Genomic DNA, 72,089 nt, shown 5'->3' on the forward strand with positions numbered 1-72,089 from the left:
ATATAAAATATATTAAAACAAAATCCAAATTCGGCCGTCCAGATGCCCAAGTTCGGGTAGAGGATTACATTATTCAAATTTCGATGGCTCTAGATACTGTCGTTTTTGTCACAGTGCGAGAAAATACATGTATTCATGCAGATTCTTCATTATTTAATTTCTTTAATACCGGGCGATAATATTTGGTAAAAACAATTTGCAAGGAAACACGGGCATTTATAGTAAAACAGCGCAAAATGCCGCTTCGAGACTAACAGCCTTTCTAGGCTACCGTCGCTTTGGGCTAATAAATTAAATTAACAGTAAAAAAAAAAAAAAAAATCTCAATTTCAAAAATAAAAATATGTAGAAATTGTAATTTTTGAAATGAGGCGCTACAACCAGCTTTTTCTTGACAATTATACACGCTGCAATAGGCAACCAATGTTAAATTTCTGCAAGTCGTCCCTACTCCTCCGGATGTTATCAATGTGACTGCCGCCAACGCCTCGGACGAGGGAGAAAACCCGTTCGGGTTAGTCTATTTCTTATAAGGTCCATGATTAAAGGCATCTGTGAGCGTAACCCCGCCTCAGACAAGCGCCGTGAGATGCTGGACGGTACCACGGGAGGTATAGGCGTGGCTGTTGTGCGTTGAATACTCGACAATGATACCGTTGGGGAGGTTTGGGCCTGGCGAACAATCATCTTATCTTGCCTCACATTTGTTCTTCTTGGCCTTCCAGAGCTTCATTTTGTCTGCGGCAATTTCCTTGTAGCAAACATTGCTGCCAACATTTTTGCACAGCAGTGTCTGTACGCTGCAGATGGTGGCCTGTTGCTCGGTATGACGACCCACCTTCTCGCAAATCTACAATGCGACCACGTTCCATGTCCTTTAGTTGTCTGTAAGGTCTTCCATATCGTCGTAATGACACCTTTAGTTCCTTCTTTGCGGAATTACATTGGCAGCAACAAAAAAAGATAATTTTTTATCTTCTGTTGCATATTTTATACTTTGCGAATAGCGCACTCGAAATGCGCGTTATGATCGCGATTCCTGTTCATTTGCCTTGAAACCTTGTGTGTGTGTGTGCGTGATTATGGCAAAGCCTCGAGGACTATCTGCCTAAGGGGAGGGATGCCTTCTTGGAGGACTTTCTAATGGAAACTGGCTCGTACACACGTTACACATGGGGGAAACCACGAAAACGGTTATGCAGCCAGCCCGTTTGCGGGATTCGAACCTCGGAACGAACTACCAGCGTTCAGCGACTACCACCGCTCGGCCGCTGGTGGGACCCTTGAAACCTTGATCATTTGCATGTTCGATCAAGATGTTTTTGCATACCGAATTTCGTCACGATCGCAAAAGTCCTTCTTGGTGCTTCGATTTTTTTGCAAAAGAGTGTATATAAGGAACGACTGAAATAACCTGGCATGTGGTACTTATAAAGATTCGCGTCTTTTAGAATTTGTGTAATCAAATGGCTACTTAGGATACTTTGGATAGTTATTCTGGCATGCAGCAGTATATGTATTACTCCCGCTCTTTCCAGATTCCTGAACGAATCCCCTTAGCGTCCTGACATATGTAAAAGTCCAAAAATAAAGCTTCTCCAGTTGAGATAGCCTTCTAACGTTTTACGAAAGGGTTTAAGTTACCAGATTTTTATAAACGTATTAGCGGGCAAGCTCATCAGATGAGCGTGCTACAGCTAAAGCAAAATTTGCAAGTTTTATGCGCATCGGAAAAACAGCTGTATGAATCTATTCAGTATGAAAGAAGTTACTTCATTCTTTCCAAGCATCAACCAATTAGTAAATATTTTTTTTTTATTGCCAAACCGGAAACAAAATTTTTTGACACTTCAGGTTAATATTTATGGCGTCATGATTTAAATTTAACGTAATATAAAATGTTCTCAATATTGATAAAAGAATTAAAGTGACACTAATATATCGTGTCAGTTATACTAACTTTAAAAAAAATGTTGCCGACAGCAGTTATTTATTTAAAATGTTGACATTAACGAACAATTTTCGACACAGAGTGACGTCGCGTGCAATCGCGTGCTCTCTTCAATGTCAGAATATGATCTTACATAATAGTAAAAGTTTGACAATGTTACTTTTATTCCATGTTTTATAAATCTGACAAATTTTTATTAACAAACGCTACGATTTGAAAACGAGTAATAGCAACACATTTCGAAATAAAGCATTTTTATCTCCAAAGCGCGAATTATTGCCACTCGGGAAAATGAATGCGAAAATAGAGTTTACTTTATATCTCGGCTGATTAAAGTCGTACGAAGATGGAACAAATCGAAATAGCTTCCCACGAATTGGAATTGGAAATAATATATTTAAGGTTTGGCAATGCTATTTTAATTTCATATATTGTAGAAATTTTTTCCTAACAAACTCTACGATTTGAAAGCGGGCCCTGGCATGCCACTTGGAAAAATGAGGACGTACGGGGAGGAGAATTTTTAAAAGGGCTTCCCACGAGATTTTGGAATTCTGGATACCTCTCAAGAAATTCAACTCTCCACAGTTCCGGAAGAGAAAATGCCACAAACAAACAAACAAGCAGACGGGCACAAATTTTAATAGCATAGAGAAGTTTCGGTAACAAAATAATTGAACGAGTGGGTTGAATTATATCTTCGTAACAGGAAGCAACTTATTTTAAATTAATGGAAGAAGATCAGATGGATCTGATCAGAACTTAATGGAAAATTCAATCTCTTCACAGCTTCCTAGCTGCCATGTCCATTAGTCGCCTATTGCATTGTATAAACGTGAAGTACAAGCTTAGTCGCTGGGTGCCGCATGAGCTGACTCAAGCGGATAAAGACAGATGTATTCGAGACTACACTAATCTGCTCGAATATCAGTGCAAGGACGAATTTCTGGACCAGATCGTCACTTGTGATGAAATGTGGGTTCAACAACACAGGCGGAAGAGGAGATTGGTCTGCTCCTGGTGGCCCCTTCGGAAGCGTCGCGAAGCGCAATTTCACTAACAAAAAGATCATGTTTTGTATTTGGTGGGTTTTGCTTTGCTCTTCACAAAGATTATCTGAAAAAAGATAAAACCCTTGACAATAAGGTGTAGCGAGATGCTGGTCCGTTTTGACGCTGTTGTCAAGGGAAAACGTCGAACTAAATCCAACGCAAAAAGGTAATGCTGCGTCAATATAATGCAAATTCATATGTGTCTGCATTCACTGCCTGGACTACGTACGTTCTCGAGTGGGATCTTTTGCTGCACCCACCGTGCAGTCGCGACATCGTTCCTTCGGAATTTTAACTTTTTTCCCACCTGCGGCTACATCTTGCTGATGCTCTCTTTCATTTTGCAGAGGACCTGCGAAATGTGGTGGATCTGTTCTTGAACTCACGTCCACCAGTTTCTGAGTCGAAATCTTTGAAAAAGTACTTAAATATTGGCAGAAAATCTTAGATTTGGATGGTGATTTGTACCCGCACTAAAGATAGCCCTTCCTCGTTTTGCTTTCTAACTTTATTAAGACCTCTATTCAGCAGAAAACTTTCGTTACAACCAGATATACCACAAACACATTGGACAACGAACATCATTCATCGGTTACCTAGCTGCAAAGCATATATTAATCTACAAGGAGTACCAAAACCACCGCTTCGACTCAAACAGACAACGCAGTATTATTAAAAATAACGGACAGAGAATTAGCATACGCATAGGGCAATTTGCAAGATTTTTTACCACAACAAGGTGCGGAAAAACCGGTGGCTAGGCATGTAATAATAATTCATCGTATTGGATTATATTTCCTTTGAAAACCTATTCCAATTTAAAATCCATCCTAGTAGGCGGGGTTTAGAAAAAAAGAGGATTTAGCTAGAGTTTGATGCCCTAGCTTCTTCTCAAGAGCAAACTTAGTTTTTCGAAAAATTCAAGAAATATGTTTTGCGAAATAGTTGAAGTCAGTTTTTTCCTAAATTAATATTACGTGAGATTTTGACAAACTAATGCCCGCCTCCCCGCAGCAAATTAAAGCAGTACAACACAGTATTTATGTAATGTATTTACAATATTAACTATACAGGTTACAGGAAAGAGCGAGTCCGGACACACGGGCGACTTACGAGTACTGTTCGTGTATCGTCCGAAATTCGCAACTGTACAACACAAGATTTCCCTGGAGCCCAGGAGCTCGGCATCCGAAGTTTAATAGGATTTTTTTACTGTAAACGGCTATACCAGGACAAGGTATAAGACAATAGTTTCATATAAGATACAAGATACTCTTACATTGATATTGTACATTAATAATGCTATTATATTGACGAAACCCGATAGTTGCTTATTTTGCACTGCTATATTTACACAGATATTTAGACATAATACACTGTTATTTAGACATTTCTTTTGGATTTTACCCTGAAACATATAAATTCCTCCCTGATACGCATTTAAAAGCATAAGTTACCCTGGTACGTATTAGGTTAGGTTACTTAATTACGGCGAAGCCTCGAGGGCTATCTGCCTAAAGGGAGGGATGCCTTCGTGGAGGACTTTCTAAGGGGAACTGGCTCGTATACACGTTGAACATGGGGAAAACCACGAAAACACTCATGCAGCCAGCCCGTTCGCGGTATTCGAAATTCGGACCGAACTACCAGTGTTCAGCGATTTTACCGCTCGGCCGCTGGTGGGCTCCTGGTGCGTATTAGGCACGGATAGGTCAGCTATTGAGAATAAACAAATTTTTCTATTTCTCACTGAGGCTTTTACATAAATATTCTACACTAATAATTAAACATTAACCTTGATTATACTCTAATATACGTACGGAGTACTCTGGTATAATCTGTGGTCATATATAGACATAAAATATCCTAGTGCGTTTATCAGCACATATGTTTAAAAACCTGAGGATAAACTGATACGATTGCCTCTGTTTTACAATGATGAGTTTGATATTACACATACATAATTTAATGCTGTAAATATAAATTACCTTAGTGTTTTATGTGCTTATAGATAAAGCACTGAAGTTACTCTGATAGTGAAAATTATATTTTACACCAAAGTGCACACTGGTGAGTTTAAACGTTTTACTTTAAACTTTTTTATACAGTTGAAACAAGTTGCACTGATTTTAATGTTTATTTATTGTACTGATTTTAAAGTTTTTTTCTACGTTTTGCCAATTTAGAGAGATACCCATCAGCTACTGCGTGTCGACCAATTCTCCAATGATAAAGACCCACCAACCTGAATTCGAAACCCGGATGCATATTTCGCAAGTGCACATCTGTGTAGCCACCGAGGGAGTGGCTTCTATGATGGACCAATGGGCTTCCCGTAATACTTCTATCATGCCAAATACCTTTAAGCGCTTTAAGCATGATGGTTAAAAACATTTTGCCAGGCAATTTCCTGTAGATAATAATTCAAACATAGTCGATTTCTCCTGAAAATTTTCATTACGAAATTAGATCAAATAGCAGCAATTGTGAAGATTTCACTACCTGGTTGAAAGAATTTGAAAGAAATCTAAACAAATGTTCCAAGTTCCAAGTTCCTCTTTAAAGCGCGATTAGCACACAGTAATTACTTCGACTGATCAATATCGGTTTCTGTTTTCAAGGAACTACATTTGTCAGCATTCTTCATATCGTTAAGTAAATGTATGCTCTTAAATTTATAAGTTCTATAACAGTTATGTAACATTTTGTATTTAAGGGTAATTGACTGCAAAATGGTAACTTTAGTTATTATTTAAAATTTGTTTCAGTTACTACATTCAGTTCAGATGTAAAAACTTATATTTCTATACATTTGAAGCAAAAATTGCTTTAGAGTTTTTAAATACAAATGCATAAATTTATTGAGAGTAATTTAAAAGCTCACAATAAAATTATGCCATTGCATATTATTATTATTATTATATGTATCTGAAGAAATATCAATTAATCCAAATTCATTATATATAATCATATCAATTTATATATATATATACTTGAGTTATCTTAGACCACAGGTATTATTAAATGCATTATATTCGAGGCTAATTGTAGCTTGAGTCATTTTATCGATATAAAGAGCGATAATATGCCGCGAACATCAATCCGAATATCAACAGTGCATAATTTACGTAGAATCTACGCAAGCTATAGCTTAGGGTCCACCCACACAAAAGAAATAAAAATATAGTACAAATATAGTAAAATAGACTTATAAAGGATTCCATAATCTAAAATAGCTTAGGGCCTTATCAAGTCTAAATCTACCTCTGAATATGAATGAAGTTTAAAATTGCCAAACTCAAACGTTAGCGATTAAATAAACTCATAAAGCGAAAGCACTACGAGAATTTCTACTATTATGCCATACATTTATAACTGCGAAATAAATACAAATTAATACCTAAACAACATACGCTTATATGCTAGATTTCAAAGATTTACCGTCTCTAGAGCAATAGAATCTCATTGGTCCATTTTCGAAATCCCTCCCTCAATAGCTACGCTGATGTGCATTGATGAATATGCAGCCCGGCATAACGGATGTCTTCATTGTTTATTTGCCCGATGTGTAATTTTAACACGAGCCAAACGCTCCTAAAATACAACCATGACAGTACTTGCGCACTTTACCTTCCTGAAATAATCTAATTTAACACATTGAGCCCGGCGCCGAATTTGCTGTCCTTTCCGTTCAGTCGGCGCGAGCGATCAAGCGGCGCAATGTTGCAGGATGATCCGCGATTGCATGCACTGAGCAGAGCTTATATGTTGGTGAGCTTTGTCGGCTACCGAAATAAGAAATGCAGATGTTTTCTAAAAAGCGGGACTGTCCCGCCAAAATCGGGATGAGTGGTCAGTTTAACCATGGGAGCCCTTGTGCACTTTACCTCCCTAGAATACTCTAATTTAACTTCTCGAACTCTGCGAGACATGCTAATGAAAGACATGCTAATCGGAAAAAAAATCAGCGAAACAAGCTGAAAAGCTTCTTCGATCTGGAATCATAACACAAATATGATTTTGTGATGAAGTTCGTCGCGGTACCACATTGCAAGAGGACTTTGAGAGCATTGGAAAAAGGGCCAGTTTGAAAACCTAGCAAATATCGGACCACAACTTTGAGAACACATTTTAATCTGAAATGACAAGTATACAATTCTTATCCGTATAGCGGTGATTTTCGATAGATCGTATTAGGTTTTTCTTGAAAGAAACTAAGCATAAAACACCCTTGCAATTAGGAAAAAGGGGGAAGAATACTTCTACAATAGGCTCGTATTTCACCTTCGTTACTAAATTCTAGAAATAGTTATTATGTGATACTCATTTCCAGAAGCAGTCTGCTTATTTTAAACTCTAATACTGACATCACTCCAACTTTGAAGCTTGCATATTATTGTTTGTTTGTTTGCCCGATGTCTGACGTTAACACGAGCCAGACTTTCCTAAAAATACAACCATGACGGCTTTTGTTCGCTTTACCTTCCTAGAATTTACATTAAGTATTAGACTTCAAATTGTTATACATAAACACATAAATGCTTCTTCAATAAAACATTTTCCGAACATCTATCGCAGGACTAATTGCAACATGTGCCAATTTTGCATTCCCTAAAAGCAGACGTTAATATTATCTAAACCTACGCAGTTAAAAATGTGTTAAAAGTATTGAAGTGTAAAAACAATGTAACATTTTGCTGTTTGGAAAGCAAGACATTAATTTTTTCTTCAAGGAGGAAAGATGTATTTCGCAGCTTATTTCGTTAACCTTCGAAGAACTATTAACTATTTCCTTTTTATTTTATATTCTAGGTGGGTAGCCGCGCAAACCAGTAGTCTCTGTTGTTAAACAAATAGAGAATATGCATGTATAGTTCCAAGAGCTTCAAAACATTAAGGCCTTTAAAGCCACCAAATTCGGAACTGACTTCTCCACTCAAACATGTGCATCTAGAAGCCCGAGTTCTAAATTTATTGTCTTTTTTAATTTATTTTATGCTTTTTGAAAAATTAAAGGAACTTTGTTTAATTTTTAGTTTTTGTCATCAACTTAAAATGAAAGTAGAATTTTAAAAATTTACGCAACAAACTCGGCAGTTTAAAAGGAAAATTTTGCCGCTGCTGCACAAAATAAAATATTTTTATCTTCCACACGCCACTGCTTCTTTCCAAACTCACCCAGCAACCATTGCAGCCATCTTACCTAAATGCCCTTCAGCCGTACGGTAATGAAACAGATACAATTTTGAGTCTTCCATGAAGAAGTTTCTTTTGCTGAGAAAATTTGTGGAAGTATGATTAAAAATGGAAACTTCTGTGAGGACACACGCAGAGAAAAATAATTTAACGTTATTTAAGGCAATGTAAGAAGTTACAGTTTCAAGCCTTCTATCTCGTTTACTTTGATAAGAGCCATTGTGGAAAAGAGATTCGAAATACAAAAGTTTGAGAGGGCACAAACTCCCACAAAAGTAAATTTTGCCTTAAGAATATTTAAGGTAAATACGCATGCAGTCGCTTGTCTAAATGACATTTACTTAAAGACCGGAAATCTTGCTCTTCAGCTGCAGAAGTGCAAATGAACCTTCGAAACTTAGTCCTGCAAATTTAACAATATTAAGGCTAATTTTTATTGGTTGTACTCCTCCAGTAATCGTTCCTCAAGCACTCAATCTTTATTTATGGAAGTTTCTATTATAAATGTATATATATTGAGCGCGTTGCCATTCCGTATAGGTAAAAAGAAGGATAAATCGTTTTACCTATAACAATAGCAACTCGTTCAACAGCGAGAAAACGCAAGATCACGTGACCACTTCTAGCAGCGACACTAGACATGAGCCGCGATGAAGTTTGAAAAATGAAAGAACACTGAATGATTATTATGATGATATTCCGTTTCTTATGATTGCATGGGCCGACTTGCCTTTATTATTTCTTTTTATTTTTACGCATTATCTTTACAGTAATTACGTCTGTTTTTTTCGCGTGGTTTCGTAATTAAGCTACTAAATATTATTATCGTTGCCTTCTATAAGATTGTTGCTATAGCTCTTAAGTACAACATCCCACATATACATATGCAGATCTATATATATATAAGAGGCAATACATATATTTTAATTATTAATATTTAATGAAAGACGAGAAAGCTTACATTATTTCCTGAATTCAAAACTGGGCAAATGTATTCTTTGAGTTTTAATTCAAGGTATGCATTTTCAGTTTGAATGAAAAATTTGAAATGGAACTTTTCGAAACAAACTCTGATACAAAGAATTATCAAATGTAATACTCAATACGAAAAGTTGTTGAACACCAGTTTTTTCGTCCCGTTTTGTGTTATATAATTCTGAAAAACGACTTCGTAAAAGTATGTTAAAAAAATTTAAAAAAATTATTACGTGAGTTTTTAAATGAAACTGCGTTGTCTCCTTGAGGCAAAGCGGTGGTTATGAAACAAACAAATAAATTATTATGGCTACGTTATTCTTAGAATGGTGGTCGCTATTTATTTCGGGAGCTTGGATGTGTAATGTGACTGACGACACTTCACTTAAATTGAATAAAATTGCAACAAAATTCAAAATTCTAATCTAGAGTTCTTTTTAAAACGATGTGCTTAAATCAGCAGGGTTTTTATTTGACATACGATTAGCAAGTGGAAAATTTTGAATGTCTTTACAGAAACTGAATTTAGCATAGACATAAAACACAGTTACGTTTTATTCAGGAATTAATTTAAACATTAAACACAATAATTTATCAATCAAGCCTGTTTAAATTTTTCCTAAATATAAATTGGAATTTCTAATTCTATATTTTCATCGCAGGCAAATTTCGGCATTTTAGTTAAAAATTGCCAATCGTTATTGGAATGGAGATTACTGGGCCTAGTCGTGTAAATGCTTTAGAAACACATTACAAACATCGCAGAACTCTGTTCTCAGCCAAATATATTATAAATTAAATATTTCAATAAAGAAAAATATAGGAAATAATAAAATAGTTTATAAATATAATTTGGTGGAGAGCAGGGGAACCATAGTATGTGCATAATATTGCAATTCATGAAGCGTAATAATGTAATAAGCTTCGCACCTTTTACAGTCTTCCGTCCAACTATTTTCGTATCAAAATGAGGAGCATTCCTAATTTAGAAATAAGAATTTATAATTATAATTATTGCGACACAGAAAACAATAAGAGACGATTCGCAGTTTTGTGGCTGAAACTTAAATATATTTATTGCATCTGTAGCGTATCTATTATTTTATTATACTGTATTGTAGTAATTTTTTTCATGTAACCTCTTTTATTAACATTGAGTGATTGGTACTTTACCTTTATGTAGCAGCTGAGCAGCTTTCCATACGTTAGACGGTCTTCTCTATAAATTTTGTACTTTTAATTACATTATCATATTTACCTAAAATATTAGTATAAAAAGTTTTAAGATTATTTATCTAAGCTAATATTGGAATATATTCTGAATTTTTAATTGTATTCGATTAGGGGTAGGGTCTCGAGCCCAGACACCCTGGTATCAAACGTCATCACCCCGGAAATGAACTCCTTTGCGACTTTAAAAAAACCCAAGTTTTGAATACATGAACGTTATGAATTGGAGTAGATATTTTCAACATTATGATTGAAGGGTTTTTTTTAAACTATACAAATGATTCTGTCTCTTTAATGTAAACCTGCAATTTATAGATAGAAACTGGGTTTTTAAGACTAAATATTTTTCGCGTACTCCATCATGGATTCGGTAGACAATGTCTTGAAAATATCAAATTAAACATACAATACCTCTGCAACTCAACAAATAAGGATATTTTGAAAAAATTGCTGGTCCAAACTTAAACAATATTTTGAAAAGTCAACTAACAAAAAAGAAGAATTCGTACAATTCTTCTGAATTTTTCCTTGCAAATTTGGGCTAACAGATACCACGGCAAGCTATGGTAGTTTGACTAGATTCAAATCCCAGTAAACAGATATTTTGCTTATCCGTTTAGGTCTTTTTTCTAGCCAGTTTGGAAACCAGTTTCAATACAACGGTCTGCACGAAATACTTTCTGACACGAAATGCTCAATTTATGCCACGGATAGAGAGCACAGTGTAGTTATAATCGAATAACCCGATTTATTCACTTTATTTACTGTTTCTTTCCAAAAAAATAGAATTTTCTCTTACAAGAAGGAATTTCATATATTCCACAGCACTTAATAAGCTAAAACAATACAATAAAAATGTGCAGCTAAATGAGTCATGTTCTTTTATTTAAAACATTTATTAAAAACCGAATTTAATCTGATTCAGCAGCATCAATGATAAGTTGAATAAAAAAAATCTGGAACGATGAGAACGCTTCCGAAAATACAACTGATCCTCCGCTCGCAATTTTGTAAATTTGAGAAAAGGCGTTTTTCAGTAAAATATTCCTTCCTTGTCTGCATACAACCTGTGCTGTAGCTTTGCACTGAAGGGAAATACTACTCTCGGAGAATGTACAATATCGTTTATAAATGCAATGGTTTGTTACAAAATACCCTTCGTGCGTTCAGTTCTCCAATTTTCCGGAATGCATTATCAGCTGATATGAAGTACAGTTTGATAACTAATTCCAGACAAGTAGTAACTAGAGCTACTAGAGATACAGGCTGACTAGTCAGCCATTTTGAATCTAAGCTTTAGGGTTGCAATTTAGGTGTGGAGCGGCAACTTTGGCTCTTTAGCGCTGTCCGCTAAAATTTAACATCCTAGAAAATCCGAATTTCATCTTTTTTCTGCACTCCTATAAAGATGTGTGTCTTTTCCCCCTTCTTTTGTCTGCAGTTCAGATTCTTTCTCGTATTTTTTTTTTTTTTTTAAATTGCTAAATTTCTCGTATGATTCAAGTTATTTTAAAAGTTTTTAAAACATTTTCACATATCATATTTCAAATTTGTATTTTTAGTTAAAAATACTTTCTTTTTGAATTCCTTTATTGAATTTTCAATTTTTCTTTTAAATACACGTATAATGTTATTTATCTCAAAATGTATTTTTTGACAAGAGCTTTCCCTCAACCACATTCTTAATATGGTTGAGGGAAATCCCTCAACCTCCATTAATTCAGGATAAGTTTTGATCTTTAATTTTTGTTTTTTATTTTTAATATGTTATTTGAATTTTGCTCACATGGAATCAAACGTCTATTACTGTAGCAAATTTGTTAAAAATGTTATTTTGTGTGTGTTTCCAAAAAAAGCTGCTAAACACTTTATGATTTTAAATACTGATTCAAGATATACACCTTTAAATTATAATGCTTTTAGAATGAAATGCAGAATGCTATAAAAATTACTTCAATGCTCAGATGACTGTGGGATTCATAGATTTAATAGAGTAAAAAATTCCATTAAATATTTTTTTTTTCTTTATTTACCTAAAAACAATATTAAAATAATACACAAATAAATAAAAATAATACATTTACATACAGAATTTACAGATACTATTTACTTATAAGTTTATTTGTTGTTGATGGTTACTTTTTATTATACTTGGAAAAATTATACTTACATACATATGCTCTTAATATTACACGTATCTGAATATTTAAATGATAATTCCATAACATAATAAGATTCAATCTATATCACAGCAAAGACAATACTTAAATCACAGTTCTTTTTATTAATTAATTTGCATAAGTAAAAACATAAAAATATTATTTAGCTTCAAATCTATAAAAAAAGTCCTCCAGTAACAAACATATGACAAACACATATAGTGAAAATAAAGATAAATAAATAAAAATGTTTTGCTTTTTGGTCTAATGTAGTGCAATTCAGTCTATTACATTCAAATTTTATTAAAACATACTGCAGTAATTGAAGTTTTTCCATTATACATCAAACAGCTTTATATAGAATGATATTATATTAGTTTTACTTTTAAAACTAATATAATATAATTAATTCTCATTTATATGCGGAGATGTTTGAATAAATGCAAAAAACCATCTGAATAAATTTTAGCCAACACTATTCAGATAGTATTCTTGTTTTCAAGGTATATCATTTTTATTTTGTTCTTTTTCCATTAAAGGAGCTAATCTAAGACCACAAAGGTTCAATAATATTCAGGTCTGGTGACTGTGGTGGCCAGGGGAGATGGGACAACTCATCCTCGAGCTCAGAAAACCAGTCCTGGACAATGTGAGCTGTGTAAACAGGGGCTTTGGCGTCTTGGAAGACACCATCACCATCGGGGAACAACGTTTGTACCATGGGATGAACTTGATCAGCCAAAATGTTCACATAAGTCTTGGCAGTCATGTGCCCTGACACAGTTATCATGGGGCTAGCAGAGAACCACGATATGGCTGCCCAAACCAGAACAGAACACCCGCCATGTTTCACTCTTGGCAACAAACAGTCTGTATTATAGGCTTGAGATGGCGTTCTCCAGACGTAAACTCGGCCAGAAGTGGGAAACAATGTGAAAGAAGACTCGTCAGACCATATTACTCGCTCCCACTGCTCTATAGTCCAGGCTTTACGACTTAAACACCACCTTTTCCTGTTACGGGCATTAGCATCACTGATGAGTGGCTTCTCAATTGCAGCACGGCCAGCAATTCCCTGTTTATGAAGCTCCCTTCTAATTGTTTTGGTACTCACAGGGTTCGGTAACACAACATTCATTTCAGCAGTAACTTTTGCAGCTGTGGTCTTCTTATTTTTCGTCACAATTGCCCTTAATGATCGTCTGTCACGATCACTCAGGACACACATTCGTCCGCCCTGTGATTTAGCAGATGATGTTTTTCCTCTTTTGAAATATGCGGAATAAATCTTCGATACAGTACCTCTTGAAACACTAAACACCTCGGCTACCTTGCTTACGGAAGCACCTACCATACATGCTCCAACAATTTGCCCACGTTCGAAGTCTGTTAACTCTGACATAATGCAATGACAACCTAACATAACAGTACTCCGACAACAACTGAACTGTTTAGCACATTTACGAAGTTGTATAGGTGGCGTCAGTAGTCAAAAACGCCAGCGCCACCTACATATTTCATTAAAATCAATCTTTCTTTTCAAACATGCATTTCACAAGGTGTTTCCATATTTTTGTCCATCCACTGTATCTCATTGATATATTATAAATATAGCTTAAACATGTTTTATGTGCATACTCAAAGGGGGTGGGAAGTAAGCCTTGATTCAAAATCTGTTTTAAAGCAATAAGTAAATAAATAAAATACACTGGTTCTATTAGAATGTCAAAAAATACTGTTATATATTCTATAAACAAATCCAAATTATCACATCATATTATATAACCCTGGTACAAAAGAAGAAATGTCTGATTAGGAACATACTCTATTTATTTGGTAAAAAAGAAGAGTAAAACATATGCAACATCCCATTATGAAAAATCCTGCAAGCCATTACAATACTATAAGACATTGATTAGTAAGGTAAACATCAGTTGATCATTCTTTCACAACAGCAATAAATGTTTCATTTAAAATTCCTAATAACATGCCAAAACAGATTCACAATTGATGCCTCATTTAAGGTCATACAAAAGTAAATCCGATTTAGCTGACTATGAAATCTTCTATTGTAGAGGACTTTCTAAGGAGAACTGGCTTGTATTCACATTACACATGGGGAAAAACCACAAAAAAACCAACCATGCAGCCAGCCTGTTCGGAAATAGAACAGAAGATGGAACTCCCAGCATTCAGTAACTTTAACCATTCAGCTGTTGGTGGGCCTAATTATTATTCGAAGAGACAAACAGCAATTTTTCAGTGACAACTACTCTACTTTTTTACAGACAGAACTGAACAGCAAAAACTTCTTAAACTCTTGATTAGATTCTAGTTTTCTTTCTTCCTTTTAAAAGCAGGAGATGCAAAACTTTGCCGCTGCTGCCTTTTATTTTGAAGAAGCTTCTTGAGACCAATTCCACGGGCAGTCAAATAATATTTTATTATCTTTGTTTTGATATTGCAACAGGAGGGAATATTTACCTCGCCTGCTTTCTTACAAATCATTTTAACAAATTCCACATCCATAGTTACATTTCCATGCATTATTTCGTCTCGAAAATTTTGAATTATTTTTTCACACAGAAGGCACAATTTAAAAATTTCTGGAGAAGGACATTTAAGCCCACCTAAATTTGCAAAATTAATTATGTACTGCTTATTTTCATCAATGGAAGGAGTATTTTGCTCACAAACTATGAGAAACTGTGAGCATGAATTACAAGCATTTTTCAAAACAGAATTTATTGCAGCTCCTGCAATATAACAGACGTTATTTTCCTCACTAAGGGTGAGATTCTGTAGAGATACATCAGAAACTTCTGGTATGGTAACAGGCTCTAAAGCTTTTTTCTCCTTCAGAAATTCAAATTCATCTTTTGCATAGTTTAACAAGTAAATATCTGAATCAGTAGCATAACTGGAGTTCTTAATGTCAGATATAAACTGAGATAAACAGATAAGCTTTAATGCTTTCACAGCTTGCAAAGCACTTGGCCTCAAACCAGCTTTTCTGCGTATCTGAGAAAATACATTTTCTAGAGCATCTTGTGTCAATCTGCTCGTCAAAATAAACTGAAAATCATTCAGAAAACATGCCTCTGCTAACTGTATGGCTGATAAAGTAGAAAGAATCAAACCAGTATGTAATGGTTTCCACCCTTTACCAATTTCTATAAGCTGTATAACATTAATAAATTCAAAAAGTAACTCATTTTTTTTTGCTTTTATTTGTCACAGAAATTGAGTTCTTTCTACATCTAGAGGATAGCATTTGAAACCACTGACATATAAATCTTATCCACCATGCTGTTGTAAGAGCATTAGGGCTTATCTCTTTTAAAGCTACTGCCTTCTCCAATCCCACAGCTGTTTTAATTGAAAAAAACTTCACAGCAGAAGCAACATCATTTTATCAAAATGTGAGGGGAAGAGGTCTTCTTTGCTGAGATGATGCATAGTTCTCAAACCACAATTTTGGTTTGTTTCAGTAATCCAGATATCTTTTATAAATCTTGCAGATACATGCAAAGTAACCAAATTTTCTTTATTGCAAACATAACTGGGCAGTTTTATACTATGATTAAGAGTTGCAGACCAGAGATTTTTTAAAAGATGTGGCACATCTGCAAATACATAAATAATTTTGCCCTTAATTTCAGTAGTGAAATTATTTCTTTGGTTTCGAGAAACAGATATTCCCAAAGAATTCCACAGGCTTCTATTTACTGCTGCCATATCGCTAACAATACCAACAACATTAAATCCAACAGAATTGACAGCTTCGATAACATTGACAACAAGTTGTTTGAGCTGGCATCCTGTTACCTGTCCAGTTATCTCATGGGCAACCACTTGCTTCCATTTCAGCTTCAAACCTCTTAGTAAAATAACTAAATAGTGATTTCCTGCACCCTTTTGATTTCCTAATGTACATTCACCAATAAATTTACGTTTTGAAATATCAAAATCAGGATTGCCAGAAATCTCCATTTCATCCAATGATAAAATACAGTCTTTATCACTAGCATTCATTTTTTCTCCTTTAATTTTCAAAAGTTCAATCATGTCACTGATGACTCCAAAATTCATTTCAAGACCTTGAAGTCTTTTATTTAAAGTGCTGTATGAAGGCACAGGAAAACCTATTCTGGGCAAGTAATTATAACCATGCTTGCCCAAGGCAAATCTAACTTTGAGGCCTTTTATTACTCCCTCGTTAGACCATTTTGCAATGCTTCTACGAGGAATTTTCAACATTGCTATTTGTTCATCTGAAAGAAATGTTTTCACTCCTTTCAGCAATTCCTCATGCTGTACTTGAAGGTCATGAAGTTGAATTTCAGTGCTATGCCATTTTTTTAAAACATTAATTTCATTTTTTTTGGTTGCTGTAAGTTCTTTCAGTAATATTTTGTTCTGGCATTGCAGAAGCGAGATCAATTCAGTCTGCTGTTTTATAAAATTCCTTAAAAGAACATCCTGGAATAAAGAAAAAATCTATATGAATAATCATCAAAGAAGGGGGGAAACACAACAAACAAACAAAAAAGATCTGAAAGTTTTCAGATTTTAAATTACACCCAAAGGGGCTTTTTTTAACATTTTGTGTTTTACCTTTATTTATTAAATATCAAGTTTTTCACACTTAAACTATAAAATTCAGTTCAACAGCAATATTGCAAGATAATTTTAAAATGAACATATCTTCAGAATTCCCGATTCATTGTCTCACACGCTGGAGATAAAAGTGTCTTTTCTGTACAACATTGCCATTGCTCGCTTTGAAATCCTCAAGTTTGTTAATCAAAAATTCGTTAAAGTTTTACAACATATAAAATATATATTAAAACAAATTCCAAATTTCAAATTCGGTCTTCCAGATGTCCATATTCACAGTAGAATTAAGTCATTCAAAATTTGACGGCTCTAGGTACCGTTGTTTTATCAGAATGCAAAAAACATACATGCATTTATGCAGATTCTTCACTATATAATTTCTTTAAATATAGTACAGGGTGATAATATTTGGTGGCAACAATTTGAAAAGTGATGCAGCCGTTTATAGTGTTTCAATACAAAACGAAAACAATAGTCCTTCAGGGACACAGCCCCTTTGGATTAAATGCCAAACTTAAACAGATAATAAATCCACAAAATAAAAATGCAACTTCCAGGTCTCTTTTCCTATACTGTGGTGGGTTTTTAAATTTGACTCTATTGTTTTCAGCATTTTCTAGATTATTTTTGTTTTATTTTCTAATATTTAAAATTTATTTCACTTAAAAATAGATTTTTAAAATTTATTTCCAGCTTTTCAGGGGATCGATTATCTCCATAATCATGAGCAATTTAATAACACAAATTATCAACTTATATCACAGCCTTCACAAATGCTGATGAAATTAATTAAAATTAATTACAATTTGGCTGCAAGATGAATCTAAAGGTTGTTTTTGCAAACAAAACTGAAATTTACATAGAGAATTTGCAACTATTAATGAAATTAATTACATTCCTTTTACCAAAAAATTACTTTATAGAACATTTTAAATGTATATAAGGAAGCAATTTAATTATACATTAGTTATCAACTTACATCAGAGCCTTCACAAATAGATGGTATTTCATTGCAAAATGAGGCTAAAGGCTGTTCTTGCAAACAAACCTGAAATGTACACAAAGAATTTGTAAATGCTGATGAAATTAATTACATTCCTTTTACCCCCCCCAAAAGTTAATAGAAACGTTTTGTATAAGCAAGCAATTTAATAATACACTAATTATCTACTTACATGAGCTCCTTCACAAATAGATGGCATTTTATCACAAGATGAAGTTGAAGCTTGTTCTTGCAAACAAACCTGAAATATATATATAAGAAATTTAGAAATACAGATAATATAAACTACATTCATTTTAAGAAATAATTATTTTACATAACATTTTATAATTCAGAAATAGATAATAAATTGTTAACGCTCAAAATTCAAAAATAATTCCATAGCACAACAGCCAGATATAGTACAGCTGTTTAGCAACCATAAGACAAACAATTTCATATTTCAGAAATCGTATAAAAATTCATTAATATATGTAAAACATATGACATTTAATAGCTGCTCAAATGAAAACATAGAATAGATTCTTTACTAGCAGCTGTTATTTAATCAGAAGGTAATGCTAAATGTTGTTGCAAACACACCTGAGATGTACTGCAATGTACACATTTGCAACCACTGGTGAAATGAAATAAAGTGCATGATTATGAAGATGGAAACATTTAAAAAAACATAGTACAGTTTACGAATAGATGTTAAAAAACTATTAAAATTTTTTAGAAGTGCAAAATGGCAATTTACATCAGATACTTCGGCAGCAAAATTTATTTCTCCAAAATATGAAGCTGAAGGTTGTGGCAAATGAACCTAAAAGAAATTATAATATATGAAATATGTGGAAGTGAAAGAAATTATAAATTCTGATCGGATAAAAATAAATACAAATAATCATTACCATTTTAAAAGTAACTCGACTTATAAAAAAGCATAAATACATTGGACTGTTCATAGCATTCATACTTCTTAAACATAAGTAAATATTACGTTAATATATTTTTAAATTTTAGAAACAATGTTAATACTTTTTAGAAAAAGTTTATAATACTAAATATTTAATAACTGTTCAAATGAAAACTTACAACAGATGGTTCAGCAAGAGAAATCGCTTCAGTTGATAAAGGTAAACTGTGCAGCAAGCCACCCTGAAGATGCAAAAATTATGAAACACATATAAGTAAGGATTCCTGAAAATGCTGATAAATAAAATATACTTAATGTAATTTTAATAATAAATAATATAAATAATCCTAATAAGTTTTGTAAATCTTTAAACAAAAAATAACAACATTCAGACAAGACATATAAGACATTAAAATATACATTTAAAACAATGTATTATAACTATATTATTGTATTACTCAAGATTAAAGTTATTAATTTCAATATTATTTCTTTTACTTACTCCATACATATTTCTCTCTATTTATCTGGAATTTAAAATTAAGCAAAAAAGCAACTTTAATTTAATACAAATTTTGATTTAAACTCTTTTGACTTTGAAGGCAATCAGATACCGGTTTCTTTCTTTTAGGAGCAAATCTGAAGAAACCAGACCCATGTATGACCGTCCTGGAAAAACTACAAAAACTTTATCCAAAAACTACATCAAATTGAGGTTTTATGCTTAATTTTCAATATATGATTATAATAACAAAGTACATACTTAATTATATATATAACAACAGCAAAATTTTAATTTTTTAATCTAAGCTTAGGGACTGTAATTACAGCTTTATCACATAATGCCTTAATTTCAATATTTTGATTCTTTTATAAAGCAATTTAGTCCATTTGTAATAAAAACATATTTTTTTATGAAAAACCATAAAAATAAAAAACACATACATTACAAAAATTGGATGTAACTGAACGGTGCTTTGGTAAACCAATGCCTTTTAGACGCTGTGGGGTCAACAGTTGTGGGGGATTAGGCACATTGAAAAGAGTTGGCACAGCATTGGGCTTGAGTTTTTTACGCCCATCTTGCCTAGAGCATTCAAATTGATTTTCTTCAAAATGTACCTGCATATTTAACAAAAGCATGCATGAAATTTAACATTAAAATCAAAAGCACTAGTATTTAATTACAGTTACATATATTATATTAATTTAAGAATGTAATTTTCTGATAAATTAAAATTTTTTTTATAAAAATAGAACAAAATTTTTAAAAAGTAATCATGTTTGTAAAACTACTTAAAACATATTTCCTGCTCACACACTAAAAATAAATTTAAAGTACCTATAGTTAAAAATACAACATTAAGATTTACTACTACAATAAAGGATAATAATGGGATCAAAACGATTCATCGAATATTTAAATTAATATTTAACTTCTTAAAAATGTCTAAAAATACAGAATATATTTATCTTACTATAAAGAAAAAACAAAATCATTTATTATTTGGATCATACCATCCAGTTTTTAACATTGGCGCCAACTATCCGATTTGGCGACAATACATCAGAATCAAAACATAGAATGCTACTTTAAATCACCAATCGTACAGTAAAATTAAAGAAAAGAAAAAGGCACATCACATTTCTAACTGAGCACAAAGTTTACATGAAATGTATGATACAAATTTCACAAACGGTATAAACTTTTCACGATAACAAAAGAAACAACATGAAACAACGTTATTTTACTGCACAAACACATACACATTCCGCAGTTGATTTTGTACTTATAAAATCAGTTGATCGTCAATAAGTGACAGTTAAATGAAAATAAATATTTTAAAGTACCAAGAAGAGTAATTTTTCTAACATTCTATGGAAAAATACGAAGCTGAACTTACCTCACAAAGATACGCTCCTGGGCCCGGGATCCATTGATCTCGACGAGAATTAACTATCCATTTTCTTCGTCTTTCTTCATTTCTAGGGAAACGAAACATCCTAAAGTTATTTTTAGATTGATTCAATTTGGTGCAGCACAACCACCCATTTTTCTGAAAATTAGGTCGGAATCGATCCACAAATATGTCAAGAAATCAGTGCTAATCCAATAGCGAATACCAACAAGTTAGATTCAAAATGGATGATGATTCAGCTCCCCTTTATAGTAGCCTTAGTGGTAACCGGGCGGCGGAAGTGACGTCACAGAAAAGGGGCGTGGCCTCCACCATTTTGAATTTCTCCGGAAGTTACGACACCAGCGCCATCTTGTATCACGTGTTGGAATGACATCATTAAACTTTCGTTTTGATTCTGTGGCAACGATCTTTTCAAAGTTGTTTATTTTTTGTGGCAACGACACTATTTTTTATGTTTGTGGCAACGAACTCTTGAACCACGTGTTTGGAATGACATCATCTATTTCTTGTTGCGACATGTTGCTTTACAAAATGGCGTCTGCCGTATCACACCTTTGTATGCCTCCGCTGAGGTGTATGGATACTTTTCTGTGAATTAATCAGATTCTTTGAAATATGACCTCACCGTTTCTTAACCAATCACCGTTCAGATGAAATAAAGAGTTCCTGCCCGATATAAGGCTATCCCGAGTAACGTTCCGCATTTCTTTCCTGCTGTCGCCTTGAGTGTACGCACATATTTTGCTTGGACTATCATTGTTAATTTCATCAGATTTTTGTTTCTTCATCGTTTTGAACATGAATCCTGGACAGCCACGAAACAACAACGCTGCAGAGGTAAGTTACTTTTCGAAAACATACTATTTTTTAGAGTGTTAATCTTTTAAAAATTTATTTGTGAAAGTTCAATGTGGGCTTAATTTGCCTTTTATTTTTCAGATGGAAAATCTATTGGAGAAAGAATCCATGCCTTTGAATGATAAAGTGTTGAGCCATGATGTTCCAAGAGAATCAGATAGCTCTTGTGCCAAAAGAAAAGCAGAAGAAACAAGCCATTTCGAGAAAAAAGTACGTATTTGTAAAAAAGGTTCATATGTTAAAGTTGATATTTTTATGTTACCTCATTTTTTGTATATGTTTTTTGTCTACCAAATGACTGACAATTTTTTTTTCTTTCAGCGTAAAGGACTTTTTACTGAAGACACTATTCCAGAGGAGCTCACTCACATGGGAGACAATGTCTTTGTGGGACCCAGCATTTACAAGGGAAAAGTGACTGTGCACATCTGAGAGTATGCCAAATATGGTAAAGCTTACTATCCGACAAGACGAGGAGTAAATTTTGAGCCATGGTGTTTGAATGTTCTCGCAACCAACATGACAGTGGAGGAACCAGACCTGCTGACACTGAATCTGGAGTTGCCCAAGAACTTTGTAGTCACATATAAAGATTCCCACTTCACTTTGAAGCAACTCTCTTCGACAGGAGATGAAAAAAGTAGCCTCAGCATTACAACGACGCAGTGGGAAGAACTGATGTCCAACTTTAGCCGTATCAGCGATATTGTCACCAACCTCGTTTATCAAAACATGAACTTTTGTGAAGCCTACGAAAGCGTATCCGACGAACCTGTCAGAGAGGAAAATCTACCCCAATCCTTTGACATTTCTATGGGAAGAGCGCGACTTCAAACCATTCTAAAGACGTCACTTGAAGAACTTCTTAATCAACAAGACGAACTGAAATATCCCCAGCTGAAAGACTGTGAAGAACTCGTTCATAAAACAGAAACTGTAAATGCCATTGCTCTGAGATTCAATGCTGTTGACATCGCCAGGCAATTTTATGGAAACATTTGGGGTGAAGAACCCTATTTAATGTTAGTGAAACCTGCTCACTACATTACCAAGGACTTTTTAAAATCTGTGTGTTTAAACCATGTACTCGATGAAGTAAGAAACACATTTTGTACTATCAATGGTGTCTTAGGTATTGAATACTATGAATATTTGTAAAATAATTAGGATGCTCAATAAATGTTATTTTATTTTACAACGATCTCATGACTGTCTCCAGGTTCAGACCTTATTTAAAAGAATTAATCTGTAATGATTACTTACATAAATTTTAAAAATACCTATTGAATACAAACCTATTGATTTTTATAGAATATAAATATGGTTATTCTTAAACATATATATCATTACTTGTTCAACCTTTGAGATGTTAAGTAGCATTCATTTTCTCTCTCTTGTTTTTTAGGCCTATTTTCTAAAATCTTTATATAGGTGAAACTAGGGTATTTTTTATCTGTTCTAGTTAAATATATATAAATGAATATCAGTGTACGTTTAGATCATAACAACTGTTGCAATGAACGCAGCTCTGTCTCAGACCTATCGGGATCCACAGGTCCCCGCAAGTTTCGGGGGTGTTGCTGCTTTGCATCGTGCTTTAAAAGGTCGCGTAAAAACAAAAGACATCCAGAAATGGTTGCAAACCAAGGATTCTTATACTTTGCACAAGCCTTTGAGGCACAAGTTTCCCAGGAACAGAGTCATCGTAGGAGGCTTAAACGAGCAATTTCAATCTGATTTAGTGGATATGCAATCCCTGGCCTCTTTTAATGATGGATATAAATATTTGCTGATCTGTATAGACATCCTTTCGAAATACGCTTGGGCTATCCCTCTCAAAGATAAAACATCCGTGTCCATCCAATCCGCTTTCGGAAAGATATTTTCGGAACGTACACCCGAATCATTACAAACAGATGCAGGGAAAGAGTTTACCAATAAACAAGTTCAAAATTTTTTGGAAAAGAGAAACGTTCGCTTTTTCACGACACATAATACAACCAAAGCTTCTGTCGTAGAACGATTTAATCGAACTCTAAAAACAAAAATGTGGAAATACTTTACCGAAATGAATACACGAAAGTACATTGATGTGATTGATAAATTGATATCCAGTTATAACCATACATGGCATCGCAGTATTAAGACAGAACCTGTATCCGTTACATTACAAAATCAAGAAAAAATTTGGAAAACGCTATATAGTCAGCAACCAGTACAAAACCCTATTTCTTCAGATTTAAAGATTGGAGACACGGTACGCATCAGCCGAGAAAAAATGCTCTTTGAGAAAGGATACGAACAAAACTGGACACGAGAAATTTTTACAATCTATAAAATTATTCGACGGATTCCTGTTGTCTATAAACTGAAAGATCTAGCAGGAGAAGTTATACAAGGAACTTTTTACAAACAAGAACTTCAAAAGGTTTCGGACTCTGGTTATTATCCCGTAGAAAAAGTTTTAAAAAAGAGGAAACGTCGCGGGAAAATAGAATATTTTGTGAAATTTCAGGGGTACCCCGAAAGCTTCAATGCTTGGGTGGATGATGTGAGAAGGGTATAAAAGGCCCGTAAATTCTGCTTATCTGTCATTTGAACGAAACATGTCTTTCTTTATCACACTGATCAGCGACAGCTCCATGCGTTTTTTTCCAGACAACAAAATATCACAATTTACTACTCAGCTTCCTACTCCGATGGATTTAAATAGTCAGTGGGAGTTATCTCTTGTGGACTTTATTTACCCTCACACATGGTATAACGTCCGAAAAGACAATAATTTATTTGGATTTGATTTGGGTGATGGAAAATTGGAAGGTCGAAGAGTGCCTCCAGGATGTTATGAAACGATACCAGATTTATTAAAAGCCATGAAAATACCTTCTCATAAAAATAAGATTGAATTCAGTTACCATCCTGTTACGAAAAAAATGACCATTAAGACCGACGAAAACTGCAAAGTCATTCTTCACGAAGGATTAGCGGAGCTTCTAGGGTTCGAGCCGGGTGTTTACAAAGGATTGGAACAAAGTCCTTTTGTAGCCGATCCCAAAGTATCTTTTCCTGTCATGTATGTGTATTGCGATCTCGTAGAACCTCAAATTGTGGGAGATGTACAAGCCCCGTTGTTAAAAATTGTCACCGTAGAAGGAAATGACGGAGACATCATAAACGCTCATTACCCCCGGCCCTTTTACTTGCCAGTTATCCGTCAACATTTTCAGACTATACATATTGACATAAGACTTCACTCTGGAGATTTAGTACCATTCGAAAGAGGCAAAGTATTTCTTGTGTTGCATTTTCGTCTGAGACAAATTCTATAAAAGAAGCCTTCATCTGCAAATTGATTTCATTTGGATTGTGTATGCAAGATTAGAAGCATCAAATATGCGAGTGCCTTATACGTGTTGCACGAAAAAATTTGAAGATTATTATTTAGCTCAAACTGGAAATGGATTACCTTACTATCAAGGAACCATTTTACAGAAAGGTTATGGTATTGGTGGATTTTTTGCAAAGCTGTTTCGCAGTGCTATGCCGTTTTTGATGAGTGGAGCCAAAACAGTCGGAAAAGAAGCTTTGCGGACTGGAACACAAATTGCAAACGACGTATTGTCGGGAGAAAATTTTAAAGTCTCCCTCAAAACCAGATCTAAAGAAGCTGGCAAAAAATTAACGAGGAAAGCAGTTCAGAAAGCAGACGAGATGATTGGTCACGGAAGGTTTAAAAGGAAGCCCAAAACCCCCAAACACTTCATTTCGTCTAAAGCCAGGAAGGTGCAACGACGTGATATTTTTTACTCGTAATGGCTTTTCTGTTAAACGATTCTCCGGAATGCGCAAAATCCGAACTGGATTTATTTTCGTTACCTCCCACTCAAACAGTGATAGAAAAAGGTCAGTGGGTTGAATTTCATCCATTAGCCAATGTGTCGGAAGGAAGTCCTGTTGAATTCAATGTTTCTGGAAGCGGAGACGACTACCTAGACTTATCACAGACACAACTCTACGTCAAAGTGAAAATTTTAAAAAATGATGGCAAGCCAATCACGGCTGAAAGTAAAGTGGGACCTGTCAATCTCTTTTTACATTCTATGTTTTCTCAAGTGGATATTAGCTTAAATGAAAGACTCGTTTCCACCAGTAATAACACGTATCCTTACAGAGCCATGATAGAAAAATTATTGAATCATGGTTTTGATACGAAAACGTCTCAACTGTCATCAGAATTGTTTTTCAAAGATACAGCAGGACGTCTGAACGTTTTTGATATTCAAGACACTCAGCCGAATGAAGGATTCAACCAACGAGCAGAATTGTTTAAACTGAGTGCTTCGGTCGATATGATTGGCCGATTGCACTTGGATATGTTTCATCAGGAAAGACTTTTGCTGAATATGGTGGATATGAAAATTAAACTCATACGCAGCAAACCAGAATTTTGTTTATTGGGCGAAGGTGAATTTAAAGTTTTACTCAAACAAGCTTCATTGTTTGTAAGAAAAGTGAGAGTTAGCCCTGGTGTTGTGCTAGGACATGCCAAAAGCCTAGAAAAATCAACAGCCAAATATCCCATTAATAGAGTGCTCTGCAAAGCCTATTCCATTCCCACTGGAAATATGAGTTTTATTCAAGACAATATTTTCATAGGTCAAATGCCTAATCGTATTGTGGTGGCATGCGTCGACAATGATGCCTTTAACGGAAACTATAAAAAGTCTCCTTTCGAATTCAAGCATTATAATATGAACTTTATCGGTGTTTATGTGGACGGTCAACCGGTACTTCATAATCCTCTTCAGCCTAATTTTGACAAAAATCATTTCATACGAGCTTATCAGAATTTATTTATGAATGCAGACGACAGAGGACTTTACCTTTCAAGATCAGAATTTTCAAAAGGATATTCCTTATTTCGCTTCGACCTGTCACCTGACCTTTGTGATGGCTCTCATTTAAATCTAGTTCGACACAGCAACTTAAGATTAGAAATAAAATTTGGGACTCCCTTACAACAAACTGTTTCGTTATTAGTGTACGCTGAATTTGAAAATTTGATAGAAATCAATAAAGCTCGAAATATTCTGTACGATTTTGGAAACTGATGAATTCATCACTGATTCATCAAATCTTATCTCGAGATCTTATTTCTTCGAGATATTATGCGGGTGTTTTTCCTTGTGATAAAATACCTGCGATTCAAAGTTTTCCCTGTGCACTGGTGCTCAATACGGACAAACATGATGAAAAAGGAACTCATTGGCTAGCTGTCTACCTTGCAGATCAACAGACTCTGGAATTTTTCGACTCTTATGGACTCCCGCCTGAAGTATATGGAAAAGATATCACATCCTTTGTCAAGAAATATCGTCATGTTTGCTGGAACAAGATTTCGCTTCAGAGTTTAACTTCTAATGTATGTGGACATTATTGTATTTATTTCATTATTAAACGCTCTCAAGGACTCTGTATGGAACTCATTGTATCACCCTTAGATGGGAAGAATCATGATTTCCAAATATTTCAATTTGTCAAAAAAAGATATGGTGTAAATATGATTTTTAAAAAATAAAGTTGTTTTAATTTGTAAAAATGTCTCTTGTGTTTCTTGTTTCTACACTTATTTAAACAAAATGAATAAATGTCTTATGCAAAAGGATTTTCGATTAAGTATAGAAGTGAGTGTTTTCTTAACATGCTGTCATTTCCAAAAATGGAACTGCCCAAGTTCGTACATCCTTCTACTTGTCTTCTGAGCGGACCTACCGGTTCGGGAAAAACATTTTTTGTGAAGAAATTGATAGATCATAAAATGTTCCATCCCATGCCGACCAATATTATTTATTGCTACGGAAGTTATCAACCTCTTTTTAATTCCATGAAAAACGTAAATTTTGAAGAAGGATTACCATCTAACCTGCAGACTCTTCAAAATGCTTTAATTATCATAGACGATTTAATGTCTGAATTAGCAAGTGATACTCGCTTAAGCAAACGTTTTACAAAAGGAGTCATCACCGAAACCTTTCAGTCGTTTTTATAACACAAAATCTTTTTCATTAAGGCAAGGAGATGAGAAATATTCATTTAAATTCCCATTACCTTGTCCTATACAAAAATCCTAGAGATAAAAGTCAAATTATGCATTTAGCTAGACAAATGTTCCCCGGAAAAGTAAAGGCCTTTCAAGAAATTTTTCAGGATGCTACTTCAACTCCATTTAGCTACTTGTTGATTGATTTACGACCTGAAACAAGTGAAACGCTTCGCCTTCGTACAGGCATCTTTCCTGGGGATAAATACTATGTCTACCAGCCCCGATAGTTCATTTCAGTTTGAGACGTCGAATGGCTAACATGTCTTCTCCTATCGTGATCGATTTCGAAGGTTTTCAATGGATGCCTCATTGCTACGTTGTTAAAGAATTAGCCTTGTATTCTGTGCATGAAGGATATCACAGTTGCTGGTCATTTTACCTCCTCAACCTTGGAAAACATTATCACGATCTCAGCAAAAGTGCTTTGCTTGGGTCAGAAGAAATCGTCATCACATGAATTGGAGTGAGGGTGTATTACCTTATACTCATCTTCGTATTATTTTGCAATATTTGTCATCTATTTATTCTGTCATATACGTGAAAGGATTAGAAAAGAAATTATTTTTAGAAAATTTATTAGGTAGAGACATCATAAATCTAGACTGTCCTAAGATAGAGAATTTAAAAAAGAAAAGTTCTTTAACATGTTCGATTCATGCAAAAGGATTTAATTGCTGTGCTTTAACCAAAGCGGCTGCATTTGCTACCTATATAAAAGAAAGTGTGCAGGAAGAAGAGTTCATTTGTCATCAGCATGTCTCATCTGAAGGATGTGGATTATCTAAAACTATTAGGAAAAAGTCGAATAAAAGCAGCTGTACTGAAAAAGTGTCCGAATCATCTCATAAAATCAGTTTGTGAGTGTGTTTTAAATCTTCTAAAAGGAAACGTACCCATCACCAAACGGGTCAAAAATCGACTCGCCCCTTTTAAAAGAACTTTAAGAAAACTAGCGGACAAAAAAGTACCTCTTTTTAAGAAAAGACGTCTTTTGGTTCAAAAAGGTGACGGTTTCCTATCTTTCCTGATTCCTGCAGCAGTCAGTGTCTTATCCTCCCTTATCCATGGAAATAAATTTAAAAGTAATAAATTTGCTCTGGTACCCCTGGATCGTATGCAGCAATTTGAAGATGAACATTTGAGTGATTTAGACACACAAATTCGAAACATCTTAAAAAAGAAAATGGACGATGAAGAAAAGTCTAAATTGTACATCCAGGTTCTGCAAAAGTATGTTACATTTCCTCATGTGAACACTTCCGAAGAACAACCGCCTGAACAACGTTCTGAGAAAGATATAGAAAAAGAAATTATGCAAACAGTTCCTGTGAACCAGAAAAGAACGGCACAGAAAATAATAGATTTTCTAAAAGAGCATCAGATTTCCTGGACACAGAATAAAGAACTCATTCTAGATGATCATGTGTTTTCTGGCTCTGACATTGTTCAGTTGATAAACTTTCTGTTGAGAAATAAAACTCAAAAACCTTTTGCCTTTGAACAGTTTAAAAATGTACTGAATGTTAACAACTTTCCTCAAGACTTTGTCAAAAACAAACATTTAATGAATGTAAAAACTATGTATGCTAGACCTAAAAGAAACGCATCTTCCAAACTATGGCTGAAATTGTAATGATACGTGAATAAATGTAATGGCTGATCATTGGTGTTGTATTTCTTTCTAATTAAGTTAACATCATTTTTGAAAATAAAATATGACGATTATTTTCTAGGAAAAACTTACCTTTCATGAAATCCTTTCAAATAAGAAAAACACAATTTTATCATTCAAACTTCTGTTTATTTTTTTTTCTAAATAAGTTTTCTTTTATACACATACAAATGCATGATTCTGCACACACACACACACACACATATATATATATTTACATACAAAATTTCATTTTCAGATAAGGTTCTAACATAAACATAAAAAGTTCTTCTTCAATATACTAATGACCATACGGCAATGTGCTCAAGTCTTTTTGAATTACCCGTTTATCCAACACAATTCTGTACAGTTTTGTCTCGGGTTTATTCATTACCTTTCTTCTCTTCGCTTCTCGGGTGATTTTGGAGGGGTTGTGGAGAGAGATGATCTCACTTCGGTCGAGGCTGCAGACCAGACTTTTAATGGCTTCAAAATTCAGCAACTGAGAATTCCGGAAATTCAATGAAAATCCTCGGACTTTGCAGCAGGTTTTCCAAGTGGCCGTCTGGTATGCGTAGTTTTTCGGTCCTCCTGAAAAAATAAAACATCATGAGAAAAAAAAGAGATAATAGAAAAACTTTCAATATTTTTGGTACATGTAAAATAAAGAAATTTTTTTAAAGGTCCTTACCAGAGACAAAGGTTTTGATGACATCACCCTCCAGTTCATCCGTAAATTCACCCAGGAAGTTGCCCAAGGGGGGATCATTGCGGCCATTCGAGGCATAGATGATGGAGTCTGTGTCGTGGTACAGGACATCTCTACCCAACTTCTCCATTTCACTATACAGCTTGAGACGAGCCCAAGCTGTTGTGAAGGTCGCTAGGAAAATGTTGGTAGAGGCATCCTGCGGCACAAACTCCTTCGCAGATTCCCAGGAAATGGCAGCCACCTCAGGCATGGGAAGAAAGATATCTTTGATCTAAAAAATAGAAGAGTCATGAGATAACAGTTCAAAATAGTCATAAGTTAACAGTTTGAAACTCTTTGAGTTTACAGATGAATAAAATCGGTAAGGAAACTTACTTTTTTAGTAGAATCCGCCAACATCTTATTGAAGTCTGGCACCGTGTGGACATAGGTCAGTTGGGCTTTGTTCACGTTCATACCCCATCTGAGTGAAAAAAAGCTATCATAAATCACAACGAATTAAAAATATTTATAAAAATTAAGTACAAAAGAAATCATCTTACCTGCCCCAGAAACTGTTCAGGGCCAACTTGGCGACTTGTCGACGCCCAGGGTTCTTGGAAATCTTTCCAGCGTCCAACTTGACGCCCTCTCTTTCTTCATACTGGCGAATGTACTTCAGTCTGGCTTCTTCTGTCACACACTCCGAAGGCCATCCGCTACTTTCCTGCTTGATCTTCAGAAACAGATCAATGTATGATCTGAACAGAGAAGTAGACGATGCCTGGAAATGGTACACTTCGTAAATCTAGAAAATAAAAAATAAATGTCAGTTATAAAAATTTTTTAAAAGTAACCTCTGAAACTAAATAAAGATTAAAATAATCTTTGAGTACTTACATGTGTGACGCGGTAACCTTTCTTTTTCGCCAGTTTGACTTCCTCCGTTACCCGCGTTCCGACAAGAGCTCGCTCGTCGTCTGTGTGGGTACACGGAGTCTGCAGTTGAAGAAGGGCGCAAGTCCGACACAGGGGGAACATCAGCTTCTTCCGGCACCGATAGGGCAGTACCGGAAGATACAGATTCCGTGGAGGAATCACTCGGCATTGGATAATTCCAAAATAATCTTCCACATCTCTAAAGCTTTCCGTGATGATTGTTGGATGTCCCACAGGGTAGACGCAATACTTGTTCACCTGTGAATGAAAACAAAAAAAGTCAGAAAAAACACATCATAAAAATATACAGAAAATTTAGAAAAGTTTAAGTAAACATTTTTGAAATAATAAAAAGTACGAACCCAGGGATAGAGTGAGGTAAAATCCACATATTTTGCGTCTCCCTCGTGGAACAATTTGAGGGCATTGGTCCTTCCTCCAAAAAAGACTCGCGAGGATTGAGTCGATCCCTCAGATGGTGTTGCTCCAGGAAAGCTTGGAGATCTGGATTTTCCTCCTTCTCTCTTTGAAACTCATGCTCCCACATTTCTATGACGTGGAAACCCTGGGTACGAAGCTTTCTTATCGTCTCTTCTGTCTTTTCTCTTAACGTTGCCATGGAAACTCCTTTTAGTGGATGAATGACATCACCGTCATAACACGAACTACACCCGTGGAAGAAACAGCCCTAAAATAATACAAATATATTAATAGTGTTCCACATGTAAATTAAACATTAAAAGTGTAAAATCATTAAAAAGAATCATATAGAAATATAATTTACTTTTTACATACCTGAAACTGATAGACGGTTTGTGTTTCTTGGCAGAATCCGTCTACCGAGATTCCGGCGACTCTGTGCTCTCCGGAACCGTTCAACGCATGTTGAATCTGTAGGCCTTCCGAAGCAGCAACAAAGTCCAACCATCGGATCGAATCAGGGCTGTAATTCGTTGAGTTGATGTAGCCGTGTGTAGGCACCATGGCAATCGTGTCGGGTTGAATGTGGCCACTCCGATACGTTGCCATACAAGCTGACGCAATGGTCACGTATCTGAAAAGACAAAAATAAGAACGATTTAATGAACTGTAAATATGATTATTATTGTATAAGAAAATGAGAAAATGACTTACTGGAATGGATCCACATTCGCCACATCCAAAAACTGGGCTCGAAACTCCAGGCAGCAACGGCGAAGAATGTCCACGTCCGATCTATTAAAAGAAAAAATGTTAAAAATACGAAATATAAAAAAAATAAAATAAAATAAAAATAAAACAAGAAGAAAAAAAATATACCTGCAATAGGCCAGCATCTCATCTTGAAAGTTAAACACGTCCCCCTTGTGTGCTTCATGCCAGGACAGAAATGCTTGTCGGGCTGAAGTGCTCATGGTATCCGGGCTGTAGTACCGGGCTTCAGGCAGCGGTCCGACATAACTCTGGTTTTCCCTCGAGTTAAAGAGATGAGGGAAGTATCCTTTCTTTAATTCGGTGAGACCGAAGCATCCCGGTAGTTTGGCCAACGCCATCGGTAAAAAGTTTAACGAGTCTATGACCCGAATGTTGAGACTGGGGTGTCTTACACTCATGATCATAGACCCGTTAGGGATCACCTCCGGCGCTGTACCTTGCTCCAAGAGCCAGGCCATCACGAACTGCCCATCGAACCTGTAAGTAAAAAAAATATCATGAATAATATTGAAAGCATAGTCATAATTAAAGCATGCAAACTATGGTATTTTTAACTTACCCTTTCATGTTGTGTGCCACGGCTGTGAAGCCCTTGTGTTGTGGGGGTGAACAGCCAGGCGCAGAAATCTTGGCATGCTTCGTAACCCGGAAACACCTTTTCAGTGCCGTCGGCATACTGAGCCACCGCGAAATTTACGAGATGCTCCCCCGAAGACTGCTCCGTTTCAAAGTCAAAAAAGATGAACTTGTTATCAGACTTCTTCGGAGCAACAAGTCGCAAATAACAACGGTGCTCAGCAGCCACGACAAACTGGCCGCAAGACGGACATTTGGTGGTACCGCACTTATGCAGATCTTTAGGGCACTTACGGCGTTCAATCACTTGGCAGCAGTCCCTGCACTGGTATACCTGTAACGACAATAATTTTTTTAACATAACAATTTTGAGAAAATTATATGATAAATAACTTTGATCATTAAGATATATTTTCAAAGCACTTACCCTATCGCAAAGTGAAAACTCTTGGTTTCCAGTGAGGGCTTTGTGTGCTGCATAACAGGCATCGGATCGGCAGAGACGGTCACAGTCAGGGCATCGTTGGGGCTGGCCTGGAAAGCAATCAGTCCTTAGGCATATAGGGCACGCATTGGCACATCTATGGCTTTCAGGCATTTGGTAGGCCTTTTCACATGCTGTGCAATAATGGTTGCTACCAAAAAACGCTTTCAGGGACTTAATGACATCATAATGTCCATCGTGAAGCCACAAATTGATTCGTTGTGCCCTCTCTCTTCCTTTGTACACCACCTAAAACATAGACAAAAAATTTTTCTCTTGAATTCCAAAAATTAAAGTAAAACCAGTTTTTAACATTTAATTGCATACATAAAGCGATCTAAAAATTCCTAATGCATTTAACATCGAAAGTAATTACATGCATATATGTTAAAGTAAAACAAAAAAAAAAAAAAAAAAAAAAAAAAAAAAAAAAAAAAAAAAAAACATCGTGAATTCATTTTTTATAAATCCATTTTTAACATCTAAAAATTACCTGCACATTTAATTTTTCCAAGTTTATTATACATGGAAATGAATTGCATGCATAAAATACAAATTTAACCGAAAATAAAAAATTCGCCATGCATTCAGTTTTACAAGTTAAAGTTTTAACATTTAAATGATCAGAAATATATGCGTAAATGTTCACTTTTTGCTATATTTTTAACATAGAAACAAATTGCCTTTGTGCATACATGTAAATAAAATCTAAAAAGTTAAAGTATTCTAAAAATAAAAATTTTTAAAAGTGAAAGTTTTAACGAATTGCATACATAAAATAAGAAATTAATCTAACAATTTTAAGTAAACTAAAACCTAATTAATTTTTACAAGGTATATTTTTTAACATCGAAGGGAACTGCATGCATTCATGGATTCTATGCGTGAATATGCATAGAATATAATCTTAAAAGTTAAAGTAGTCTAAAAATTCACTAGCCATTTTTATAAGGCATATTTTTAACGTCTAAAGAAATAGCATGCATAAAATATAAATTTTATGTTAAATGTAAAATTAATCTAAAAACTTTTCAAGTTATGTTTTTAGCATCTAAATAAATTTCATACATAAAAATAATCTAAAAAATGTAACACAATCTAGAAAATTTACTACGTATTCAGTATTTCAAGTTATCTTTTTTTTTAACTTGGAAACGATTTGCTTACATGCATAAAATATAAAGTTAATCTAACAATTTAAAGTAATTTTAAAAATAAAGATTCACGTTATATTTTTAACTTCTAAACTTTTCTCTAAAAATAAATTCCAGAATCGAACAATTTAGAAAAAGAATACATTCAGTTTTGAACATTAATATTTTTTAAAAGTATTTTTTTTTAAAGTATTCATGTACCCAAATAAATTTTTATCATATAGCCAAAAATTATAAAAGAACTAAAATCAAGTTACGATATGAAAACATATAGAAAAAATATTTGTAGGTATGAACATTTAAAAAACAGAAATATCTTGAGATAAAAATAATGACATACTCTGTTCAAGTTTTCCGAAGAAAAGACGGCAATTTGGACGTGCAGGTGATCTTCAAATATGGCTGTCTCCGCAAACCTAAAGGAACATTCGCAGCCATATGGAGCTCTCTTGCTCGCTTCACGAGGGCTGGTCGACGACGATCTTTCATGGCCTTAACAGCAGCTTTGTCCTCATTCAGATGTGCCAAAGCATACACAATTGCTTTAGCGCAACACAATCCTTCCTCATCGTAGGGTATGGACAAAATTGACTGTTTTCTCAGTCTGTCCAGGGAGATATTGATCACTTTCCTATTACCACCGGCGCCCACAGGTCGTCTGATGGTGATCACATCAACTGCAAATCCTGTGTCTTTGGATTGTAGCACTTTCATGACAGCAGCCAAAATCTTTTCCACTGTGAGAGTCGAAACTGCCATTAAGGAAGTGCTGATAGGCTTATCCAACCCTTCAGCTTGAATGCAGAACCGGATGATGTCTGATGGGTTTAGATCAGCTGTTGTCCGGCGAATCAGCTGCTCGAACAACTCCCGGATGGTGTCAGGAATTCGAACCATCGGGACTCCTTGCACATTCAGAGGCAACCGTTCGATGTCCACACTGGCTCTGAAAGTAATTTCCTCGGCTTGATATTTATGGCTGCGTCGACGAGACTTTTCAGTAAGCACTATCGCCTCATCGAGCTGAAAAGTAAAAATAAAAATTAAGTTCTCGGTAATAATCAAACATTTTCAAAAAGACATTATGATAAAAGAAAAATACACACCGAACGTTCATTGGAACCAGCCATGTATACAGGCCCACGAGTTGACGAGGAAGAAGTCTAAAAATAAATAAAATAAAAATAAATACATTCATTTCTAGTACTAGAAAAAATATTCTAATCGAATCATAACGAAACGAAAATTTACCTCAAATCCGAAACCCACTTGATAATACAAGGGCAAAATCAGGGGATTTTCCATGAAAATTTGATCCACTTCATCTAACAACTAGCAAAAGAAAAGTGAATACGTTCAAAATAAAATATTAAGTAGAAAAATACATTCAGAAAAAAAAAAAAAAAGTACACTACGAAAATACGTGTAAAAACTTACATCGTCATCAGAATCACGGAAAGGACAATCAGGATCTTCAAATAACACCCAACAATTAAAAAAGTAGAATAAAGAACGTGTTTAAAAATGGTAATCTAAAAATAAAGTAGAAGCAAAAATATACTATACATGCAGAATAAACTCGCTTGGCAGACATCGTGTACAAGAAAACGAAATGGCGCAGGAAAAATGGCAGAGTCAAAATGACGTTCACTCAGCAAGAATCAGAGTAGAAATGATTGCAATCATCAAAGCGAGCGAATATATAGACGATGTATAAGAAAGCAATACGCTGATTGGCTGAAATAAGATAGATATTGTTAGCGGAATGCTGATTGGTTGTTAAAATTGTATACGTTCGCCACGGCGGATGTAGAAAGCGTGAAGCGGTTTCGACAGGCTGCAACGTGAAAGAGGTGACGTTTGCTTGTTTCCCCCAGCCTAGTGACGTCATGGTGATTTTCGCTCCAAACGGAAAAATAACAGGTTTGATAACACGAAGGGCTTAGCCGAGCGTTAAAGCGCTAGACTCCCATCCCAGAGATAGCGAGTTCAAATCTCAGCCGTGGAGTTATTTTTAAAATTCATTAAAAATGGATGAAAATATTATGGAGTCAATTAAAACTAATTAAAAATAATGACGGATTAAATAATTAAAAAGGATGATTCATAATTAAATAATGAAACATAATTAAAGATAATGAATAAAAAGGATTAACTAACTAAAATAATAAAGGAAAAAATTGGTAAATAAGGAAAATAGTTGACGTCACGTGGTTTAAGCGACCATTGCCACAAACATCAAAAATAGTGTCGTTGCCACAAAAAATAAACAACTTTGAAAAGATCGTTGCCACAGAATCAAAACGAAAGTTTAATGATGTCATTCCAACACGTGATACAAGATGGCGCTGGTGTCGTCACTTCCGGAGAAATTCAAAATGGCGGAGGCCACGCCCCTTTTCTGTGACGTCACTTCCGCCGCCCGGTTACCTCCGGTTACTACTCAGACATTAAAGACTGAAATAGTCATATAAAGTTATCTAGAAGATAGAAAAGATGAACATGTAATGGATGTCATCGTACTGAAAAAAGGTCCGATATAGAGAAAGCATGTGAAGTCTGCCGTCATCATGCGGATGCAGCGACAATATTTTACACGTAAGCTTTCTGAAGAAAATAAACGTATGCAAACTAATTACTAATTATTTGTTTAGTTTCTTCCTAGCAGTTTTCTTTCGTAATCATTTCCGAGAATGCTGTGCACAATTTACACAAATTTGGTAAGAAATGACCCGAAGTCGCCAGACATGGCAAACATTGGATGAAATATTTTTCTAGTCCCTGTATAATTGTAACTGGCATTTTAATTGAATTACTCTAATTGATCCCCAAATGTATCTGTAATTTTATCCGGCCCTCATATGTCTTAGAGTAATTTCGAGAAGTATAAGGTAATAGAGATTTCTCTGCTGCCGCGGAAAATCTGTATAGGCCCGGGAGAGTATCAGCTTCTCAGTTGTTAGTTCAGAGCGACTTCGCAGTATTCAGGTATGCGACAGAACATTGTCTTTTAGATTCGCTTTGCACTGCGTTGTGTTTCACGTTTTTAGTAGTTTAGAGTGTAACTACTGATCCTGCTCTGTGATCCTGAGAAGAGTCGCATTAGTGCTTTTGTAGAAAATTCTAGAAGTGCAAAGTATTTCTTTGGCGAATGTCAAGATATCATGGTTCTAAGTGCATTCAATCTATAACGAACTCGTACGGAAGCAACAATTATTAATGTCAGAATTTAGGTTTGAACCGGGGATTTCTTTTGAGAACCAGGGGCTACATTTTGAAGCTCTATGGAGCGTGTTTGGCTTGGCGAGAAGTGTTTAAAAGTCGGTAGCAGGCTAGATTTAAAATTTGGTCAACAGAGGCACAGGAAAGCACTGCAGGAGATCACGACGAATGTTGAAAGGCTATATCATATCGTCTTTTCTGACTGCCCATTAGAAATAATGTCCTTGCAGAACGTCATTGATGCCATCTGGGACCCAGAGATATAGAAACCCTGAGAATGGAAGCTATCAACTTTTTTAAAAAGGCTTTAGTGTATGCCATGAAATTAGTCTATGCAATACGATCATTGATACTGAAGCCGATGTTACCACCATCCGTAATGATTTAGTTTAACAGTTGGAAGTTAAACTCATATGGACTCATATAAAGCCTGCATTAGCCTTCAGAATGTGTGTGGGGATAAAATCGATATTGATGGAAAGTTAAACCTCAATATTATGTCTAGAAAAGATGCATTCAATTATGCGGCATAAGTAGCAACTATTACAGACACTTGCATAATCGGATTAGACTTTCAATGGAAGTAAAATTTGTTCTTGTACTTTAAAAATAACGAAACGCATTCTTCCATTGAGGCCATAACTCTGTTCAGAATAAAGGTTGAAGAAAATTAATCGGCCCACCACATAATAGCTGAAGACGATATCACAGAACCGGCAGAAAAATAATTTTTATTACCTGTGTTCGTAGCTGAAAATAGAAATTTCCAAAAACTGTAACAGCCCAAAAGAAGTAATAGTAGCCTAAGCACTAGTGTACTTATCGAAGAACGTGATCCCGGTGTGATTTTTCTGACGTATGTGATAAGGAGAAAGTCATTAGAAAAGGTGAAGTAATTCTAGCATGTACTTAATTCAACTGCTTTAAAAGAACCAATAGTCCTTCAAATTCTGTGTATTCGGAGAGCCTAATATCAAAGTTATTCCAGAATGCATAATTTAGCACTGAAGAGAAGAGTGCTGTAGAGAGTGTCCTTCAAGAATTTCCAAGATATTTCTTCCCGCTCATCTTCCTGTGCAAGTCGAACCAACTTGACTCAGTATAAAGATTATCTCATACAGCATACAGGAGTCATCTCCAATACAATCAATCCTCAGCCAAGACATCTACCGATTGGTAAATAGGAAGCGATGAGAAACCTGTTAAAGGGCAGGTAAAGAAAACCAAGTTATCGCACGTTCAGCAAGTCCTTGGGCCTTTTTTTATCGTCTTGGTCCAAAAGAATGGTGTCGGACAAGATTTTACCTTGAATGTCATCTTCAAATAGGAAATTACCTAGAAGATGCAATAAAGAAGGTGCAACATAGTGCCCATATAAACTGAAATGAATCTTTTTATGCTTTTTATCAATGATTAAATATGTCATAAAGTGGAATGTGAATGTCAGATTATGTCAGCCGCACGAATACCAAGAAGAATTCATTAGAATATATTATTCTACAGTTTGTTCTTTTTTTGAAATTATTTATCATTATTCATGGAGCTCTTTTATATGTTTGGATTGATTTTTCAAATAAAGCCATATATAGCAATATATTATTTCTAAAAGAAACTGTGAAAAGTCTGCAGGAAATAAATTTTTCTTCACTGCGCAACCATCTTGTCTGCACTTTGCATGAGTGAAAGTAAGTAATATTTTGCTGAAGAATTTCTTTCCTCCGGATTCTTAAACTTGAATGCAGAGCCATTTCGTTTTCAAAGTAAAATTAATCAGATTGAAATTATTTTAAATTAATTTTTTTCGCAGCGTTTTCAATCAAAAACATAATTTACTTTCGTACATTGTGTTTTCACTCTTTGAGTTAGTTACCTGTTGCTAAAATTGTAAGTTTATAACTTGTAATTAAAGATCATGGTTCTTTGCATGTAACAGTGATTGTATCAGAGTATTTGATTTTGTTAAAGAGACCTACCGGAAATAATGTTCTCTTGCAGAAAGGTCTAGCAAATGCATTGCTCCTAGACCTGAATTGAATAAGATAAATTCATTCTGTTTGATGAGTGTTTCTTGTGCAGACAGTACATTTTAAGAGTGAGCAGCTATTAAATGGGAAATTTAACACACTAAATGTATACGAATACAAATTAGTAAAGTTCACTTTAATGATTCTGCATTGGCAATTATTATAGAACATCTTTTTCGTATAGACTGCAATAAAAAGTGCTGACTTCTTTTTACATATATAAAATTGGGGTAAATATCTTTCTCATATGCATAGTTTTATGTAAAGATAGAATTTGGGCTCAGATGTTTGTTACATAGTATTTCTTTCTAAACTTTCAGAAACGAAAACTTTCAGAATTAACGAAAACTTTCAGAAAAAATCGCCGATGCTTTAATTATTTTGTGCAGAAAATTGAGTTCTAAAATACATTCAACCATCTTGCTTAAATCTTTAAAGTGCGCGAAAGGTGATGTGACATGACAGAAATATCAATGGATACCTATTAGTCCATCCTAAAAGCCACTTTCTCGGTGGCTACTCAGATGTGCGCTTGTGAAATATGCCGCCGGGACTCGAACCACGGACCTCTCGAATACACGCCGAGAATGCTGACGACTACTCCAAGAAGGCATGCTAAGAATGAGGAAGAAATACCTTATATATTTTCCATTTTAAAGGGTGAGTGGGGATTAGGGGACGAAATCCTGGTGGTGGAGAATTATCATTCACTACCTTTTTTATTTCGGGCGTCACTGTAGGGTCATTAAGTACTTTTTTAAACCAGGAGAGATGAAACATTAGCAATGCCCTCGCCGGGACTCGAACCAAGGATCTCTCGAATGCGCGCCGAGCGTGTTGACCACTACACTACGAAGGCATACTAAGAAGGCGGGAGAAATACCTTATATCTTTTCCATAAATCTTGAAATTTATTTTCATTTTCGTGTAAAAAATGCAAACGAAAGGCTGCATATTTCTTCCCATTTTTACAGTTACGTTTGTCAAACGTGTTGATATGTAAATAATTGCATGCGTTTATTTGGACTTCCTTTATCTAGCCATTCAGAATGCATATTTTTTAATCCATTTCGGATCGCCAAAGAGCCCGTCTCTTAAGTGAATGGCCAGCCTTAAATGCCGAGCGCAATTGCAAAGTACGTCATCGTGAATGGGTATTTATTTCCCTTCCGTTTCGCGTAGGTCTCATTTATACTTGCTTTGGTCCGCAAATTTGGACGCCCTCCTTTTGATTTTTCGTTATTAAAGTTGTTTTTGAGTATGCACCTCTTATTGGACCATGTCCATATCAGGGTGATATGGCTTTATTTTAAATTCTAGCTGGCCATAGTTCTAATATAATCTTTAAAATAAGTTGAACTAAAGGATATTCTAACAAATAAAAGAACAATTTTATAGGGAGAAAATTTCCAAATTCTCTCCAAACATCAAGATGTTTGTGCAAGATGTGCCTTTGTATGTATTTATGGAAACTGTAAGTTAGGTAGCCGTACAACAATTCTGTGGACTGTTGAAATCACGATCATTGTGAGACTGCTTGCAAATTAACTATCTTTTAATTATCTTACTTTTCATTCATTTAATATTAGTAAAATAAAGCAGTAATTATGCTTAAACGGTGCTGTACCGTGTTTTTGAAAGTAAATACTACAGACGTGTCGCCCAACGTGGGGCGAACGCAACGAACTCTAAGTTGAAAGTGTGTGAATAGTATTCTTAAGTGTTGACTGACTGTGAATTTAGTGCACTGTTCTTACAAGTTGTTGGATTTATTGGATTAACGTTCAAAGAATCTAATAATGAAATAGACGTGCTCTACCATGATTTTGAAAGTACATATATTTCAATGTCTTTTTACTCCAGTCTGAGCCTTAAATGTGATCTAACATTATTTAACTTAGCACAGAAATTAAACTCTACTTATCTTAACTCTGTTCAACCTCTACTTTAGTTTTGGATAACAAAAATTGTGATGATTAAGATACAATAACACGCCGAACAAATATTACATTAGAAGTCAAACAACAAAAATCAAGGTAATATTTTCAAATTTTCACAGGACTAGTTTCGATGGTTTTTACCGAACCATCATCCTCAGCTGCAAAAGCGCGAATATGGCGCTTTTGCAGCTGAGGATAGATTGCTGAGGACTTCTAAATTAACAAAAATTGTGTTGAATAGTTAAACGAAAACCATAATTCTATACATATTTAGACACATGTTTAAGTCCATTTTGTGCGACACATTGCTTTTTTAAAGAATTCGAGTCTAAGTAGAACGTTTACTTCGATTGCCTGCAAGTGAAGTCTAGTAGAAGACGTATCTGTCCATTTGTTGACGAATAAAAGGCTAAGCATTCTTTTAGCAAATTAAAGATGTAAATCTTGTGATGTAGATAAAAATTTCTTTGGAGGATATCGTTACTGATTGAAGTCCTTGAGCTTTTTAGAATTTTTTGATCGTAACTGACCCTGTCCAGGCGGTCAGATCTGAGATTTCAACATGGAGACAGAAGAAATTTCCACTTAGAGAGGAAGACTTTTTAGCTTCACCGGATATTAAAAGAAGCGAGAAAAAGAGAAAACTATTCCCACCACAATTAGGCTTAGACGCTATTATACAACTTTTAAATTGTCGATAATTCTACAAGTATTGCATGCAGATTATTTAAAGGAATAAATACCTTATCCATAAGGTAAGGACAATATAACGCAGTCATTTTTAAAGCAAAAAAGGCAGAATTTATCAACATATTATGATAAAAAAATTGTGCTGTTTTCACAATATATGTACTCTCATATAATGATGCCAGTGAACAATGCATGACCATGTACGGAAGCATATTTATCTCTCAGTAGGCATGATCTATAAAATTCTCACAAAATGAGGCGTCCAAAGGGGCATTTTTTAACGTTTTGTGTGTTACCTTTATTTACTATGCTCTTTTAATGTTGTATTGTAATTATTTTGTGGAAACATTTGTGTATGACAAAGTTTATAAAGGTATCAACAAACAATTACATTCAGAAAGCAAGTCTAAATTATTATTAGATTTCAGCAAAATATTTGCATATGAAAAGTCCAAATGGTAACTATAAGGAGTATTTTATTCATTAGTACAAGCATTTTATTTACTCGTATACCAATGAGTTCTGACGAAATATCTCCATATCTTTTATTACTTAATTATTGGCACTTGTTGCAGACGTAAATAAGGTCTAATCAGAAAATAATCAAGCATCTGAATCAATTACTCATCTTACATCGCCACACACATTCTAAATCAGATTTCTGAATTACATTCCTGAAAGCCTTTGCGGTGTAAAGGAAACTGAACAAACAATTCAAGCACAAATTAAAGCAATAGGTAGAAGAAACATATCTTTTATTTAAAAAAACTACCGCTTTGCCTGAAAGGGTCAAAGCAGTTTGATTAAAACAAACCGCCAGATTCAATGAAGAAACGCCAGCTACGTTGGGAATTTTCAAATACATGAAGTACAGGAGTATATGAGAAAACTAGTGAGTAACACATTGGTTATAATATTTATAATCTAAAACTGTGAATACAATTTTACATATCGATGGTGTCATCGAATGAAAACCTGTTTCAATGTCTGACGCATTTCATTAAGAAACATAAAGTATATTTTTTAATTTTAAGAACAGAGCTTCCGAAGTATTTGACAGCCCAGCCTGTATAAGCTCCATTCATTTGTTTAAAAGTTAGTAAACGGTTTTGAAAAAGTATAGTTAGTAAACGGTAAACAACACTTCTGAATACATCAAAAGGACCAATGAGAAATACTTTACTAAAGCCATACAATGCGACTTCGTTAAATATGCATAAATTTTTAATTACAAGATACATCACGAAAACAGAAATATTAGATCTCTTGCTGAACACACTGTTATGGATGGCGACCATAATTTTGTTTCGTAGCACCTCTGTCGGTGGTAGACTATACTTTTCAAATATTTGATTTTAACTTTGTTGATTTTGAAATCGAATGGAATGAATTTCTACATTTGTAACTCTATCGTTTATAATTTCCTTTTTTATCGTATAATATCGTGTTTTAGTATGTATTCTTATATATTTTTTTTTGTACATAGTATCTTGACTGTTTTTCGTATTTGTAGTACTTGATCATCGCATAACTTCTGGTTTTCCTTTCGAACTCTCGTCTGGTTTTCAGGTACTTGTCTGATTCACTCTTTGGCTTTTGGTCCTTTTACAGCCAAACTTCTTTTTCTTTCCCTTGTCTCTGATTTCTCCTCCGACATTCACTCCAACTCCAGTGCTCATTACGTCATGTCGGGCATCACTTCATGAACCAGCAAAGTTGCATCTTGCAATAGCTCAGAAAATATACAGAGTCTAAGTGATAAAGGAGAATATCCTTCATTTTCTTCGAAAGAGAGATGAAGTATTTGTTTCAGTTTTAATATTTTAATACTAATCTCCACAGGTCTGACATAACTGATGTGACACAAATAGGTACTGAAAATTGACTCACACAGGGAAAAAATTTATCTCTATTTTCTTGTAAGACTTTTTTTCCTGAATTTTTTTTAAACAACATATTTGTAATCGGTCGAGGAAAATTAGCCGACGAGACACTTAACCGACACAAGTTAGCAGACAGGCCATTTAGCCGACAATGACACTTACCGGACAGGACATTTTGCCGACAGGGACAGTTAACCGACAAGACATTAAGCCGACATTGAGTCTCGCTCTTCCCAATTCTTTCGGATTTCTAATACTTTCACAGTTCATTACTACTTTCTCAACACATCATGCTTCATTCATTCTCGTATAAAGTCGTTTCGCTCTTCCCACAGATGAAATTTCCTTTCCCTGTCAGGAAGTAGAGTGATTCGCCCTACTCCTCGCTATAATGGAACTACTTTTTTTCTGTATTTACCATTGAGGTAGGAAGTCAAATGGAGTGGCCCTAATCTGTTTCCTCCATACACTGTTTTGAAGTACTGGCGATCCCTTCGCGGTGACCAAACATTGGGTCATTTGCCATTAAGTTCAATGCGTTTCTGACACGATCGTATGTAAGCATTTTGTAATTAATCGCAAAATATACATATAAATGCATATAGTTTCTTTTCCTACTGTATTTCAGAGTCCAAAGTATATGAAAAGAATACATTTTTAAGAGCAAGAGGACATTCCGAATGGATTTAAATGCAATACATTTCACTGAACAGTTTGCTCAGAATGATTCAAATTAAATGAAATATTTTCACACGTTTTCATTAATTACATTAGAAAAAAAGTTAAAGTTATTCTATTTTATTAGGTTAAGGATAAGAAAAATTAAGGTCAAAGTTTATTGTATCATAAACATTAAAATTATTCATTTTTTTTCTTTTCTATTTATAGAGCTTCTTTCTAAAATACTTTCTCAAATATGACATGATGTTTTAGCTTCCGAGGCATCTTTTAAACTAAAAAAAATATCTAAGACAGTTTATAATTAAGGGAAGTTGGAACCCCAAAATCTTCAAAAAATTGTGATTTCGGATTTTTGCATTTTCAAATTCTCTACACTTTTATCATTCTAAAAATACCATTCCTTAATCTCTATTAAATCTGTAAAAAAATCTAGTTTTAATTTGTCATCTATTGCTTTGATCAATGAATATTTTTACATAAAAACGCGTTTTTCTCCAAACGTGATTTTTTTATACTCGATGTACCTTTTCTCAGGAACTACTGCTCACAGGTATCTAAACATTTTATGGCTTATTTATTAGGTTCCCTAGTATTTACTAAAATGAGCTTAGCGGAAAAAAAAAAATTTTTGTGTGAGAAAAGTGCTAAATTTTACTGTGCCTAACAAAACATCCTGTAATTTACTCTAAAATTCAAAATGTTTCAAAAGCTCATTTCGCTATGATCAGATAGGTATACTTTAATTACAGAAAAAATTTCAAGCTTGTATCTACAGCTGATTTTGAGAAAAGGTACATCGAAAACGGACAATTTAACATTGTTGATATAGGGGTTTCTGATACCCCTTAATGCTCTATTCGGTCCATTTCAAATTAAAGCACAGTTTATTTTAATAGCGAAATACGTTAAACAGCACTTAACTTTCTCTGAATATTTCTGAAAGGGAATAAAAAAAAGGATTTTTTTAAAATATTATTTAAAACTTGTAGCTAAGTTATTATAAAATGTAAGTGAAATAATTCTTTTAATTATTACTTATCAGATGTTTTAGTCCTAAATTTCAACAATACATATTTTAAAAGTCTTCTTCTTTATTACTTTCTGAAGCTCACATCTCATAGAAGTTGCTTTACAATACATTTTAACAGATTGATTTTCAGTACGAACAATTCTTGCTTAAATAGTTTTAAAACGTATTTGTCAACAAGATTTCAATTTATGTTTACAATTCAGTGTTAACGTAATTATATATTTAGATAATATTTGTAATCATTATAAATTTAGATACATTTAATAATTAGATTTCTTCACAGTACCTTTCACATGTGTTTATGAATAAATAAATAGTTCATTTCAAATACATTTATAAATAATTTAATAAAGTCCCTCCAGTTCTTTCGTATTTTGTAGGCAAATACATGCTTTTTACAAGCATTTGCATAAATACCCATACATATTTCATATTTTTCATTTCCGGCATGTGCAAATATTTAATTTCTGTGCATTCACTATATTTTTCGAGTAAAGTAATTTACAGTAATTTAGCATATACCCGAAATTTTTACAATATATATATATATATATATGTGTATATAAATATAATTTGAAGGAAAATTACATGCATTGTTTTTAATACCAACTCAAAGGTCAGTTTTTTTTCGAAATTCCTCCACGATGGCATCTTTCCCTTTAGGCAGATGCATGCGTTGCATGCCTTACTATATTTAATAAAAACGTAATCTGACCTATGTGCCTAATTACAAATATTTTAACATTTAATAATTTTATATTTACATTTAGCCATCAAGTTTCAAACTTTTGACTTAAAACAGGTTTTAGGATATTTTCATCATCAATTTCAAATCTTCTAGTAAATAAATTTTGCCAGATCACTCAATACATCTTTTAGTGATTTTAAACAGTTTAATAATTCTCTGAGAATATAATTAATAAAAACTATCCAATATCTCATTTAAACAGTCATTGCATTGTCATCAGATCGCAATCTTAATTGCCTTACTCAGCATAATAGCTTCTTTTTTAAAACATTTTAAAAAGTAAAATTGACCTAATTTCACGTACCTGAAATTTTCCTACTGTGAAGTAGGAACAGTGAGGTAATCCAGAAGGTAACAATATACAAAGTATATTGATATACCTATTAATAACACTTTTTGATGTCTTGAAACTTTCAAAAATAGCGGACTACTACTCAGGTATATACATTCAATAACAAAGATTTTTCATTCATAATTTTGTATTAGATTTAGTCATCAGCTAAACAATATTGCTAAATAAAATTTTAAAAAAAGAGAGAGATAGAACTTTATTTGTTTTCCTTTACATCTCTATTAATTATTGACCATGAAATAAGATAAGTTTTGTATACAACTGACCCATAGATACTGAATTATTTACAATATTTTTGAAAAAATAAGCATATCTTATTTGCAAATATTGTTTAGTAATTGCTCTTATTAAATGTAAAATGTGGTCAATTTTGCACTGGGTTAATTTCAAGCAAATGTTGATTTAAAGATGTGAACAGGCTTTATCCTTCAGTTTATCTAATACCAGTATTTTTACTGTTAATGTGCTGTGTTTCTGCTTAATAATTTTTCCATCATTCAAGTTGGAACCATACCTAAATCCTTCTTCACAGGATTAGCAAATTTTAAAAACATCAATTGAGGGATAAATTAGTATATTTTACTTTCATAAGAAATAAGCGATTTGTAACAGATAATAGACTGCTGCTCATATACTTACACGAGATGCACATTTAATTTTTGCAGAAATTCTGTGGACCACATAACAAGATATGTTATAAACTATTTATTCTGCACGTAAACTTAAAGCATTTGGACGAAATATGTAATCGTGTTCTTCAGGATTAATAGTTGTAGGTGGCGAATTATCATTTAGAAAGCATATGTCACAATAACATGTGGATGACAAAAAATTATTTTATTTAAAGCGTTTTGGCGTTTGAGATATAAAATAAAAGTAGCGAAAACTCTATCAAGGGTATCGAAAGACGTATACGATTTTAAAGGTAAGGTATTTTTCATTCTTTAAGCATAACATGTTTTCTAAAATCTATATTTTTGTAGTTCAACAGCTTAGAATTTGGGTTTTCATCCGAAGAATTTCATCCGAAGAACGTTGGCGCTGTTGCATTTTTACTCCCCAAGCCCGCTGCTAATCGTAAACGTTATTTTTTCTGATTTTTTTAACAAAGAATAGATAGAAATATTTTCTTATAATTAAAGAAGTTTTTATAGATAAATGCCGGTTCTCGGTTCGTCAGTTCGGGATGAAAGGAAGAAAATATGGCAGAAGGCGTGAATGCTAATTTATAACATGGAATGTGCGTGTGCATTTTAAATAATTAAGTAATGCTTTTATTTTTATTATTGGTTATTGTCATCTAAAATTATGAGAATAAATCAATTTTTATGGCGTAAAATTTTAACAAGATAATATATGTTGTTGTTTGTTTACTTGCCAAGCTCTCGGCTCATCGTAAACGTGATATTTTGTAAACGTGATTTTTAGTGTATGTAAATTCAAGTTAGCAGACAAAACAATATATTAAGCATATGGTAGTAAAAATTCACAGATAATTATCATGCAGATGTAAAACTAACCGGTTAAACTTAATACACGAAAATAAATTTGTATTAAATTCAAGTTAGTACAGAAAAGAATCTATTAAGCATAAGACAATATATAAGCATTTATAACGGAAATAAAAATTCATTTAAAAATATAAATTAGTGTTAATATACTGAAATTAACCGTTTAAACCTGATATACGAAAAAAAAATTGTCTTAAATTCGACTTAGCACAGAAAACAATATATTCCGTACACCATCAGTGGTTTGCTAATTTTGATGACCATGGGGATGCATCAAACTATTCTGTCATTTTAGTTAATCAATAATATTTTTTATTTCAATTTAATCATCTATTTATGTCATACCTGCCATCCTCTGAAAGGTTATTGTTAATGATTTTCTAACAAACAACAACATATATTATCTTGTTAAAATTTTACGCCATAAAAATTGATTTATTCTCATAATTTTAGATGACAATAACCAATAATAAAAATAAAAGCATTACTTAATTATTTAAAATGCACATGCACATTCCGTGTTACAAATTAGCATTCACCCCTCCTGCCACATTTTCTTCCTTTCATCCCGAACTGACGAACCGAGAACTGGCATATATCTAAAAAACTTCTTTAATTATACGAAAATATGTCTTTCTATTCGTTGTTAAAAAATTCAGAAAAAATAACGTTTACGATTAGCAGCGACCTTGGCGAGTAAAAATGCAACAGCTCCAACGGGTTCTTTCCCGAAGCGCCAACGGATTCTCTGCGGATGAAAACCCAAATTCTAAGCTGTGGAACTACAAAAATATAGATTTTAGCAAATAATGTTATGCTTAAAGAACGAATGCATTACGGTACCTTTAAAGTCGTATACGTTTTTCGATACCCTTGATAGAGTTTTTGCTACTTTTATTTTATCTCCCAAACCCCAAAATGCTTTAAATAAAATAATTTTTTGCCATCCACATGTTATTGTGACATATGCTTTCTAAATGATAATTCGTCACCTACAACTATTAATCCTGAAGAAATCGATTACATATTTCGTCCAAATGCTTTAAGTTTATGTGCAGAATAAATAGTTTATAACATATCTGGTTATGTGGTCCACAGAATTTTTGCAAAAATTAAATGTGCATCTCGTGTAAGTGCATTATATGGGCAGCAGTCTACTATCTGTTACAAATCGCTCATTTCTTATAAAAGTGAAAGATACTAATTTATCCATCAACTGATATTTTTAAAATTTGCAAATCCTGTGAAGAAGGATTTAGTACATGCACATTCCGTGTTACAAATTAGCATTCACCCCTCCTGCCAAATTTTCTTCCTTTCATCCCGAACTGACGAACCGAGAACCGGCATATATCTAAAAAAACTTCTTTAATTATACGAAAATATTTCTTTCTATTTCTTGTTAAAAAATTCAGAAAAAATAACGTGGAAAATCGGAAAAAAATAATAATAATTAAGAGAAGAATAATATAAATCTGAAAATGCGCACAACGACAGTGATAATTCAACAAAATGAACGTAAGAGGAATAGTTGCAACCTTCGAACAAGCGAATAGGATTGAGGAATGGGCACTGCTACCGCAAGAAATGTTGCACTAGCTGGTTCTGAGTATGCGAAGACGGTGCGAAGCAACCATTGCAGCGAGGGAAGGGCATATTCCATATTAAAGAACATCTGCTTATTGTTCTTCCTCTTAGATAGACAATCATGAATCACGATACTATGCGTTCAATAAAGCTTGTTTTTGTTTGATTCCATACGGTATGCTTTGTATTCCTTTTTTCAGGTCCGATGCTTTCGTTATCCTTTACGTACATAATACTCTCCTTTATTTTTGCATTTCATGTCTCTCAGTTGATTTCTCGTGGAGTTACGGCAAAAACCCCTGCTGTTGCTTAAGTTTTGCACACCAGTGTACTATATATATATAAATTATAGGAAAGAAAGATTTTGATTGCATGTATATAGACTAGAGTTTATGTATTAAGTTCCGACTATTAACACATTTTGTTCCGTGTTGTTCTGTTGTTAGTAAACTTTGTAATAGGGCGACGCTTTGTTCCGTTATTTTTAAGCTAAGAATAAGCAATTCGTCTCATATTGTGGATTAAATATGTTTGAATTAAATTCGCGGTTCTGTAACACCATTTTTAATGAGTAAGTGTCACGCTTCTCGCTTAAAACGTTATTTGTTTAAATTTAGAGAAATCTATTGATGTATAATGTCGTGTAATGATAATTTAGAAGTAAAATATTATATTATAAGTCTTTTTATTAGTTAGTATTGAAGCAAAACCTGAATGTTCACTCTTCCTAATTTGACAAAGGAGCTAACATCCAACTCCCCTGTCCAACTCCAGCTATACTTTCTTTTACTCTAAGCCCGCCCGCTAAACAACTAAAGTAGGGTTGTACGCACGCATTTTGAGTATTATTTACCGAAATTCAATGGTGCTAAAAACACATCTATAACTGTTAATTAAAGTAATACTGTGTATTACGTGTCTCTGTGTCGGCTAAATGTCCTGTCTGCTAAGTGTCCTTGTCGGTTGAATGTCCTGTCGGCTAACTGTTCGTGTCGGTTAAATGCCCTGTCGGCTAAGTGTTCTTGTCGGCTAAATGCCTTATCGACTAAATGACCTGTCCTGTCGGCTAAGTGGCCGTGTCAGATAAATGTCCTGTAGGCTAACTGGTGACGGTTAAGTGCATTTTCGGGTAAGTGGTTGTCGGCTAATTGTCACGGACCCGTTTGGGTTTGTAATCAATGTTCTCACCGATTTAATGCTGCAAGCACGCTAAAATTTCAATCATCATTATACAGGCTAAAAAATTAATTATAATTTTGAAAATAAAATGTGTTAACATGATAAGTTGTAAAAATAATCAGATCTGGAGCTTCAAATCTTTAAGTTAAAATACAACTTCCTGTGATTCTTTTTATTGGGGCAAACATCAGTTCTTTACCGCATTAAAAGAAACAAATAAATTTCTTCGAAAATTTGTTTATAGCAGAAAGTTAATTCCTGGAGAGTCAATAGACAGATATTAAAGCTCCGTATAATTGCGCTGCCTTTTACTGTAGGACAGACAAATATTTCTTTTAATGTAAAAGGAGGAGTTATATATTTCCTCTATTTTTTAATTTTAACAAAAGTTGTAAATTTATTCCAACAAAATTAAGTGGTGTAATTACTTTTATTTTCATAAATAGAGTACATTTCCACTTGAAATAGAGTAAATAACTTAAATTCAGTTTTAATTGCCTAGATTCCAAAATGAAAGGCTCAAGCGCGTTTTCATACTTACTGTGTCAAAAGTAAATAAAAAAACTGCTTGACTGACTGACTGATAACTTATAGCCAGAATACCACTGAGATCAGTAGTTTATCTGGCTCAATCAAATTTATGCCGGATGGGCACAATAACATAGAACTATCTTCACATAATGTCCGCAGTAAGGAGGAGAAAGACGAATAAAGAATAGGAAGACCAGCAACGCAAGAGCTCACTAGCAAGTAACCGGCCCAGTAAACGCGTGACTAAGTGGGAGTCATAAAATCAGTGTAGAATGTGAATAAAACTACTGAGTTTAAGAAATACACAGTACAATAAATGAGTAAGATACAAAATTAAGAATGCTAATAAACACATTGTGTACATTATTTACAGGTGGGCACTAGGTGGGAAAGTTCGGGTCCCTGATAAGGTGAGCCGCAAGTGGGCGCAGTTTGGCGTCCTCATTCAATATTTCGTAGGTAAAGATATCAAAATTTCTCATATGGTCACAGTTCAGAGCTTTCGGGAAGAATTTCCTGTTGAAATTATTCAGGTGCTCTTCTGGAGTGTCCAGTTTTAAGTCACAGTGCAGTGTAGCATTGCTCGTAAAATAGTGAGCATGGGTGATAAGCCTTAAGACTTTGTTTTGCATGATTTGAAGTCTTTTTATATCCTCCTTGGTAGCCGTGCACCAAGCCGGCGACGCATAAGTCATCAATGGCCTAATTGCTGTGATATAAACTAGCCTCTTTTTCCTGAGGTCTAAGCTAGAATAATTACCCAATATAGGGATGAGACTATTTACAACAGTGAAAATTTTTCTTCTGACCTCTGTTATATGATCTCCCCATTTTAATCTTTCATTTAGCATTACTCCTAAATATTTCGCCTTACTAACTCTAGGAATCTCTTCAGAGAATAAGAAGAGCTTGCTATTAATAGTCAACTGTGTATTTTTCCTCCTTATCAATAATAATTGCGACTTGCTGGCATTAATAGCAATTCCCCAAGTCGTACACCACTTTTCTACCACCGGTAGAAACTCCTGTAATTTCTTGATTGCATGGTGTGCGTTTACGGACTTTACGGCTAATGCCGTATCGTCCGCATAGCACCCAAGAAAGTACTTTCTGCCAATGTGAGCCCTAGGGAAGTCATGAACATAAAATAAATGCAGGACGGGCCCTAAAATGGACCCCTGTGGGACGCCTGCATTCATGGTGCGTAAACTGGAGATGTCCTTTCCAATAGCCACAGTGAATTTCCTATTAGTGATAAAAGACATAATTAGCTGAATCAGCTCTCTATCCATAGGGAGATTTATAAGTTTATAAATAAGCCCCTCATGCCAGACGCGGTCGAATGCCTTCGCCACGTCTAGCATGAGTAACGCGACGTTTTGTTTCTTGTGAAGCGCTTCCGCTTAAAACTCGATGAGCCGAACCAGCTGCTTCGTTGTTGAAAGCTTTTTCCGGAAACCAAATTGTTCCGGAGGCAGTAATTCAATATAGTTTTTCAATCTGCTGTAGATTAATCTCTCAAAACCTTTCCTAGTCCCGGAAGCAAGCTAATAGGCCTGTACCCATCGGGCTTAGTGTTATCCTTGCCGGGCTTAGGCAATAAAATAACTTTTGCGATTTTCCATTTTTGTGGGAAAATAGCATTGACTAAGACACGCATTGATAATACTCGTGAATTTTGTCACAACATTGCAGGGCAAATTTCTAAGTGCGTGATTATTAATACCATCTATGCCAGGGGCCTTTTTTACTTTAAGCTTCTTTGTGATTTCTTTGATCTCACTGGGGGTAGCAGTGGCCATGTACCTCTTAACAGTGTGGGCATTAAGCCAATCCCTAACAAAGTAGCATGCCTCGTTGACAAAATTAATGTCCATGGGCGTCATGTTAGGTCTGAACTGCTCTTCTAAATGGTCCGCAAGGACCGTCGATTTGTCTTTATTATTGAGAGCAACAGAGTTTTCAGTATAAATCGGCTTATTGCATGTACGCTGCCTTTTCAAGTTACGCATGAACGTCCAGAGGGTGCCATCATTCGGACTAAGATTCTGAATTTTTTCCTCACATACATCTCTCTTATGCTCATCTATTTTCTTTTTAATTAATTTATTTAATTTGTTCATATCTCTTTTAACGTGAGGGCTCCATGTAAGGTGCCACGCTTTCCTCATCCTATTCCCGTCCTTAATCATCTCTCTAATTTCCTGTGGCAGAATGCCAGCGTTATTATTTCTTCTTACGTGTCTAGATGCATTTTCAGTAGCATTATTGATTGAATCAGTGAGGGTATCAACTGCATCATCTATATCTTTCCGCGAGTTCAGAGTATCAAAGATGGGCGGATTCTGACTGAAAAACTTCTGGAACTTATTCCAGTCAATCCTGCGGATAATTTCATTTTCTGCTTCTTTAGTAGGCCTAGGTAAGCAATGACCGGTATATGGTCAGAGCTCAATTCGTGCTTTACTTCAGTATAAATAGGGATTGAAGTATTTGTCAGAAGAATATCAAGAAGGTCTACATTTCTTGGGTTCTGTGGTCTGTACGTATACTCCTCAGTAACATGCAAGGCAACTGGGTGATTATTTATAAATTCATAGAGGACCTTACCATTTTGGTTAGTTTTACGGCACCCCACTCGGAGTGCTTTGCGTTGAGATCACCCGTTAGGATATACTTATTATTGTCAGGGAGAAGTTTGGAAAGAACACTTTCCGTCAGTAGTTTCCTGGGCGGATTATAACATGAATTGAAATTTAAATTACCATATTGCGGTAAGTACACTGAGACTGCGACCATCTCATGTCCGTCGTTTCTATCTTGGCTAATCAAACAGGACTATAGCGAGTTTCGCACATAAATTGCGCCCCCCACCACCACGGTGACTCAAACGATCGCACCTATATGTGCGGAAATTAGGCAAATTTATACGCACGCATGGCGTGGCAAAAGTCTCTGTTACAAGGGCAATATCAATATTGTGATTGTTAAGGAAGTTTAAAAATTCCGTCAACTTGTTCTGAATGGCATGAGAATTCCAGAATGCTAATTTTATGGGATGTCCTTGTGTGGTGTACCTATCCATTAAGATCTTTATTTATGGTAGTTTTGTCCTTATGAGTAGGTGCATTTTGTCCTATTTGCTGTGTTAAAAGAAAGCCGGAGCTCTTAAAGACCGATACAAGCTCGGCCAGGTGTGCAGAAGCAATTTTTGCTACCTTGATCGTGTCTGCATACAAACCAGTAGACAGGGCTTGTGCAAATGATTTATTTTCTATAACCCTACTAGTATAGACTTTTGACTTATCCTGTTTCTTTTTAGGGAACATCTCACAACCCCTAAAGTTCGAGGTGGGAGATTGTTTACAGTTCGCACAACATGGTGGCAAGTCAGAGTTTTTATTTGGGCATTCAAAGGACAAATGTCCCTCTCCGCATCTCACGCACTTGGGTGCATAGTTACAGCCAGTTTGCGTATGATGAAATCCTTGGCACCTATAGCATTGTAGCGTGCCCGATCTACCTTTATAATTTTCGACTTTAAATCCTAGGTCACATAAGTGAGTTTCGTTGTGTATATCTTTGGATTTGGGTTTCTTAGGCAGAGTAACTAAAAATAGCGGGAGTTTAATAACCTCCCCTTTTCTTCTGCGCGTAAGTTGCTTAACTGATTCAACTTTGTATCCTAAATATTCTAACTCCTCTTGTATTTCTACCGTATCTGATCTCTTAAAAGACCTCTTATCACAACTTTTATGTCTTTACCCTCAGGAAGCGTGAAAGAGTGATGTTCCACTTTCATGTCTTTTAAATAAGTAACAGTCTGCCTGTAATGTACAGGGTTTCTGATGAAAATTTTAATCCCTTTATTATTCTTATTAGAGTTAAACTCAATGTTTCTCTGTTTAAGTGCCCTAGCTATGTTTTTCCAAGTAGGGTAATCTACTTTAACAGTTATGGGTGGTATCCGTGACTTTTTCACAAATTCCGCTTTTATGTTTTCATCTGAGCTTGTATTTTGTTTAGACGTACTAGCGTCCGTGTCCATACTATTGTTATCCTCACCATTAGTGGCATTTTCACTAAGTCTCTCCTCCATAGTGTTCATTTGAGTTGCGCCAGCCTGGGGAATATGAGCGTCAGTTCGCCCAGTCGGGCACGTGACCTCATCTGGATAACTGAGTGGTCGCGCTGCGTTTTCGGTTCCAGACCTACTCGCTGCAGCCTGTTTCTCAATTCCTTCACGAGATGGCGCCACATTATTGTGGCTGCTGACCGCAAACTCAGAACTCAATGTTTGTGTAATTTTACTACCTATGTCCTGACTAGGCGAGATTTTTAAACTTTTGGGAGCCTTCGTTTTGGGATTTCGTTTCAAGCTAACATCCCCTTCATGTCTGGTACTGTGCTTGTACTGTTCGACAGTAAGTGCGGAGTCATCATCAGCTATGTTCGCAAGAACATCAAATTTGTTTTGCACATCAGGAGGGTCCGATTCAGTATCGCTCAGAGTGCGTTTCGTTCTTTTGGTAACAGCAGTCCAATGCATATCGTGTTGGGAGACATCAGCATGATGGGAACCAATTTCATTAGACGCTAACCGGTTAGAACAGACTTGCCCTAAGCCACGTGCAGAGTTCAGACTTGCTCGTACTTTATCCGATAGGTTAGGGAGAAGATTTAATAGAAAATCCAGATCAATTCTTTCATCCTCAGTCAAAGGTAAATCCTTCTCTTTGGAAGTTAATTCCGCATACCGTGCGAAAATTAGTTTGACTAGTGACATGTTGATCAAGTCCTTAAACCAGTTCAGTCATCAAGGAAAAATAGATGCAAAGAATCAGTAAAATCGCACTAAGGCCTTTTTACTACTCTATGGTCACTTAAGACCTGTGAGCAACTTTTTATGTGCTAACAACTGATCGTAGAAGAAAAATCAAATTGACTTGGTAAAACCGAGAGCCGTGCTAAGACAACCTTCACGTGCGACTGATGTACGCGAGGAGAAGCTAATCAAAAATCAAAATCAACAGAAAAACTGCTTTTTCTATTGAAGTAATTAAATAATCTATTTTTTTAAGTTGTAGGGATTTATATTTATTTTAACTAACGATTTAAAGTTTAAGTTCAGACTTTTCTATTCTCCTAAATGCCAGTGCCAGAATAGGTAAATGTTGTAGTGCGCGTGAACGAATGCAAATTTTCTACTTTGCAGAAAGTATTTAAAAGCCGAGTTTCGGTACGAGAAAAAGAGAGTTAGGCTCTAACCGTGACCTCTGCCATAGTTACGTTTGCTTTTTGATAGTTCAAGTTTCTTAATTGCATTTATTTGCGGCAACTAGCTTGGAAGGGGGTTTAAGTTACGGGATCTCGCTGAGTCCTGAAGTCTAGTTGTAGTCTACTTCTATCGTTTGCTAATATCTTCAAATTTTAGTTTAGTTACTTCATTTTTAGTTACTTGCAATTAGAAAGGATTTTGATTCTGATTTTTTAAAAAAAATCTGAGGAAGGTAACTTCTATAAAATGGCACTATGAAAAGTACATTTGCATGATTTCGCAGACCATAGTACTGAAATATTTGAGTTAGAAGATAAGACTAATGAAAAGAAGCCAAATGTAGTCCATGATTACAAAACTATGGGAGGTCTTGATCAGCATGTTACAGACAACTCACTTGCAAGAAAACCGGGTAAAATGTATTATAAAAAATATTTTTCTGTTTCCTATACCAAGCATACGGAATTCCTTCTTTGTGTATAATTCAGCAGGAGATGCGAAATATAATATGAAATACAAAATAGCAATTGTGGAATAAAATGTCGAACAAAGTAAGCCAAACGTTCAATTACAGGTCGGCCTAATGTAAGTTTTCTGCGGCAAACAGGTCGAAACTTTCAGCACATTTCACCAACGGAAAAAAATATACGCCAGCCAGACAGTGTTTTATATGCTATCGTAAAACCGATGAAAGAGAGAAGAGGATAAGTCATCAGACTGGAATTGATTGCAAAAAGTGCGATATGCGCTTCTGTGCGGTACTGTGCTTTGGCATATATCATACTGTAAAAGATTTGTGAAATATGAATATTCAAAATCATATTGCTTAAATAATATTGGTTTACATTATATTTAGCTTCAAATTTTTTTAAAATGTTCTGTAATCCAATAACAGATGTCTGTAGTCCATTAATTTTTTATGTGTCCAGAAATATTTGAGTTAGAAGATAAGACTAAAGAAAAAATGCCAAATGTAGTCCATGATTGCAGCACTATGGGAAGTCTTGGTCAGCAGACAACTCACTTGCAAGAAAACCGGGTAAAATGTATTATCAAAAATATTTTTGCATTTCCTATACCAAATATACTATGTATAATTCTTTCTCAGATATGTCTAAGAAGAAAATATATTGGTTATTGCATTTTTCTCTTTTTACTAAATAACCCTTTCCTGACTTTTATATTGATATGAAGAACAAAATTTAACACTCAAAAATCTTTTCCTTCTCTGGTTCGTTTTTCTGAAATATGTGTCACATTTAAGACGTTGAAATTAATTCAGAGATTGAGATTATACGTATTATGAAAAAAATTCCAAACAATTTGTTACAAACTAGTTTTTCCGCATACTCTTACACCTTATGTAATTTAAAATTGCGCGAAGCTTCGGCTTCGGTCAATCTCTTCATCTTCAAATGAATCTACCCTGCCGGCTTTAGGTAGGCTTTAGGTAGAGCCTTGGATATGGAAAAAATGTTAGTTCCATTACTTATATTGTTTAGTTTTCTACGTTAAATTATTTCTTCGGTTTGCTTTTCACCCCAAAATCTCCCAAGATCGTAAGTGAGAAACTTGATTCAGAGAGTGTGTGACGATGATTCAATAATTGAAGGAATCTTAAAGAAACTCTGAAATCGTTACTAACTGATGCATTCTGAAGAATATGCGTAAATTCTCCTTCTTCAAGTGACGCAAAGTTTGCAGTTTGAAGACTTTAAAGTTTTGCTAAAAAGTATGGATTTAAGCTTTAAGAATCTGAATTAAGTTTCATTCAGTAGCGCTTTTCTAAAGCCCCCAAAAGGAATTTTTGTTAGTTAAAGTATTTAAATAACGGTAAAGGCTTTCTGTTAAACTTTCAAATATTAAAACGCATTACACGTTTAACGTGTTAAGTATCAATATAGCTTTGACAGCAATTTTTTTTGTTTACATTTTTTAACTTCAAGAAAATCCTTCCTATGTCTTTCTGTGATTCGTCGTGTATCAAACTGCCAAAGTTAATCAATTTTATCCCTCGACTGCTGGTAGGTCCCACACTATAAACAAATTATACCTAACATTTAATTTTCTACGCGCTTCAATAATAAACTAAGTATATATATTTATCCTGGTTAATAATCCAAGAAACAGAAACTCCTCATGGTCGAATACTGCCTTGAATATAGGCATTCAATATCTGCAGCATAGAGCTGTTTTCTATTCGATGATTTAATGCAGAAGTGTTCAAACTTTCATCTTCTCTGGGTCACTCTGAAAAAGGATGAGCTACACGAACAATTTCTAATACGAACGGAAACTCCTGAGGCTCAATAGAGGCTCTTTTCTGTTTTCTGCTTTAATGCAGATGATTCCTACCTTTTAGGTTCCCTTGGCGACAGTGTAAAAAGATTAGATATTTTGGGCTACACAAATAAGTTTTAATATAAAGGGCAACTCGTGACCTCCGAAGTAAGCAAATCACATAATTGCGTAGGTTTCACTGAAAATTGTGGCAACTGCAGCTGATCAGTATTAGACATATCCTACAGTTCTCGTCACAGTGGGTGGGAGCCTCAGCCCGACTAACGTTTCTTCTCATACAACATACGCCATTTATAGCCGTGGCTCAAGTATGGACCCACGTTTTACTTCAAGATATTATTCCATTTATTGTCTTTATTAGCCCATTTTTACGACCCTAGGGAATACGACAGCAGTGTAGTGGTAATGGCTCTCACCGGCTTTACAGCCCTTCCGAAACGACAATCCAAGATAATGAATGATGATATACATAAAGAAGGTTTTGAAAATAAAAACAGTTTTCCTTCTTTACAGCAAAACTGTGCTTTGGAATATATTGTACTTCTGTAATTTGTATCGATTATTTTCCTTTCGTTTGATTTGCATCGATTTATTTCATAATGAAAAATGGGAAAGGGATATCTACCTAAAGTTATCACATCTTTAAGGAAAACCTTGTAAGGGAAATTATCTCATATCCGCATTACACACGAAGAAAACTTCTATTAAGCAAACCCGTTTGCCTAGATTCGAACTCAGGACAATTAACAGCCTTCACCAACTTTTGCCGCTGATGGGCCTAGTTTGGTGCTGTAGTTCATTGGTTCCTACAGCGTACGCACTTTTTCAAGTTTTTTGTGACATATTTCGGATTATTGATCTACAAAGTGTGACGACAATTGATGATTTGATATACATTTTGCGGAATTTGTAAGGAAATTTCAAAATATTAATTGATGAATTTTCGCAAGTATATGGGTAAACCAACTGCTTCTTCAGTTGAAAAATAAACTGTAATTTGTTGATTTTAGTATTTTTTCCTGAAAACAGAATTCAAATTAACAAAACACAGAATTTTATTTCATTGGCAACTTAAGTCTACGTAGAGGAAAATATAATGTAACTTGGCTCTTATTCAAGTGTTATACGCCAAAATCTCATGCTCTTCCCTATCCAGGTAAATTGGAGCACCCAATTGTGCGAACTCCCTCGGTGGGCATCCTGCTTCCTATCTATCGTGGATCTGAAAAGTACAAACTTAACGACAATATCCCCGAAAAAAACCTCCAACTCCGAAATATAACTATATTCCGAAATATAACTATGTAAATATCAGCAAATGCATTTCCTCCCGGGGAGTACCCGCTGTTGCAGGCAGAAAGTCCTCAAATAATAGTACTATGGATGATAACTTAAATGAAACTAAAAATAACGTGAAATATCAATGCACAAGCTGCAACAACTGGCATAAACGGAAATGGTAGCAATTCTAGTAACTATAGCACTATTAAAACAAAAATAAAATAAATAAATCGGGTTTAGCCGATCTTCTTACTTTTGCGAAAGAAATTGAAATGCATTTGATAAAAATTGTTTTACAGCTTTGCATCATGCTTCCAAATATTCGTTTAAAACCTACAGATAGATATACTCTGCATTGCCGAAGCAATTGCGCAGAGTTGCAACTTTAAACTGAATGAAATTAAGCGCTCAGGCAAATAACGATGTATAATTACAGACGTGACTATTCTTGAGAAGAGAAATCGGGGTAACGAAAAGGTCGAAGGTAGCTGAAAGAAAATTCTGACGAGCTATAAGCAATAGAAGTAATCCAGAAATCCTGCTAGACTTGGTGGCGAGAAATCATGAACCCAAAACTGCAGTCATGTCAGGTTAAGTCATAGCATTAGTTTCAAGTACCCTTGTAATTAAAGAACATGACTTGGGTAATCATACGTCCCATAAGGGCTTTGAAGAGTGAGAAATCGATAATCCAAAGAGAAAACTACGTTTGCGAAATATAAATCTATGTCGAAAAACGCCGTTTAAGGTATGAAGAAGTTCCTGGTTCCGCTTTATGCCGTGAATATCGCGCGGCATGTCCGACGTTTTCTGGATCACGTGCCGCTGGTTGCGCGGCGGCTGTTCCGGAATTTTATTTTTCCCTTTTCATGAGGAATACGTTGCAGTTACAAAAATACTCATGCTTTGAGTATTATGATCATATTTTTCTTTTAAAACTATTTTATTGTTTATCTTCTATGTGTCCTACCCTACCGTGCTGTTAAATCTCGGAAAGTTGCCACTCCGCAAAGTATAAAATCTTTAACTTAGGTTATAAATATAGTCCATTTGTTATCAATTTGCAATCAATCAGCAAACATAAATATTTAAATGTAAGAATCGCCCTTCGTCCATTTCTAAATTCAGTCTCGAATGATATTTTCTTTCATTAATTAACATCTAAATGTCTAAATCATCTTTTGTCAAGGGGTATTCTAGTGGTGAGCACCTTTATAAATAAAGGTGCTCTCCACTAGAATACCCCTTGACAAAAGATTAAATCTCGGAAAGTTGCCACTCCGCAAAGTATAAAATCTTTAACTTAGGTTATAAATATAGTCCATTTGTTATCAATTTGCAATCAATCAGCAAACATAAATATTTAAATGTAAGAATCGCCCTTCGTCCATTTCTAAATTCAGTCTCGAATGATATTTTCTTTCATTAATTAACATCTAAATGTCTAAATCATCTTTTGTCAAGGGGTATTCTAGTGGAGACCTTTATAAATAAAAATATTTTGACGACCTCTTACACTTCTCCTATTCGAAAATAATCATTTTAGCATATTTTATTACTAGTATACTTGTATTTTAAATTTCCAAAATGATAAGATAAGAAAGCCTGGACAAGAATAAGCAAGTGGAGCCATCTTGGAAAAGGGAAACGCAGAAGTCTTCTGTTGCTCAACATTGTTGGTCCGATCACACTTTTAATTTTTCTGCTGCCAAAATTATTCAAAAAACATCTTCCATTGGAGAACTGGATTTTCTAGAGCCATTTCACATTCATAAAAATCTTTCTGTTTTAGTTAACGATCCTAATTCCAATGCAAATTTGCCTTCGGCCTTTAAAGAAATTATGTTTTAGTTCTGGTTTCACCAACAGATGGCGCCACTTGCTTATTCTTGTCCAGGCTTTTTTATCTTATCTAATCATTATTTCCTATCTTTTTCATTTGCGGTTTTGCAGCTGAGGATGGTAGTTCGGTAAAACCATCGAAACTAGTCCTGTGAAAATTTTGTAAATATAAAGCTGATTTTTGCTGTTTGACTTCTGAATTAGTATTTATTCGGCGTGTTATTGTGTCTTAATTGTATTATATTCTGAGTAATTTCGTTTAATATAGGATCAACAGAGAAAAAGGCAAGTATTCTGTTTTGAAGATGTTAGTGCTATTAATTAATATGCTAATTTTGTCAAATTTAAGCAATTAAGGACATGAGACTTAAGAAAAGCGTTTGAATAACGTGAGGAGGTATGCTAAATGGGAAGCGTTTATTTACTTGCAACCTACTTCGTGTCCGCTTCAGCATGGGGTAAAGAAATTTCGGCTCTAAGTACAATATTTTCCCTTTCGGCTAACATTCCTGAAGGTGAAAAGACACAAAAGAGAGGTAATTAACCCTTGTATATTTCATCAGAGAATAATCACCAGAAACTGCACGACTAAATACTATCTTTGGAATGAATAGTCGCAGATTCATGGTTAGGATTCAAATAAGGTACACAATAAGAATTTTGGTCATGTGAAAAATGTATAAAAATATGCATTTTTATATGGGCCCTCTATCTTTTCGATCTATCATCATTAAAAAATAAACAGAAATTCTTTTTACTTCCTTGTACGAAGTAAAAAGGAAGTATTGTAATCGCGAAAAGTTTCAGGCAGCATATTTCAACGAAAATATCAATTTTGACCGCTATCGAATGCAATTTAACGATGTTTTTGCGCGATATCTGTACGTAAGGACAAAATAAAATACTCTTTTCCTTCAAAAAAATTATAAAACTGCTTTAAAATTAATTCTGAAGAGAATTTTTCGTGGCGTCTGTACGAACGTATGTACGTACGTGCGTACGTACGTATCTCGCATAACTCAAAAACGAGTAGCCTCAGAACGTTGAAATTTTGTATATAGGACTGCTATAACATGTAGGTGTGCACCTCGTATTTTGGTTGCAATCGGCAGCGCCAAACGTATATAAATATATTTATATGTATATCCACTCTGTTACCCGGCTCAGTGATCTCAGTTTCTTTACTCTTATATGTTTGTAAATTGTACATTTTTTGCTTTAAAAATGATTGAATTATGTTGCTTTTTTATTTCCGGTTAAGGATTTTATGCCTTTAGTAAATCTGTGTGCAATATTTTTAGAATTATCAGCAATTTTAAAGTTGTTTAATTGCCGCTAATCCTGTTTTTAATGGCGACCATTGATGTTTACATTTGAAACAGGAGACTAGTGGATTTGTTGCCAATCTAGAGAAACTTAGCTTCGCAACAACAAAGATAATGCATTCATTTATTATTGCCAATTAAATCATGCTTAATTCTGTCTGGAATTTTTTCGAGGAAATAAGTGTGTCATATCCTTCTCTTTCTTGGGCGTGTAGATTCTAAATATGTATTTAATTCCTACCGTAGACGTATCGTACTGTGTAGACTTACATAAAACAGCCATTTTAACGGCACAACACTTTATTAACACACAAATAAAAATAATAAGTACAAACGATTAACACACAAGTATAATTAAGACACAATAACACGCCGAATAAATACTAATTCAGAAGTCAAACAACAAAAATCAGCGTTATATTCACAAAATTTTCACAGGACTAGTTTCGATGGTTTTACCGAACCATCATCTTCAGCTGCAAAACCGCAAATGAACAAGATAGGAAATAATAATTAGATAAGATAAGAAAGCCTGGACAAGAATAAGCAAGTGGCGCCATCTGTTGGCGAAACCAGAACTAAAACATAATTTCTCTAAAAGCCGAAGGCAAATTTGGATTGGAATTAGGATCGCTAACTAGAACAGAAAGATTTTTATGAATGTGAAATGCCTCTAGAAAATCCAGTTCTCCAATGGAAGATGTTTTTTGAATAATTTTGGCAGCAGAAAAATTGAAAGTGTGATTTTCGGACCAACAATGTTGAGCAACAGAAGACTTCTGTGTTTCCTTTTTTCTAACATATGCCTCATGTTCTTTGACGCGAAATTTTAAGGCTCTCTTAGTTTGACCAATGTAAATTAAACCACACTGGCAAGGAATCCTATAAATACCCCAGGAATTCATATCCGGAATGGGGTCCTTGAGTATAGAAGTTGGAATTTTATTGATGGGAGAATAAACAACCCGAAAGTTAAATTTCTGCAAAATATGTGCAATTTTATAGCTAATTGATGGAAAGAAGGGAATGACAACAGAATTTTTATAATCTCCTAAAATAAGAGTGTGGCTTTTAGTGTGTTGAGATGACAATTTTTTAACTGCTTGATTAATAATGTTGGGTGAAAAGCCCCTGTCAATAGCTATTGCTTTTAAATAATTTAGTTCTTCATCAAGGGCTAGTTTGGAGGAGCAAACTTGAAGAGCACGGAAAACATAGGAATAAAATGAAGCTAACTTTTGTTTAGTCAGATGACATGATTTAAAGTGTGGTGGAAGGCAAACCGATGAAGGTTTACGGTAAACTGTAGTACTGAAGTTGGATGTGTTACGTGTGACCAGAATATCGAGAAACGGAAGAGAATTGCAAGTCTCAGGTTCAAAAGTGAACTGAATAGCAGGATCAATAGAATTCATTGTTGAAAGAACTTTATTTAAATCATCTTTATTACCTTCAAACAGGGTAAAAGTATCGTCTACGTAGCGGAACCATGCCGGGAAGTTTAAAGTTTCAAACAATTTTGATTCATAATAATGCATGTAGATATCAGCCAGGATGGTACTGAGGGGGCTTCCCATGGCTAATCCCTCAGTTTGCTTGTAATATTTATTTTGGAAAACAAAATGTGTTTGTTTCAAACAGAGTTGAGTGAGAAAAATTAGCTCATCAATTTCGATGCAAGAGAAATGAAATTCGCGAAGTCTGGTTTCTAGACATCTTAATGCACCCTCCACTGGGACATTGGTGAATAATGATTTTACATCAAAAGAAACCATGAGTAAATTACTAGGAGAAATGTTTTTAACCTTTTTTACAAACTCTATTGAATTTTTTATGGTGTAAATGTTATTGTCTAATAGAGTGGAAAATCTAGAAACTAAATATTTAGCTAATGGATACGAGGCAGTACCTAAATTTGTTACAATAGGGCGGAAAGGAATACCACTTTTATGAATTTTGGGAAGAGCATATAATCTGGCACAATTCGCAACAGATGGGATAAGCGAATGTTTTAAGTTGCTTGAAATGATTTGCGAAGATTTGATCGCAGTTTTTATTTTGGATAAGTCCGAAGGTGAAGGATCTTTAGGGATCGGATTATATGGTCCTTCGTTTAAGAGTTTAGTATAACTTCGTATTTTGCATCTAAGCTAACATACATTACGTTTCCTTCGTTACTTCGCTACTAACTATTCTTCTCTAGTAGGTCTCATAAGAGAGAGGCGTTGCAGGCATACATTATGTTTCCTTCGTTACTTCGCTACTAACTACTCTTCTCTAGTAAGTCTCATGAGAGAGAGGCGTTGCAGGCCGTTCGGCTAAACTGCGCATGCGTGGTCATCACGTCATGACACCTCCCCTCGAAAAGATTTGATTGCGTCTTTCAGCTGTCAAATCCACATATATAAACATTTCTTGAAACAAAATAAAATAACATTCATGAAATTTTCGAACTTAATTAACCAATTCTTACCATTTTAAATTAAAATTACTTTAACATAAATTCAGTAATCCTATTCATTTAAAAAGATGTAACATTCAATTAACTTTTCAAACTTAAATCCTTCACATAATCATAATCATATTAGCAGTTATCATATAAACGAGACAATACAAATAAATCATTTAAAATTAAACATAATACTTTAGCAAGCCCTGGCTAAATCTTTAAACCTATTACATAACGTTAGGAAAAAAATTTAGCATTTTAGCTCAAAAAAAACAGTCAAAATGTCTTATAGTTCATAGTTCATAACGTCAGTCATGCTTCACTCACTGGGGAATATAATCATGTCATTTTAAATCACGTCATCAATAACCTCAGAATAGTCTTTTAGTCTACACATAATGTTACCGTTCCATTTTGTTGACACACAAACTACTGGATGCACATATTTACTTTTTGATTCAACGATTAGCTTTAGCTGTAATAGCTTATCTATTTGACGATCAACTTCATTTCTTAGAACTTCAGGTATTCGATACGGTTTTTGCTTTCTTGGCATACTTCTAGGTTTCAATTTGATGCTGTGTTCTCTCACATTGGCGATTTTCGGAATACCAGTTCTTAGGTTCTTATGCCTTCTTAAATTTTCCATAAGTTCTTTCTTCTTATGCGGTTCAAGGTGTGTAAAATCACATTCCTCATTAGAATAGTGTTCTTTTGCTTTCCGTGGAACAATTCTTGGAACGTTTTCAACTTCGCCGAAATCAATATCTGTATCATATATCACATCGAAATTATTCACAGCGGTATTGAACTCTCGTATCTTGTTTGCGTGAACGTGCTTCGATGAATTGTCAGGCATTTGTACTATGTAACTATAATCAGTATGCTTTTTGATGATCGTAGCAGGTCCCGTCCATCTGGCATAAACTTTGTTTTGGCTATCAGCGATTAAAACTATAACCCTGTCACTTTCCTTGAATTCTTTATGACGAGTCTTTCGGTTACGGTAGAATGCATAAGCTTGTTGCTTTCCAACATCTGTAAATCCTGCGTATTCAGCAGCGTTTTCCAATTTCGTCTTCAAATCATTTAGATAATCGGTAACTGAACTTAACTGTCCATGAGGAACAGGAGTTTCATTAGTCCATGACGATTTCAAAATAGACAACGGGCCATTAGGACGTCTTCCATAAAGCATTTGGAACGGACTAACACCAGTCGCAGCATTAGGAACTTCTCGGTAAGCCCAAAGTAAATACGGTAGATGTTTCTCCCAATCATTCGAATGTTCTCTAAAGGTATGATGTATCATTCCCTTTAAAACAGCATTAAATCTTTCTACCAGGCCATTTGAACTTGGATGATAAGGAGTCGAGAACCTTGGGGACGATCCGATCCTTTTCAAAAACTCTTGAGTCAACGAAGCAGTAAAATTAGTTCCTTGATCTGAAGCAACAATTTGAGGAATTCCTGTGCGTGAAAAGATTTGCAACAATGCATCGCATGTTGCTTTGCCATTCAAATTCTTCAATGGCACCGCTTCGGGCCACCTTGTACATTGATCAACAGCATACAGAACATATTTGTAACCTCTACAGGTCCTAGGATATCCACATTAATTACCTGGAATGGTTCTTTAGGACGTGTTACTGGCGTAATCGGAACTTCATCAAAGGGACGCTTTTTCGCTTGAAGTTGACAAGAAGTACAAGCACTGCAGTATTCATTTACATCTTTCTTGATTTCAGGCCAATAGAACGAATATCTCAAACGTTCAGCTGTCTTCTTGGTTCGCAGGTGACTTCCCCACGAGCTAGAATGAGCTAAGTCCAAAATCTGTTTTCTTCTTTCTTTGGGTACGACTAACTGGTAAACTCTTTCTCCTAGAACTTTATCTTTATGATACAAAAAGTTGTCAATAACAATTAAGTTATTACTTCCGTTCTTAACATTTTGCCAGCATGTTTTTAAAGATGGGTCATTCATTTGTTGCACTCGAAACAGTTCTGAATCCGAAACACATTGATCGTGTCCCGTGCTACCTTTGGAATCATCCTTACCTGTATCTTCATATACAAGAGCACAACATTCTATTATCTTCTTAACAGTTTCATTACATTTTTCATTAATTAGGTTTTCCCTATCATGGTTAAGTATTTCGTCAAAATTTTCAGTTTCATGAAAAGGCATTTCACCGAAACTATCATTAGCAAAGTTTACATTTTTACATTCAAAATTAAACTTTCTTTTATCATCTTCCCTTAACTCATTAAGAGCACTTAACGACAAGAGTAAATCATTACATAACTTATCCACCATTGCACATGTTATAAAAATAGGTGACATAAATTTATCATTTTCAGAATATATTACTAAAGGTAGGTTAATGAGAGGAGCTTTTAAGGCTTGCCCGAAAGCTGACGTGAGGATAACACTTCCATGTGGCGTACGGTATTTTTCTGGTACAATGTCGGTCTTAACAACGGTCACCTGCGTGCCTGTATCTGCTATTGCATTAATTAATTTACCATCACATATAAGTTTAACGGTTGGCAAGTCATCTATTAATTCTTTAACCTCTTGATTCGCAGTAAAATATTTAGAAGAAATCTTTGCAGTTACGGCGTTAGAATTATTCTTAATTTCTTCTTTAGCAACCCTTTCCTTATCTTCATGCAACAATATATTATGATACTTAGAATTACATTTTGAACATTTTAATTGAGAAGGGCAATTTTTTATTCTACAATTCCTTTCAAAACAAAGAAAGCACCGATTAGAAGCCCTTAAACTCTTTTTCCTTTCTTCCGGAGACATAACGCATTTTTCCGAAGCATGATTTTCGCTTTCGCAAAATAAGCAAGGGAAAGTTCGAACAACTGCAATTTTGCTTACATTAGGGGAATAGCTGGCGCCAAATTTGCTGGCGTTGAATGAATTCCGAGTGTGGAAGTTGTTTCGCTTTTCATTTGGTTGTGAATGCCTTCCAAGAGAATTAGCGTGACTCTTAGAATAAAATAGATTTAATGAAGTTCTACAATGTAACTGTTAATTTCATAAATACGTTCGTAAAATTATGCAAATTCAAAATTACCTAAATATGTTCTTTATTTTATCGTATATACCAGATAAAATTTTAAAAAGTTAATTTGTTTAGGAATATTGAATTTTTTAATATTTATCTCATGTGACTTTTTGTATAACATCATTATAAATGTACATGTTGATATGGACATACCAATTATTTTTTTTTCATCAAATAGCTTTATGATATTAAAGGATTTAAAAGGAGGCGGCTGGATAACAGAAAGCAATCAGAAGTTGACTAATTTTTTATTAATTTTTCGTCAAATACTGTGCATTTTAGATTACGCTCATATGACGACATTGAGTTATTTAAATTATAAAATTATTATGAACATATCCCACATAAATTAACAAGTATGAAATTTCAAGTTGTTTGAAGTATTGTGAACTGTAATACTTGCAAAAGAAATACACATGAAATTAGTTTAAGAATTAGGTTTATTTTACAGGTATTCGAAAACTGCAATTACTGTTAAACAATAAAAACTAACATTAAATCTGAAGAACATAATTTTTTTCAATAATAAAATTCAACATAGATTTCATTCAGCTTCGCCATATTAGTTCTATAGTTCGCTGTCTTTAATATCCTGCTCGAATTTTGTAAAAGTGAATTCTTTGTCACCCAATGTTTTGAGAACAACTCCTAAACAAGAAAAAGAAAATGTGTAATAAATTCACACTTCAGATGTTTTCAGTTTTTAAATATAGTTGAAGTATTAAAAGATGCATATAAAATGTACTGAGTATTTCATATTTAAAAAATTTACATTTCAGTAATTAAAAATTTAAGTTCATACTATCACACAGTAAACTTCAATTATATACCTTATATACCTATATAATTTCAAGTAAAAAATACCGAAAGTTTTGTTTAGAACTGCAAGGCTAAGAAAGTCTTTAATGGCTATGTTTGTATTTAAGAACACGAGAAAAAACTTAATTTTGTATTAATTATATTGCATTAGCCTTTCCAATTTGACTCCTACATTTAGTAAAGACTATTCGCTTTCTTACAGATAACACTTTTCTTAAATAAAGAGTAAGCAGAAAACCAATAACAACACCATATACATATAACAAAATACTTCATAAACATATACATGTCATTAACAGGCTATTTTACACACTTCAATAAACCAGAAACCAATACACAATGAAAAGTACTATCAGTAAATTCCTCCATAATCGGAACACAAATCTTTAATTATGATAACAATGACAACTCAGTTTGCAATATAAAATACTTTAAGTCTCCATCCATGTGCATTCTAGGCAAACAGAAAGCTGAATAACAAAAAAATTATAAATACCATAAAAGGTTAAAAGCCAAGTAGAATGATAGCAAGACTAAATGAAGAACAAAACGAACACCTGTTGCTTAAGTTTTGCACATCAGTGTAGATTGAATTCACATAGAACCATGATATTTTGTCATTCGCCAAAAGAAAACTTTGCATTTCTAGAATTTTCTTCAAAAGCACTCATGCGACTCTTCTCAGGATCACAGAGCAGGATCAGAAGTTACACTCGAAGCTACTAAAAATGTCAAACACAACGCAGTGCAAAGCGAATCTAAAAGACAATGTTCTGTCGCATATCCGAATGCTGCGAAGTCGCTCTGAACTAACAACTGAGAAACTGATACTCTCCCGGGTCTAGTACAAATTTTCCTCGGCAGCAGAGAAATCTCTATTACCTTACACTTCTCGAAATTACTGGAAGACATATGAGGGTCACATAAAATTACAGATACATTTAGGGATCAATTAGAGTAATTCAATTAAAATGCCAGTTACAATTATACAAGGACTAGAAAAATATTTCACCAAATGTTTGCCGTTTCTGGCGACTTTGGGTCACTTCTTACCAAATTTGTGTACACTGTGTACAGCATTCTTGAAAGTGATTACCCCAAAAAAATCTGTTAAGAAGAAAATAAACAAATAATTAGTAATTAGTTTGAATAAGTTTATTTTTTCAGAAAGATTACATGTAAAATATTGTCGCTGCATACGCGAGAGGAAGACAGACTTCAAATGCTTTCCATTACATGTTCATCCTTTCTATCTTCTGGATAATTTTATAACATCATTTCAGTCTTTAATGCCTGGAATTAGTTATCAAATTGTACTTCGTATCAGATAAAAATGCATCCCGGAAAATTGGACTGCTGAACGTACGAAGGGCATTTTGTAACATCCCATTGCATTTATAAACGATACTGTGCAAGGTCCGAGAGTAGTACTATTTCTCTTCAGTTCAAAGCTACTGTACTGATTGTATACAGACAAGGAAGTGATATTTTGCTGAAAAACGGGTTTTTCTCAAATTTACAAAATTGCAAGCGGATCAATCGTATTTTCGGAGCCGTTCTCGTCCTTCCAGATTTGATGCATTCAACTTTTCATGGATGCTGCTGAATCAGTTTAAATTCATTTTTTAAAAAATGCTGTGAATCAAAGAACATGATTCAATAAGTATTATTTTAG

General features: G+C 34.5%; 5 protein-coding genes and 1 non-coding gene across 8 annotated transcripts; 2 read left to right on the forward strand and 4 right to left on the reverse strand.

Moving 5' to 3' along the window:
- Positions 1-19,943: 19,943 nt before the first annotated feature.
- On the reverse strand, positions 19,944-21,206 carry LOC146997995 (THAP domain-containing protein 2-like). The gene is made up of 2 exons (XM_085812345.1): positions 20,989-21,206; positions 19,944-20,206 (listed from the first exon to the last, which is right to left on the reverse strand). The coding sequence occupies exons 1-2, from the start codon at positions 21,085-21,087 to the stop codon at positions 19,997-19,999; spliced, it is 309 nt and encodes a 102-aa protein (XP_085668471.1). The 5' UTR covers positions 21,088-21,206; the 3' UTR covers positions 19,944-19,996.
- A 215-nt stretch (positions 21,207-21,421) lies between these two features.
- LOC146997996 (uncharacterized) lies at positions 21,422-23,062 on the forward strand. 2 transcript variants are annotated; one of them, XM_085812346.1, is made up of 3 exons: positions 21,422-21,843; positions 21,946-22,093; positions 22,186-23,062. In XM_085812346.1, exon 3 carries the CDS (start codon positions 22,384-22,386, stop codon positions 23,020-23,022), a length of 639 nt encoding a protein of 212 aa, XP_085668472.1. In that variant the 5' UTR covers positions 21,422-21,843; positions 21,946-22,093; positions 22,186-22,383; the 3' UTR covers positions 23,023-23,062. Both variants share the same exon structure in this region, with proteins under 2 accessions (XP_085668472.1, XP_085668473.1).
- A 2,614-nt stretch (positions 23,063-25,676) lies between these two features.
- LOC118180727 (uncharacterized protein F54H12.2-like) lies at positions 25,677-28,194 on the forward strand. The gene is made up of 2 exons (XM_085812425.1): positions 25,677-26,651; positions 28,072-28,194. Exons 1-2 carry the CDS (start codon positions 25,677-25,679, stop codon positions 28,192-28,194), a joined length of 1,098 nt encoding a protein of 365 aa, XP_085668551.1.
- A 1,581-nt stretch (positions 28,195-29,775) lies between these two features.
- LOC146997997 (uncharacterized) lies at positions 29,776-31,501 on the reverse strand. The gene is made up of 5 exons (XM_085812930.1): positions 31,210-31,501; positions 30,873-31,117; positions 30,706-30,793; positions 30,310-30,601; positions 29,776-30,209 (listed from the first exon to the last, which is right to left on the reverse strand). Exons 1-5 carry the CDS (start codon positions 31,348-31,350, stop codon positions 29,920-29,922), a joined length of 1,056 nt encoding a protein of 351 aa, XP_085669056.1. The 5' UTR covers positions 31,351-31,501; the 3' UTR covers positions 29,776-29,919.
- LOC146997998 (uncharacterized) lies at positions 31,374-33,176 on the reverse strand. 2 transcript variants are annotated; one of them, XM_085812928.1, is made up of 6 exons: positions 33,002-33,176; positions 32,548-32,919; positions 32,383-32,463; positions 32,044-32,302; positions 31,611-31,936; positions 31,374-31,506 (listed from the first exon to the last, which is right to left on the reverse strand). In XM_085812928.1, the coding sequence occupies exons 1-6, from the start codon at positions 33,115-33,117 to the stop codon at positions 31,503-31,505; spliced, it is 1,158 nt and encodes a 385-aa protein (XP_085669054.1). In that variant the 5' UTR covers positions 33,118-33,176; the 3' UTR covers positions 31,374-31,502. The 2 variants fall into 2 exon arrangements, with proteins under 2 accessions (XP_085669054.1, XP_085669053.1); XM_085812927.1 differs by having other exon boundaries at positions 32,383-32,919.
- A 7,512-nt stretch (positions 33,177-40,688) lies between these two features.
- TRNAA-CGC (transfer RNA alanine (anticodon CGC)) lies at positions 40,689-40,761 on the reverse strand. The gene has a single exon. It is a non-coding gene; the product is annotated as a tRNA-Ala (tRNA).
- Positions 40,762-72,089: the final 31,328 nt, after the last annotated feature.

The sequence above is a fragment of the Stegodyphus dumicola genome, chromosome 3 (assembly GCF_044657685.1).
Source record: "Stegodyphus dumicola isolate Sdum_Otavi_A_Nest chromosome 3, ASM4465768v1".
NCBI lineage: Eukaryota > Metazoa > Arthropoda > Arachnida > Araneae > Eresidae > Stegodyphus > Stegodyphus dumicola.

Coding starts and splice junctions, on each gene's coding strand:
- LOC146997997 (XM_085812930.1), bottom strand. CDS start 31,350: ATGTTCCCCCTGTGTCGGACTTGCGCCCTTCTTCAACTGCAGACTCCG. Junction 30,602..30,705: donor TGGCGGATTCTACTAAAAAA/GTAAGTTTCCTT, acceptor TCTATTTTTTAG/ATCAAAGATATCTTTCTTCC. Junction 30,210..30,309: donor CATCAAAACCTTTGTCTCTG/GTAAGGACCTTT, acceptor TTATTTTTTCAG/GAGGACCGAAAAACTACGCA.
- LOC118180727 (XM_085812425.1), top strand. CDS start 25,677: ATGGCTTTTCTGTTAAACGATTCTCCGGAATGCGCAAAATCCGAACTG. Junction 26,652..28,071: donor TTTATGTGGACGGTCAACCG/GTACTTCATAAT, acceptor GAAATTTTTCAG/GATGCTACTTCAACTCCATT.
- LOC146997996 (XM_085812346.1), top strand. CDS start 22,384: ATGACAGTGGAGGAACCAGACCTGCTGACACTGAATCTGGAGTTGCCC.
- LOC146997995 (XM_085812345.1), bottom strand. CDS start 21,087: ATGTTTCGTTTCCCTAGAAATGAAGAAAGACGAAGAAAATGGATAGTT. Junction 20,207..20,988: donor CAGGAGCGTATCTTTGTGAG/GTAAGTTCAGCT, acceptor TTAAATATGCAG/GTACATTTTGAAGAAAATCA.
- LOC146997998 (XM_085812927.1), bottom strand. CDS start 33,117: ATGCCGACGGCACTGAAAAGGTGTTTCCGGGTTACGAAGCATGCCAAG. Junction 32,303..32,382: donor GCGAATGTGGATCCATTCCA/GTAAGTCATTTT, acceptor TTGTCTTTTCAG/ATACGTGACCATTGCGTCAG. Junction 31,937..32,043: donor AAACCGTCTATCAGTTTCAG/GTATGTAAAAAG, acceptor GTATTATTTTAG/GGCTGTTTCTTCCACGGGTG.